General features: G+C 43.8%; 4 protein-coding genes across 7 annotated transcripts; all 4 read right to left on the reverse strand.

The window, feature by feature from the left end:
- Positions 1-948: 948 nt before the first annotated feature.
- LOC146686668 (signal-induced proliferation-associated 1-like protein 1) lies at positions 949-38,318 on the reverse strand. Of its 2 annotated transcripts, none has more exons than XM_085442038.1 (21): positions 37,970-38,318; positions 20,090-21,783; positions 19,835-19,965; positions 18,543-18,731; positions 18,206-18,380; positions 16,385-16,485; positions 15,977-16,134; positions 10,836-11,415; positions 9,436-9,710; positions 9,067-9,318; positions 8,819-8,962; positions 8,554-8,708; positions 8,389-8,471; positions 7,662-8,080; positions 6,627-6,833; positions 5,849-6,011; positions 4,641-4,842; positions 3,675-3,824; positions 3,344-3,476; positions 3,001-3,079; positions 949-2,904 (listed from the first exon to the last, which is right to left on the reverse strand). In XM_085442038.1, exons 2-21 carry the CDS (start codon positions 21,579-21,581, stop codon positions 2,761-2,763), a joined length of 5,232 nt encoding a protein of 1,743 aa, XP_085298164.1. In that variant the 5' UTR covers positions 21,582-21,783; positions 37,970-38,318; the 3' UTR covers positions 949-2,760. The 2 variants fall into 2 exon arrangements, with proteins under 2 accessions (XP_085298164.1, XP_085298162.1); XM_085442036.1 differs by having other exon boundaries at positions 16,385-16,488.
- A 1,687-nt stretch (positions 38,319-40,005) lies between these two features.
- On the reverse strand, positions 40,006-41,635 carry gpx2 (glutathione peroxidase 2). The gene is made up of 2 exons (XM_085442039.1): positions 41,020-41,635; positions 40,006-40,711 (listed from the first exon to the last, which is right to left on the reverse strand). Exons 1-2 carry the CDS (start codon positions 41,386-41,388, stop codon positions 40,358-40,360), a joined length of 723 nt encoding a protein of 240 aa, XP_085298165.1. The 5' UTR covers positions 41,389-41,635; the 3' UTR covers positions 40,006-40,357.
- A 65-nt stretch (positions 41,636-41,700) lies between these two features.
- LOC146686670 (ras-related protein Rab-15-like) lies at positions 41,701-47,676 on the reverse strand. Of its 2 annotated transcripts, XM_085442040.1 has the most exons (7): positions 47,402-47,670; positions 44,620-44,680; positions 44,473-44,533; positions 44,317-44,394; positions 44,058-44,147; positions 42,769-42,834; positions 41,701-42,686 (listed from the first exon to the last, which is right to left on the reverse strand). In XM_085442040.1, the coding sequence occupies exons 1-7, from the start codon at positions 47,523-47,525 to the stop codon at positions 42,531-42,533; spliced, it is 636 nt and encodes a 211-aa protein (XP_085298166.1). In that variant the 5' UTR covers positions 47,526-47,670; the 3' UTR covers positions 41,701-42,530. The 2 variants fall into 2 exon arrangements, with proteins under 2 accessions (XP_085298166.1, XP_085298167.1); XM_085442041.1 differs by lacking the exon at positions 42,769-42,834 and having other exon boundaries at positions 47,402-47,676.
- A 602-nt stretch (positions 47,677-48,278) lies between these two features.
- LOC146686671 (protein max-like) lies at positions 48,279-54,428 on the reverse strand. 2 transcript variants are annotated; one of them, XM_085442043.1, is made up of 4 exons: positions 54,237-54,428; positions 51,123-51,230; positions 49,647-49,770; positions 48,279-49,541 (listed from the first exon to the last, which is right to left on the reverse strand). In XM_085442043.1, exons 1-4 carry the CDS (start codon positions 54,270-54,272, stop codon positions 49,357-49,359), a joined length of 453 nt encoding a protein of 150 aa, XP_085298169.1. In that variant the 5' UTR covers positions 54,273-54,428; the 3' UTR covers positions 48,279-49,356. The 2 variants fall into 2 exon arrangements, with proteins under 2 accessions (XP_085298169.1, XP_085298168.1); XM_085442042.1 differs by having other exon boundaries at positions 49,647-49,785.
- Positions 54,429-63,779: the final 9,351 nt, after the last annotated feature.

Genomic DNA, 63,779 nt, shown 5'->3' on the forward strand with positions numbered 1-63,779 from the left:
GAACGGAAAGTACAAGCCATGAAAATAGAAGATGATTTTCTGGGTGAAAAGTCATGATGATGTTGATCTGATCTATGTATAAAATGTACCGGTGATGCATGAAGGGGCGTCAGTAAACAAACCCTGATGTTATAAAATAATTGTTTGTGCCTTAGTAAGTCGAAGATCAATTGCTGTTTTCAGTGATCTTCCCACGTGTGAATTAAAATCTTCGTTTGACTTCACCCGGCCGGACCAGTGTGGTTATTTTTCGATCACCTCTTGTACCCTTCCTCAATTCATGAATCTTAACAACAGTAACAAAGTATTTGCACTTGGTTACCAGCTCTCTGGCAGGTTTAAGCCATTCAAAGCAGCACATCACTTGTAAAGATGTCTTATTGGTTAAAAATAATAGAGTGCTACCAAACATTAAAAAAAGACACCACCATCCCTTATTTTAATTTTACAATACAAAAATAAGCATTAATATCTATTCTATTTCTGCAGTCGCTGATTAAAAACAGGCAGAAATAGATTACATCTTCAGTTATGGCATGAACTCAGAAGGTCATTTTAATAATAGCAGGTTTGATACAGAATAACTGCTATTTGAATGACTAAACATCCAAACAGGCCTAAATCACACCAATCACCTGCTGGATGCATAATGGTCCACGTCTCCGCCCTGCCTTCTCTCAGGATATCCTGATCAATCAATCTGTCCCACGCAGCCCTGAATGTGTCTGGACAACCGCCTTGTGTAATCAAGCTTGAGTGGAAAAACAGCACCTCTCTGTTAATCACAATGCAACAGCGGGCAGCCACAAGGCCGCCAACAGGTATCCATTTACTCAAAGCCACCTCATATAACCCCCAGCAGTTGTGCTAGTTTCCTATTTTGCTCTTGTTGATGAATGGCATGTCTAAATCGCAGTACATTAGTACAGACCACTCAGCAAGACAAAGTGTAATTGAACAAAATATCTTTAATAGATATAAACTTTTTTTGTGTGTTTGTTTTTACACATCACAGCTCAATGGAAACAGAATCACATGCTGACACACATGTTAAGAATGAAGGCATAGGGGCAATCTGCTACCGTACGGGCCTACGACTCATTTTGTCTGAGTCCGGCTTGTGGTTCCACTCTGCACTAGCAAGTAAAGCAGAAAGACATCAAAAATAACTGTAAAAAATAAGAACGAAGGTGCGATTTTGATGAATATTAAACTCTCCTTATATACAGTTGCACAGCATCAGGGTACAAAAGGAAATAGTTAAAGTATGAGGCTTAAATGAGGACTGAGCTCGGTCATCTGCAGATCAGATTCTGTGTGGGCTTTCGCGCAGATTTACAGAAGTACAGAAAACTGTAGCTGGGATTTCAGGATTTACACAGCATCTTATCTGCAATAATATAACAGTACCAACTGACTCCATCCAAAGTTTTAGGGATCAGATTGAGGCATTTTAGCGTGCTATGGGAGGAAAAGGATGTGAGCTCACTGTAGTAGTATTTTACATCTTGTCAACACTAAGTGGCGCTCTCAAATCAATCCACTGCAGCAGGCAAACGTTTTTAGGATTAGAAATATCAATATGTTCTCTAGCACTGTACTCTGGATCAAAAGTTACCCGGCTCCTGCTGGAAACGTTTGAGTCAAAGGATACATCTTGTCACGTAGGAAACCATTACTTGTATATACTGTCCATATCTAACTGCATATGGCTGTTTTGCTTTTCTTGGCCATCATCTTTGACATAAATACTCTTTACATTATTATATCAAGGGAAGGCATGAGAAAAATAAATGTGAACATCACATATTTACAATAATCTGAATAAGTGACACTGAATTGTCGATTTCTATCTTTATGGCACCCATATTGTGTTTGTAATATATATATTTTTATATCTTTTCATGTGACCAGTAGTCCTATACAAGTTTTACTTGCAATAACCCTCGCTACACTTGCACAGTCTTTTACATAAGCGATACAGACAGGCACTCGACCTTACAGTGTTTACAGTATGTGCTATGCAAAGGGTCTGTCTGTCTATCTGTGCCTACCTACCAACACTAACCATCAAAAATGCAACTCCCATCCTCTCTTATAGTATTTACTTCACCTTTTTTCTCTTTGTTAGTAATACAAAAATAATCAGATCAGTGTTGTTATCTGTGAACTGGGAAAACTGGAGAATGTCTTAACGGCAGCACATTTACAGCACACCTGTCAATTAAGATCAGGGACTATATTCAGCAACTCTTGAAGAAATTTTAATTTGTGTTAGAGTTTTTTGTTTAATTGGAAATCCGTTCACTTAAAATTAGGTTACAGCTGGGGAGCTAAACAGTGACTTTAAATCCCTTTAGGTTTGGGTTAGCTTTGAAATCGTGCTCTCGCTTTCTCTGACATGCAGGAATACCAACAGTCCATTCAAGGGGGGGGGGAAACAAAAACATTATATTTTATGAGCTCCTAAGTAAGGGAGAGCATGCCGATGAAAACTGACACACAGATACGCCGCTGCTCTTTTTTGTCTATCACCCTGGATTCTCCTTTGTCTTTTGTGGTCACTGTTCAAACAGATCCATGAGGCTGAGGAAGGATGATGTTTACATCCATGTTGGCACTAGTTTGTAACAGTACAAGAGCGACACTGTTTTGTTTTTTTATGTGATTCTGCTGTGCACCGAACATTACTGAAGAGTTTGAAATCAGCTTGAGTAGTGGTTATTCTCCCAGTGGAGAGCAGGTCAGCAGCAGCGTGCATCAGTTCATGTCGATGGTGTTAAAGACCCACTCTGTAAACTTCTTCAGCTTGGCGGAGGCGCTGTAGGACTCCTCGAGGAGACGCTGGTTGTCCTCTCGCAGGCCCTCAATTTGAGCTTGTAGTGATGCCTTGGCATCCTTCTCCTAATGGTTACAAAAGGCAGGTTCATACTTAGATTTTGCATCTATGTTTGAGGCTGTGCCGAAGAGGAACAGGATCAATCTAGCATCACAAATCACCTTCTTTAGGTCCTCCTGTAGTGCCTTCACCATGGATTCTAGCTGGCTCACTTTCCCCATCAAACAAGCTGGAGTCTCTCTGTGAGAGGAAAAAGCTTGACATTAGCTGGGACCAACATCTCACCTTAAATGATGGGTAAATGTTTCTTAGTCCAGTCTTTCTCAGTGATGGTACATGTAGCTTAGCAATCCCCAACAAACACTATTGTACTACTGGCAGGATTCATCGGTGATGCAGTGGTGTGCGATTTGCGGAAAATCAGTGTTTTTGGTGGCACACTTCTGGAAAAACCAGTGGATGAAAGCAAACATTGGATCTAGGCCATGACCTGAGGCCTCTCACCCTGGCGAAGGCTGTCTCAGTGGAGCCGCCTGAGGCTCGGCCTGCTGGGGACTGGTGGCTGCTGCTGCTGCTGCTGCTGCACTCTCAGCCATGGAGTTCTCCTCCTGGGCTGCTAGGAAAACCAGCCTCTGCTCTGATGTATTAAAAAAAAAATGTTATGTTATCTGACCTAAACAGAGAACAAATACAGTGTAACAGTGCCCTCTTCTGATAAAAAATTAAGATAGCAGGTGGATTTCTCTATTACAAAACTAACTTAACCTTCACTTCAAATGTCTTTTTGTTGGTGGTTTGTTTTTAAGGATGAAATGAAAACATGACGCCTGGTTACCCTCAAAGGCCTTGGCAGCATCTACCAGGTGGGCCCAGTCAAGCGGGCCATCTGCCCCCGTGTCAGGCAGGGGCATGAGGACAGGCTCTTGCAGCTGTTGTTTCTTCCCCTCTTGGTCCAGCTCTGAACTGTCTGGGGCTGACAGGTCTCCTGGGAAGGAAAAGAACACAGTCAAACACAATGAATGAGATTCGTATCTGTTTTTAGGGGGCTGAAGATGGGAAACTTTATAGTCAATGCTTTTAGCACGGCATGGCCAAAAGACTTTTTCCGTAGCAGTGTGCTTAGTGTGTTTAAGCTTTTATTCCATTATCTGCAGATTTACCCATACTGTATATACAGTATTGTGTAAAAATCTTTAGCCACCCTCATATCTTTAGATTTTGTTGGGAAAACTGGAAATGGATGCGAAGAGGTATGCAAACGTACATGGTAATACAACATATAAGGCAAAAAAAGAGTTTGTACAATTCTAACAAGCTTAAAGTTCCAATAATACTTCGCATGACCACTTTTATTCTTCAACACAACTCTTTTAGACAAGCTTTCCTCTCATTTCTTTAAGTATCCCTCGGGAATAGTTCTCCGGGCTTCTTGGTGGACATTAAAAGCTCTTCCTTAGATGTCGGCTACATTTCTGTTCTGTTCTCTCTCAGGATGATCCTACACTGCTTGCGTAATGTTGAGCTCTGGGGAGGACATTCTTTTTCAATCCAGGTTTGCTGAAGACATCTTTAAAAAATTACAACAAAGTCAGGCTCCTTGGAACAAAAAGAAAGGGTTGGCTCAAGACTATTGCACAGTAGTCCATCTGCTCCATTATGAACAAGAGGCAGCACATAACGAACCATGTTTGAGTTAGAAGGTTTTTTAACGTGGGAAACTCTTCCCGATTCCTGATGCGGATGCGTAAACCACTACGCTTTGGAGCCACTACAAGTTCAATCACATAAACTAGATGTTTACCGAGGGATTTGTGCGATGCTCGCCGACTCGGTCCGTGGCGGGCGATGGGTGAACGTGGCATGGTGGAACAGGAGAAAAGAAGGTCAGTAGGCGTTTCACGCTGTCCACTAGAGGACGGCTCCCTCTGCCCGCTGTAAATGCTCTCATCAGACAGGGTTCTCTGAAGGGAACGTCGACTGGGTGGGGGGCCTGGAAACAACGGCTTCACGAAGGGATGGAAGCAGACGAGAAGACTCAGGTAAAAAGCGAGAAAAAGAAAAACTGCATGAAAACACTGAAGGGTTTTTATTAATATTCTATTGGGGTTGTGTCATATCATATTGTCCGTGATAGTAATAATAAACACTTTTTAGCAGGGCTTTAAACAGCTGGTTAAAAACCTCAACCCAATATGTTATATCCCAGGTAGTTTCATCATGTGGTCTTGTGCGGCCCCTGAAGAGTTACAATATCAGGTTACATTAGCTGTTGTTAAACTAAAGTACTTTTTGTGTTTGTGAGAACCTTCACAGACATAAAGTATTTAACAGATATTTTATATTTTGCTTACAACTTCCAGGTTACCTAACATGCTATTGTGCTTACATTTGACTTGTGAAGCTTCGCTACTATGCAACCATAATACTGCTGGCACCTCGTTTTAAAACAGTCCTTGGTGAAATGACAAACACTACATGTCCTTACTTGGACTGATGATGAGGTGAAACTGATATTTTAAGCAGCACAAGATGAACATAATGTATACACAGAGACAGAAAACAAGCCTTAATTTGTTATCAAAGCAAATGTAGTGGTTTATTAGAGTGGTACCAGGAGCATTATCCATAATCATACAGTTACAGTAGCGGGAAAAGAGTAGAGCCTGACTGATAGCGATACTGTACCAATATTTGGTTGATTCAAAACGCTGATATTCTCTTATATCACCTGATTTTTTTTCTTTGACACAGGAAATGTAAACATATTTCTTTAACATTTCTTATGTGTAGTTATTTATTTACTCGTTTAAGAGCTGCCCGACTTTGCTTGGATCAGCATGTTGTTTTGTTTGTGGTGTTCCTAACAGTTGCGGAGTGCCATCTGGTGGACAAAGTATGATAGCACAGTTAAAGGGTGTTTCTTCAGTATTGACCACTATAAATGCTAATACCGACAGATCGTCAAATTGCTAAGTAATATAATAGCTTATCGAAAACATCTCCCTGTACCTTCTCTTCATTTGTAGTGGGTGGAGGGCTGTCAAGTGTGATGAGCTTCTTTAAGTCTTCCTCCAGGCTGGACTTCGCAGTGTGCCGCTGGGGAGACTGGGAGCCCCGGAGATTGGCCCTGAGCTGGGGTTGACCACCCAGCAAACCATCACTCTGGTGCCGTCTGAAGATTAACATAAAAAAAACAAAAAACAAAAACGAATTCAGGCAGAAATCTCTAGAAACGACAAAGCATGTCTGTGATTAGCAGCAACCAGTTCAAATGCTCAGAATGGCAATGGCAGCTGTAACTGTTCCCAAACCAAGCTGTTGGCGATCTGTAGTCGAATAAATTACTGATTTATTGCGCCAGGAAAAACCGGTTTGTGTGAAAACATTTACCACCAACACAAAAGATAGGAATCGGCTTTCTGACCAAATTCAATATGTGAGAATAAGAGTGCAAATTTTTTTTGTCTTCCTACAAACCAAAGAATATTGATCTAGAATATTACAGGGTACAATACAAAGCACCTTCAGAAAACTATAAATAAAACTGAATAGAGTTGAATTGATGTGGGAAAAAATAAAAACTCACCACACGGTGGCGCTGCTGACCAACTTTTTAAACAACACCTTTAAAATTAGCTGACCACTCAGTGAGACAAAGATAAAATATGTCGACATGATTGACAGCAGGATCCACTCTGCACTAAGTTATAATATTTTATCTGCATGCAATGGTGCTTTAGAAACAATTTTGAACAGATGTTTAGTAAAATAATTATTTCCATCTTACTTGCGAGTGCTGCCAAAATCCACCGAGTTAACAGTTCCCCCAGGCTTCCTCCAGCCAATGAGATACTTTGAGGTGGCTCCTTGACGAGGGTAGAAGCTCTTGGAACCTGGGGACTGGGAGTTTGAGGATGTGGGTGATGTGGGCACAGGAGCAGCCTCATCCTGGGGGGACATGGGCCTGCAGCCTGATGGACCAGAAGAGGCTGAGCTGGGGACAAAACAAAAAGCAAGGGCAGAAAAGTGTGACACAGCCTTACAATTTCATCAGTATCAAACACAGAGAGCAGACTGATTGAAAAGAAAATGCATTAGTGATGCATTTTCATTGCACTGATGTATTTTATTTTTCTTAATGTTTAACTATCAAATTACCTTAGTTACCTTTAATAAAGCTGAACAAACAACAAAGAGCCAGGCATCCTTAAAACCCATTAGTAAAGGTGTTCCTTCAATATATGTATCCAGATATCTCTGCAGACTGGATAAACCGATGAATTCATAAATATTAAATAAGAACACCGTGTCCTTGCACTTCATTTTCAGCTCTTTAAAATAGCATTCCTACAGAGTTTGACATTAATGCTTGAATTTTCCAACATCGAGTTTTGTGTCTGTGCACGAACTATAAAACAAAGCTGCCAATGTACAGGTCTGGTGGAGCCGAGTTATTTCTGGCTGAGTGAAGAAGAGAGGCAGGAAAGCTTTAGTTGATTCAAAGGAAGTGGGATTTAGAGGAGGGGGGAACAGTGCTGAGCTCACAGTCTGCATTTCTAGCAACTTCAAGCACTTCCTTTCTATCATGGATACCCAGAGACGGAGATACATGCAAATGCAAAACCACAGACACAGATATTTCATTCTTCCGCTCCCCCTTTGTTAGTGCCAAACCGCAGAGCTTTGGACTTCTTTTCAGCCGGGACAGTGCAGGATATATCTGGACTACAATGAATCACTGTCTGTTTAATGAAACACTGATGCAAAGGATCAGATTCCTAGACTGCCTATGTAGCTAAATTCTAACAGAACAGCAGCACACCTGGAGTGGGCGGCGCCATCACTTGGGCTATAGGAGCCGCTATCGGGACCAAGTGGCAAGGATAAGGGGCTCTTCCCTGGGATCTCGGTGCCTTGAGAGATGACAAGACAGTCTGGAGTTGGAGGTGAAGTGTCAGCGGCCATCTGGCCGTCTGGTGGCTCATCCTGCCAAGGGATTTTGTCTTTTGCCATGAAGGCACCAGTGGAGGAAGCCGTGCTGCTCTGCGTGGCAGTGAAGGAGGTTGCGTCAATGCCGCTGTCGCTGGAGGTACCCTGAAGATAGCCACTGAGATCCAGTTCACTCCGCACTCCGGAACGGGAGCCAACTTCGTACCACTTCTCGTCGCTGTGGGTGGAGCTGGAGGCGTTGCTTGACAGTGTGTTGCTGCTTGACTGGCTGGATGAATAGGGAGCATCTGCCTGTTACCAGATGAGAAATCTGCGATCAGTTTCTAGATAGAAAAACAGGACATTTTGCTGCAGCGTTCCCCCAAAGACTGTTTGTTTTTTGTCACCTCCCATAACTCCTCATGCTGCGATCATATTTACCCCAATGTTGGAAACATTTTAATTAGTGTGCTTAGCGTAGATTGGTTCATGGCACACAAACTTTAGCTCACAGTCATACGATGCTAACTGTGATTAAACAGCAGACCTCTTGTTAGCACAGGGCCTCCTTTATCAGTTCAGGAAGGAAATTACATGTGGTGGTGTTGGCTATCACTCACCTTGGTGCTCTTGTTAGGAGACACGTGGCTGCTCTGCTCTGACGGCTGAAGTCGAGGAATCACCACCTTGGAAACCACGGTGTCTAAGATGTACGGAAAATTTAGAGCCCATAATGCAAAACATGTTTTTTGATTTACCAACACTGAGGTAGGAGTTCTGCCTACCTGAGCTGGGTTTGTCCCCTGATCTGCTAGCGGGATCACCCTCCCCAGGTCGTGACCATCCAACACCTGAGCTCGACGATACTTTGATCCCATTGGCGCCCTCACCTGCCACATGGCGCACAGATGAAACGGGGGACTGGCAGTTGTTATTAAACCTGAAGAGACATAAAAAATGTTATCTATGTTGCTGTGTAGCACACATCAAGTTTTAAGAAAATATATATTTATGAAATTTAGTCTGCATAATTTGTAGCGATGAACTCACCCGTCAGGCATAGACTTTTGCCTCCAGTGGGTGGAGGCCATGGTGTCTGTGTAGGAGAGACTGGAAGGGGAGTTTGTGTTGTGCAGTGTGCGTCCCATCACAATGGAGCAGGCAAGGGCATAGTTGTCATTCCCTGGGGAATATCTGTGGACACATATGGATGCGATTAAAGACATATGTTACAACCAGACAGAAGTTAGCTCTGCATGTCTGCAAGTTTCATAACAGCATTATCGTTATTATGTGACCTTTTGGGGTTGAGCGGTCGACCATCGCTAGACACACTGCGGGGAATAGCAGCAGGATTACTTAAGTCTGTGGGCGGGGCCTTGATGAGGGTTCCTCCAATGCCAGCAGCACGCGTTTGAGGGCTGGATGAGGTGCGTGGCCACTTGGTGTTGTTGTTTGTGGAGCGAAAGGGAAACTTTAACTCATAGGGCATGCCTTCTTTGTGGTTCTTGTAGTCCACAAGTGGCATGTGGTAGATTTCTGAGCAGCCTCTGTTGGCACATGAAGCAATCGCAGTCAGAATACTTTAAGGATAGCTTCAAAAGCCACAAACCAACACATCAACTACAGTCTCTCTTGTATCCATTTGTGACTTATATCCACAGTACCTGCGTGGCGTTGAGTCTTCATGTGGAGGAATGATGACCACCTTTACAGTGACAGAGGTTCTAAGAAGATCAATCATTTGCTCGTGGGACAGCGAGGCCACGGACACCTTGCAAATCTCCACTAAGCGGCTGCCCTGCCTGAGCCCAGCCTGCCAGGCATAGCCGTAGGGCTCCACCTCTGCTACGATCCCCTCGAAGTTGACATGAAAGCCCAGCTGGCCCAGGGCGTTACGACGTAAGGTCATCTCTGTGGTTTGGCTTCCCTTGGTCAACAACTAGAGAAAAGACGGTGTGAAAGATCAAGGTTGAGTCAGAAAGGTGGTGAAAAAAAAAGGGTGGATGAAATGTATTGTTAGTCACAAGCTGACGCACATATGTCAATAACATAACACGCATATCATAATGCATTTTTCTGCACAGTTAGCCTGATCCATGGCTCCAAGGGTTGAAGAAAATTTTTTGAGCAATCCGGTTAAAATTTCTTATAATTGGTGTCTGTCAAATTTTTCAATTTTTCGGCCCTTTGAGCACCACATGGGAAATGCTAATTTGTTCAGTATTTCCAAAAGAAGAGAGCAAATTCTGCAGGTGATCTCTATAAAACTGGACGAGCAATGTCAAAACAATCCAGATGAATCTGGATAAAAAGCACCATAGGCTTTTACAGATCCTGTATATGCCTTTCTTTATTGAGTTCACCAAGTAGAAAACAGTGGTCTGAGTTTTGGATGTTAAAAAAAGAAGATGAAGAAGAAAGAGCTCTTTCCTGTACTGTCAGCAGGAAATCCTTTTTTACTTTATCATTAAGCAGAACTGCAGTGTCTGATGAATGATTGAAATATCCCATCAAAAGTGCCGCTTTATCTAGACCACAAGGAAACCCTCAGTAATGATATGAATTAAACTACTATGCATTATGCTTGGCATGACTTTTAATCACAGGGTCAGTGCAGCATCTGTGGCTTTCTGGTGAGTCCATAATTTCAGGCTACGCCCTTATGTTGCTGTAATCATCAACAATAGTTTTTTTTTTCAAGCTACTGTTGTCAGGGAAGTGGACAAAGGGAGAGTGTGTCCTAACACTTAAAAAGACTTCACCAAGCACTTTTTGGCTGCATTATTGTTCACATACACAGTGACTCACAGACTGGGACTGGTTAGCTGGGTGATTTGGATTTTTACTAGATGATACTAGAAGATAACCAGCTAAAGAGTAAATGTGCTGATATAAAAGTAAGAATGCTTTCACGATAGTCACAGCTCAAAGCATCTGTGTGTGTGTTTATTACAAGATGCTTGTCAGAGGTGCACTTTTTAAGGCCTGCAGCCTCTGATATCTGCAGCAGATGGTGTATGCTATACACATGTGTGGCTACAGAAGGTAACGGTGCCCCACTGACCTCCAGTCTTTTGACAACCTCTCCAAAGTCCTCCGTGTTGTTATTAATGGAGCGCAGCGATACGCTCTCACCGCGCTCATAGTAGATCTTCATAGAGGCGGGGCTCCCGGTTGACCAGCCAATCACATCGCGTGTGGCACAGTTAAACACGACCGCTTTGGCCTCTTGATCCAGCAGGATGATGAAGTCGTTTGAAATGGCCAACAGGCACTCGCGTTCAGCCCCGGCTACTTGATCTTCGGCATGAACCTGCCAGGTTATAGCCCCGAGGCTCCGTAGCTCCGCCCCGCTGTACGGACGCACCTTCTCCCGCCGTTTGTGTGCCAGAGAGATGAAGGGGAACTTCCCAGAGGGTTCCACTGATGTACTGGTCACGTGTCGCTCTGCCAAATCCCGCAGATACTCCTGCCGTGTCCGTGTTGCCATGGCACCAAATTTATTTGACTTATGAGCTGCGTTCTCAGCGTTGATGACTTTGGCCAAAAGGAAGTCCCTGAACACAGTGGACTTGGGAAAGGTCACGCCTTTCGGGATTGGTGGGCCAAAGGAGGGAACGTCCTGGGAACGGGTGACGGCCACACTGCAGAAGAAAAAGAGAAAAAGAAGTTTTAAATACTCAAGAATTCATATTCTCTGGACTTTCCATTAGCAAAATTGTCAAGAAAGACAGCTGTATGTTTTGTTCCAGTTATAGATTCATTATGCATTCATTTTTAAAGGTTGCCATGACAGCGATATACTTTTCTGTAAACACTGGGACACCATGAGCAACGTTATGGCTTTAAAGCAAGGGTGGGGAACTCCAGGCCTCAAGCGTCGGTGTCCTGCAGGTTTCAGATATCACCCTGGTCAACATACCTGAATCAAATGATTAGTTCGTTAGCAGGCCTCTGGAGAACTGCAAAACATGTTGAGGAGCTAATTTAGCCATTTAAATCAGCTCCATTGGATCAAGAACACATCTAAAACCTGCAGGCTTTAAGGCCTGGATTTCCCCCACCCCTACTTTAAAGGAAGGGCATTAGTCTAGTCATGAATTCCGAACTGACCAATCAGAATGCATTACAAGAATGCAAGTGTTTTGATGGCAAAATTTTCTTCCTGTAAGAAAAAATCCCAAAAGAAAACCAAAGGACACGGAGGAAGGAAGTGTTATTATGCACTGATAATTAGTTTTTGTTTCTTTGAGTTGGGGTTAAGGTCCAGAAGCAGGTATAAATAATTATTTCAGCCTTTTAGCTTCATTGACTCCTTATCATTGCGCACTATCTCCCAAGCGGCCAGGCTGAATTTCTTTGTAGCCAGATTAACAGAAAGTAGAATGATACCCCAGGATTGGCTCTGGTAAGGATGAGTTTACTGCATAAGCATGTATATTCAATTATTTTAAAAGGCATTTTAAAATTGCATATAACTTTTTTTTTAAAACACATTCATAAAAAGTGGAGTATAGAATATGCATATGCAAAGATAAATAGACTGAATTAACACAACACAACATACAGTTTACTGTATGGTTACCTCACCTCTGACCTTTGCTCTAAAAAGGAGGGTGTTCTAATTCCTACAGGCAAAGCTCGCGTCTTGTCCACTGCTCATATTACATTTCTACACAATGGCCGTTTGAGTTAAATTACTATCAATTAGTAACTGTGTGGCGATGCTGCCTTCTACATGTTCTTCATTAGAAATCTGGGAAACTTTACAAGAAAAACCTTTCAAAAGACTTTAAACTACCAATGAGGAAAAAAACTTGTCTGCCTTCTTCCTTTATATAAGTATAGGGGCTATATATAGCTATAAGTGCATACGTGCATGTACACTAAAAACCGAAAAAACTAAGACGTGGTCTCGGATAAGCTACTTTGACAGTCCTGACAAAACTCCATCCAGCCCATTAAACAGATAACACAGCCTCTGCCTGTAGCAGAAATGCTGCAAACCATGGCCGACTGCACTCAGCATATAAATGCTATACATCCAATCCTAGATGACAAGCCAGCTCCCAGTGATGACACCCTGCCACTCTCTGCTACATCATGGTATATGGAGGAGCAGCACTGTGGCTCTGGCTCGCAAGCACAAACAAAGATCATTTCCTAAACAAAGATCTGGTTACGCAATCCTGCCTCGCTGGCCCCGTGTGACTTTGAGGCAGCGGTTGAAAGCAGCAGATTAGCACCCCGCTGGCCCCAGGCCACTTACTCCTTTAATGCTCCGGTTTGGCTCAATATGACCTGAGAATTATCCAGATCTCAGCAGCAGGCAATGACAGGCTATTAATAACTAGATGACTCAACAAATAAAAACATGCCCTTTATTAATAGAGATTAAAGAGGCAAATGCATTGTATTATAGTAAAGGGAAACAGGGGAGGAAAGAATCTCTTCATGTAAAACAAAGTTTCAAGCTAGCATATATGATGTGCAACAATTTAAGGAAGGAGTGTGAAAGGGAGGGCTACTGAGCAGCTGAACTGTAAATCCCTGCATCAGGTACTCTTGTATGGTTTTGACCACCACACCATAGCATGCTGAACTCAACACAAACATGTGTAACTTACCTCCTGTCTTCATCAAAAAGTAACCAAGCTCTTCAGATTACTGCATCGAAACACTTATATTCAATCAAGGCGGTAAACAAACTGTGCCGATGCTAACTTAATTCTTCCTTGTTCCTATAATACAACACCCAACATAAACCACGCAATACTGTGTAGCAAATCCTTGTAACTGAGTTCTCGTGTCCAGACTCTTTTTTTCTCCCCCCTTAAACCATCAGGGGAAGGCATCCAGGGAAAGACTTGTGACAAACAGTCAGGAGTGAAGTCTTAACACATGGTGCCTCAGTCCACACAGAATATGAGTTGAATTCGAAGACTGAGATTGTGCGGATGATTCTTGCGTAGGGTAGCAGGATTGTCTTCAAGGATTCGGTGTCTTGGGCCTCTCCATTTCTTCCATAAGGTAAACAACAAAGATTTCTCTCTTTCTTTCAGAGTATAAACTAAAAGATGAACCCTTTATGCAAAAAGAAAAACAAACGAAAGCAGCCACGAGTCAATGAGATGGAGTAGCTCATCAGAAAAAAAGAAAAGTCAGCACGGAGAAGAAAAATAAAAGGGCTCGAAATAAATTAGCCCAAATATGACGCCGCCGTGGCTGAACAGACAGAAGGTTGGCTCGACCTGTCTGCTCCTCAGGTTGGCTCTGTGAGCTCTGAGAAACACTGCTCTTAACAGTCCTCCCCACTCACATGCATGTCCATTGAGGAGAGCACTTCATGTGCATGGCGCTAACTCCTTCAGACCACTCCAACTCATGCTGCCCAAAGGCAAAGTGGCAAGCAAGGAAAGGAGGGGGAGGGAGGGTTGAGACTTGTATTTATATGAGTGTGTGAAGAGTGAGTCTTTGAGTGAATTAGTGTACGGCGGGTGGGGGGCAGTGTGTGCAAGTGAGCATGAGAAAGAGGTAAAAGGAGAAATGGGAGTAGGGGAGCGAGTGGGAGCAACTACATGTGTATAATATCTGTGTGTTCAAAGCACAGAAAGAGCATGTGCAGTGGGGTAGAAACGCATAAGTGTCAACGCCACACAGCTCCACGGGAGAACCCCCATCAATGTGACAGCTACTGCACAAGTAATTTCTTCTATCTGACAATAATCAAACTAATTCACACACATACAGATGTGCAGTGGAAACGCAGCTCACGAAGACGGGACAGCAGCCAGGCAACAGGCTTTTATGCCTTCCAGTCAGTGCTTTTGTCTTAATGCTACTGTAGCTACCTGCATGAAAACACATCTACAAGCTCTGAAAAGTGGTGTGGAGCTTTTAAGAGTCCCATAAAAGGATCCGGTCCCAGACAGAGATGCGAAGCCAAAATCAGATTTTCATTCAACGTCACTGCTGAGGTTCGTCAGTTTGACCCACTTAAAATTGCAATGCATCTCGTTTTCACTGCACATGCTCATACACTGCCAAAGCATCGTCATTCAGCATAAAATTCTGCTGTCTGGTCTCAGACACAACCTGCTTTGCAAAGATATGCACAAGGTTTACTTTATGTAATTTATGTACATTAATTTATGTTAATGTATAACCACTACCTTTGAGGAGGCTAAACCTTGTTAAGGACTCTGCAGGTCCAAAGCGATGTTCTGTGCCTTTGAGCCTAAAGATCATGAAGGATCACACCAATAATCTTGCAGCAAAGCTACTTCCTCTTTTTAAGAAACAGCAAATCACAGAACAGGAAAGCACTGACTGCGAAAAGGAAGAATTAAATATTTTCACCATAATTTGCTTAAAAATAACATCCAGTGACTTTTGATAATTAACAGAAAATATAGCTCCTCATCTATAACATTGCTCATGTATTTATATTGCAGCACAGCTGCCTCTAGACAGAGGAGTGATAAGGGAAACGGGCCCATTTCTTTAACCTAAGCCATGGTCACACCAGTTAACAAATTCATCTTGGCCCAGTCCCCAGAAATACCATAAGCTATGATTGTATACTCAGAGTATATATACTCTGAGTATACAAAAAAATGGTTAAAGTACACAAGCTTAAGTAGAAGATGAGGTCGTACTGGACGGGGCTCCCTGGGATCTGTTTGTTAGAAAGTATGTGAACCAACACACTGTGCTGAAATCCATATTAAAACTAAATATGAGCATGTGCTCTGATTCAGTATCAGATTTATCAGGGAAGAATACCCCTTTGTCCTTGATCTGTATAAACACTTAATTTGGTTCCAAGCTAGACTTTAGTTTCCTTAATTCAGTTAAGGAAACTAAAGTCTAAAGTCAGTCCTTTGTTCAGCCAGCTTTATTCCTCTTTTGATGATCTTCCCCCTCACAACAAGACAGCTTGAGATATAATACATAAAGGCTTGCTGAGGTATACTAGGCCTCTTTTAAAGAACCAGAAAGGGTACAATTAAAAGCAGAGTCACGAGCTTGTCAGCCAAGAGACCACAGTTGTTTTAAAACTTGTTTTCCCTTTATTGTCTTTTGTGAATTCTTTTCATTTTCAATTTCGGGTCAAGTTTAGGCACTAAAAAGTACTTGGTTAGTTTACAGATTCAAAACAGGCTGCTCATGTTTCATCTCTGCTGGTCACGCTTAAAGACCCACCTGTAGCATGTGCTGTCGGAGCAGGGGTTGTGTACTCGTACGATGATGAAGACATGTTGAAAGTGGGAGCGAATAGTCTTGGGAGTGAAAGGGTGAGCTCCGGGCTCCTGGAACACTATGGTCACTATGTCGTTCCCAATGTGCCGCTTTCTCAGCAACTAGTCATTGAAAAACAAGGAATTTTTAGAGAGGCGTGACAACTGAATGTAAAAGTCATACAAAGGATTTGGTACGTTCCATTTACTGGCATTAAAAAAAAACCACATTCTTTAAAATGAAACCTGATTCCTGAATGATAAGTCATAACATTCCTCTCTGATGTCTTTGTGGCGCAAATAAAAAGAAGTTTTTCCATTTCCGAAAACACAACTCAGGACATACCACGAAATATGTACTCCCCATCTTTACCTGCTGTTTGTTGTTGGGCGTGTAAGGCAGCAGAGTAGACACATGGAACATGATCTCATAATCCTTGTATGAAGTGTACAGGGAGTGAGTGCCCGTGGAATCTGCTGCAGGAAAAATAGGAATACAGTGTTCAGACTCATTGTATCGCTACTGCCATTCATTTTTCTTTTCAGTGCTTTTTTGTGCAAGACAGGATGCAATTTCACTGTAGCACAAACAGCTACACAATAGTCAGCTGTGGATCAATGTCAGCCTGTCAAAGCTAATGTTAATAAAGAGAACAATTAATTGTTTTACTCATGCATCCTGTAAGGGAAGCTCGTTACATTTTTCCCTGCCATTGCACAACAAAGGTCTAGAATTACTAAGCAGGGAAAAATAGGCCGAGACCACAATCGCAAAAAAAATAATAAACAAATATAGGAGCAGAGAGTTCAATGTGCAAATGTATGGAAGTTTAATTCATTTCCAGTGTTACAGCTGACCTGTCAGATTAATGTAAATAATAATTATTTACTATCACATTCTGATTAATCGAATGCCAACGTATTTATTGAAAATGTGCGCATCTATCTCATTTTTTTAAAATTTGCTGTGTGAGGCTGCAGATCTTTATTAAAGTCACGTACAGCACAGCCACCTGTGGGCAACAGACAAAATCTGAATTGTGGCAAAATACAAAATTATATTGAGTGAAACCTGAGCGTCATTATTACAGCACACTTCTCACATCTGTCTGAGTCACAATGGTAGTTTCATTTTGACATATAACATGTTATTTAATTGATCTGATAATAAAGAGAAGGTAGATTTGTGGCGTTTAAACACAGCTCTGCGTACACGTGCTGCTGGTTAAAGACCTGGAAACAGAGGATTCGAACCTGTCTGTATCAAATGTGTAAAAAAAAAGATTACTATATGCTCTAAGTCCACTTCTGCTCTGTTACATTAAAATAACAGTATAGGAAACCAGCAGTATGTGTTTAGGCTGAGAACTCAGTGAAGAGGGCAGAGGCCAAGCTTTAGCAATGCTAACCCCCACAGCTTTGAGCAATCCACCCATGGCAATTACATGTTAATTCTGATAACATCTCCCAATAAAATTCCAAATAAATCAACTCTCCTAGGAACAACTATCACAGCCATATCAGGCACAAAATAAGACATGCTTTTGTTTCAGCATTAAATAATTGCGCAATTTGCAGGAAATCACATGTATGATTCATTTAAATACACTCCTCCCCAAATTACGAGGTCTGAAAGAGGATTGTGTGTGATAAGCTCAGCTAAAATAACTCTGCCCATGCCTTTCAGTCAGAAACATCTTACGGCGTCTCTTTAGCAAATCCCAAAACAATTTTATTTGAAAGCCAAAAGTTTCGTACTATTGTAAACCAACAATAAATGTAGGGTAAATGATCTAGGGCCTCATTCATTCACCTAACGAATCTGTTTAGTCATGCCAGGCAACATAAAAGTCCTGATATAGTCACAACACATCAGGTGTCATTTTATTGTCTAGTGCCAGCACTAATAGACTGTTGTAGCGGGCATGTTGGTCAGAAGGAACAGAAAGTGAGATAAAAGCGGAGAAGATAAAGGCAAGATAAAGGGCCAAAGTTCAAAAACTATAAAGTGTAATATGAAGAAGGGGAAATCCAAGTCACCATTCACATCATGTCTTACTTTCACTACCAAAACGAAAGATATCTACACTCTTATATGCAATCAGTTTCAGTGATCAGCAGGTTTAAAGATGTGTCACAACTTAGTACTATTTACTGTGTGTGTCATCTATAAGTATGCTGGGGGAACTGTTACTTTTTGTGTCCAGCTGGGCTCTGTACTTGGTGAAGCCCCTGAGGCGAACCTTCTCCCCCAGCAGCTGGAGGAACTCTTCCAGGGCGGGACCGGCTACTTCGTTGTTGTACATTTCCTCCTCTGTGCTCTGCCCTGCTCGGCAGTACATCACTCCCACTTTTACCTGAAAACTCAGCTGGGAACAAGCAAAGACACAAACATGACAGTCAATTTATTTCTTTAATCTACTTCAGCAGTGAGCAGGTTGAATAAAAGAATTCCTATTCAGTTATTATAAACACACGTTGCAACACTTTAAACTTTCGATCCTTTGGAAAATTGTTTATTTTCCGCCTACCCCTTGTTCATCCAGTTTCATCAGCTGCTCAGTGACTTTGGGTGTGTTGAGAGCCAGTCTGAGGCAGGAGAGATCCAGCTCAGGCAAAAGATACTCCAGTACATCTTTAATGGGCAGACCTCGGCTGGTGCCATGCTTAGAGGTGGAAGGCACTGCATCTTCTAGTATAGAACCTCGAAGAGTTATCAGCTGGAAACGCAGAGATGAAGAACAGGAGATTACAGTGAGGAGCGCGAGAACCAAAGGAATGCACCTCAGGAATTTTTAATGCGCTTTGAACTCTTGGAGATGAAACACAGTGATAACAAAACATGCCTGCCCTGACACATGGAAGGAAACACAGGCTGCTGTGGTTCTTAAAGTCATAGCTGCCTCTTATTCAACCATTAAGAAGTTATGTGAAAACACAGAACAATCACAAAGTGCAACCGAGGAAGAAGAGGAGGTGGAAGGGCTTGTCTAAGCGCTCTGTGTACACAAAGTGTGCATTGTGCCGGGCTCTGGGACTGAGCTCAATCACTTGGCTATCATGAGCAGCTGGAACGGATGGAGACTTTCTCTCTCCTGCAAGCTTGAGGCTGTGCTGGGCTTGTTTTTACAATAGACCTGTGTTCCCCATGTCTAGAAGGTATGGTGGGGGTGTGCTTAGGTAATTCAGGCTAAAGTGTGGGGGTTTAATCACATGCACCTGTCCTGCCTCAGTCCACAACAAACAGCCCCAGGCAGATGCCTTTATCCACTGTCTGGGAATGCATGTCCATATAATCCCATAACGCAAAATTCAAAATCCAATATCCCAAGCCAAACACAGAAGACAGGGGAGCTAACACAACTACTAAATATGACAGTCTATTTTTACTGAAACAAAGACGTAAAGTTCTCCGCACAGCGGTTTTAGGTTGCTGACAGGCCTTGGAGGCTGGAGGATGAGCGCACTTCCTGAAGTTTCTTCACACATTGCTGATATTGTGAGACAGCTGAATAGCCCAGGGGTTGGTTGCATAACCAAAAAAAAACAAAAAAACAACCAAGGACTGAGACTTATTTTACCTTGAGCTGGTCTTCCTAATATGGGATGCATAGAGTTGTTGCAATAAACACACCTTCTATATGGTTATATAAGGTCTGTGGTGCATGTATGACACCCTAAATCCAAAGAAGCTTGCTTCACAGACAAGCAAAGTAATTTGTTTCCCAAACTGGTGAAATGCTGTGGGCATATTTTTCCACAGTAGACAGGAATAGCACGAAGTTACGCTGAGGTTCCATGCAGGACGGACACTATATCTGACCTCGCTGGTCCTGAAGATGACACGATAGTTATACTGCTGGCCATGCTCCTTGTCCTCCTCCAGCTTCTCTCTGCGCATGCTCACTGCTACTGGACCCAATGCCTCATCTAGCCCAAAGTAGTTCCAGTGATCTGAGGTAGAAGTAGTAGTACAATTAAAAACTGATCATGTATATTCAACAGCACTACTTCTTTAAACAATAAATCCATCTATATGCTATGACAGCTGTAATGAAAGCAGGTGAATGCATCTCACCCCTCAGGTAGAAGAACTTCCGATAGTAGTAAGCTCCCAGGTCCACGTGCTCCACAATGTATTGTTTGCCCTTGTCGCCGAGTGTGCTCGGGCCCTCCTTTGGTCCCTCAAGAACTGCTACTCCAGCATTGGTTAAGTGTGTGCTCACAGATGTTTCGTACAAGTTATTTTCCCCACTCAGGGTCCCTGAGCCACAGTTTCCAGCTCCGCCACCCACAAGCCCATGATATCCTGGCCCGTTAGCCCCCAGCTTGCGCCTCGCAATGCCATCGGCACCGATCTCATTGCGGAAGCAAGGGCAGCTTAGCAACATTTCGTTGCTTTGTTCATCTCCAGCATCCAGGCTGGGACTGTCCCTGGAATTGAGATCTTCCTGGCTTCCACTAGGAGAGCTATAAGGCAGGCTGTGGGTGGATGACAGAGTAGAGGTAGCAGAGGCCACGGCAGCGGCAGACGCTCCCGTGGTGGTGTTTTTCCTCTTGCCTGCAGTCTGCCGCAACTGAATAATTTCATTGAGGTCAAAAAGCATGCTCTGAACATCGTAGTGAGCGAACCCTTTCTGACACACCCAGGGCTTGAGAGGAGGGCCCGTGTCATCCGTTCGGCTGTCCTCCACATCAGACCCCGCTCTGGGGGAGTCGGACTCACCTCGCACGTTCCTAAGTTTACGGAATATAGACTCGCCTCCTGTTTCAGACTTTGTGCGTCTCTTTGGGGGCTTATCTCTGTCCTTCGCCTTAGGAGGATGACCGTCTGTGACATCCTCCTGAAGATCAAGAATCCCTTGCTTGGATGCAATATTTAGCATGTCCTCCAGTTTCTCTGGAGCAGGGCTACGTTGATCAACTTTGTCGCCTTGATAGCCCTTAAGCATTTCAAAGAAGCTGTCTCCAGCTACTCCATGTTGATCTATCGAGGAGGTGCTGCCATATTCACGGTGAAGAGGGGACAATTTGGCTCCCGATGATGGACCCCACTCCTCCCCACTGTCTCCACTGCCTTCCATCTCACCAACAGTCATGTCACTATTGCTGCGCTGGCGGATGCGTCTCTGCCGTGGGTTTCTATGTGCAGGACCTCTATAGTCTCCTGGAGCGAGGTAACGGGTGTCAGGGCTGTAATTGTTAGCCTGGGACTGGGCTCGATTCTTTAAAGTGTTGTGGATGTTACGCAGCATTGTTGAGTCCTGAGGGCTCATTATAGAGCCTAACTTTATGTGACTTTTTCCAGCTGAGGGCACAGCAGAGTTCTCAGGCTCCGTAGATGAATGCCACAGAGGCATCATAACGTCTTTCCTTGGGGGCCAGTCGGCCACACGAGCCCGTACACCCATTTTAGGCACTCCTGTGCTCACAGTGGCGTGGATGTTGTCAGTGCGGCTTGAAACAGGAACCCCATTGGCCATACGCAGGTGGCGGGTGTAAAACTCATCACTGGCGGGGACCGAACCCCCAACGGTACGCTCCATGGGTGGGTGCTTCAGGCTGGTCATTACATAAGTGCCAAAGGGAAAAGGCACTCAGCAGGTGAGCATGGCTGCCTCTGGGATGGGACACTGCTCTCTGACCTCATGAGCCATTTGATTGTCTGGATTAAGAGGCAAATTCACCTCATCAGCGCTCAAGACGGCTTTATGCCTCCTTACATGTGTCGAGACTGCCACACGGCATTTTCCACACTCCAAACACCCGCTCCTGGAAACAAAAGAGAAATCAGTAAGTGCATAGAGTAATATTCTAAAGAGCCATAAATGAATACGCATGATGAGTCACAAGGCTTTTTCCTGTCATAAATAAGACTGGAAATAAAGGAAAACAAGCAGTGTAGCAGATATTATTTAGAGCATTCTTTATATTTATTAATTAACACCACCTCTGCAGTACATTTTATATTAGTGTAAAATATCTACTCTCACGAATAGAGGGCATCTTTTCTTCCAACCTTTCCCCAAAAACCAAAAACAAAACACACAAGGACAGAAATATGCAAATGCTTATTTTCTATAAAAAGCAGTATATATGTGGGATGCACGGACCTGCCTGGAGAACAGAATGTGAATTCTTTTCTCTTTTTAAAAACCGGTGAAAATTCAACGGCACGTTCAATTTCAGATAAGGGAGCCTACTTTTCAAACCAATTTCAGCATAACCATTGTGGGGAAACACAGAAAGTCTGCCAAATTATAAAAAGAGGTTAACAGTGAGTGCATTTTTTTTTTTCCTTGAAAGTCGAAGCCATTTCCTTAATAAGATCATTTATGTAGATGGAACATGAGTGAGAGAACAATCTAAATATCTTCAGCTGGCAGACTTCTAGCTCACCCCTTCTCTGACATCTCCTCGAATGCCCCTTTAAATAGCCAAACATTAGTGATTTGTATTGCTTAGTCGCACTTGTCAGGATCATATATGCCAAGCTGCACATCAAAAAGCAAAGTGGCCCTTTGAAAGTCATCTGAAAAGTGGGTGATGATCCTCTGCCTGACAAATCAGGCCAATTTGGCAGTGAGACACTGAGGGAGATTAAGGCTTTACTTTCACTTGGCCCTGACTGGCTGTGGCTGTGATCACATTAGCCACCAGCAACGAGAGCACTGTGACGGTCCTATAGCACAGCCACCTTCACACTGCATCAAAACATCAGGAGCAGCTCAAAATCATGCAGTCCTTAGCAGAAAGAAGGCCCTCACCTTTGTCTAAACCATACAGAATTAAGGAAATGGAAGCATTTCATCAAAGGCAACAAACTACAATGTATGTGAAAGTGGTGCACAGTATCACGTGACCGGCAACGTTGCCACAGTGGCACAGTTAAGTGAGAGATGGGCCAAATATTCCCTAGATGCTTTCCTCATATGTTTGATATATCAACATCGATTTATAAGTCATGCAAAGAGTGTAAGCACAAAATCTCAAAGCTCTGCAGATGATTCAGTTTTCAGAAAGCCTTGGGCAAATCAGCCAGAGTCAGCCTAGCTTCAGTACACAGAAGAGTGCTTTCTGACAACAAATCTTTAAGCCTGTGCATATTATGCAGCAGAGTGGGATTCTGCAGGCCCAATATTGTGCAAAAAACATGCAGCATTAAATCATGCAGTAGCAATTAAAGTCATAAATCCTGCTTGCAAAATGTAGCATGCGGAGGCTAATGTGCTTACAGGCTTTTGCACTGTTTTTGCACAAACAAACTGTGAGCTGAAACAAACATGAAGACTTTCAAATCAAACCCAGTATATCATTTTAATGGGTAGAGCTTACAAGCAAAAATGGCCTCGGATCACATCATTCGACCTTCATGTATCTTTTGAAATCTTCAGCGAGAGCATAATCAAGTAGGATGACAGGCAGTATCTCCAATATGATCTTCAGTCTGTCACACAAGGAGGGTTTCCTGCTTAGCTGAATGGACATCAATTGTTTGGGGCATGGCAGTAGATTATGTGCCTGAAGCAAATTAATAAACACTCATTATTTATTTAAAAAAACTAATTCATGTCCTACTAAATCTCTCTTTCTCTCACGTTTATAGGAGTGAAAATAGTCAGGGAATGCAAGTTAAACCATGCGTCTAGTCCCAGAGCGTTGGGCCTCATTCCCTTATGCCGCCGAGCGTCCACAGGGACAGAGAGATGAATTGAACTAACACACGACACACGTGCGCACACACATGTCCCAGAAAACAGGCCTCTAATCTCCTCGCTGACAGTTACGCAGACAGACGGCTGACTTCATGGTCCTGTCAGATTAAAAGAATAGCTATAGCACTGAGACTTAGAGTCTTGTGTTGGCTGAGAGCGGGGAAAACTTTATAAGAAACAAAGATAAAACCTAACGATTCACAGGATAATGCCGTCTTGTTCTAAACCATCCTATCAGTCTTTTTCTATTTAAAAAAAAAAGAAAGAAGATTTTTCCACATCTCAGTGGGACGTGTCTAGACAGCTTCTGCATGCTGACCAAATTTGGTTAACTTCCTGTAATTGGGGCTCTAACCTCTGAGTGTAGACCATGTGACCCTACCTAGAGATGAGAAAAAGAGCAATAAAGAGGTGATGATTTTATGACATACCTCTCATGATCTACAATTTGTTGATTGTGTGCTTCTGGGGATGAGACAGAGTAATGAGTTTCTTGGAAGCCTCAGTGTGTGTAATTCAGCTCATACAGTGGGGCCTTCCAGACACCCATGAAATCAAAGGTGGAAGACAGACAGCAGTCAGTCAGCAGGAACGGTGAATCGTGCAGTGAATCACAAGCAAGGGTATGAGAATGTCCTGAGTCATCATCATTAAGGCACAGCTTGGCTTACTAGACTTATATTTTAAAAAAAGACTCTGTCTCCTGAAGGGGAGTCCCATTTGCTGATGTTGATGAGAGAAAGGACAACATGCTGCAGTTGAAAGAGTCTTCCCCCTCGGGTCTCCCAACAGAGAGGGAATGAAGTTTCCCAGTACAACAGGCAAGTGTATCCAAAGCCGAGACAAAAGAGCCGAAGGATTGCCCTACAAGCTTGTAATTACTGCGTGCTTGAATGAGGCTAAGGGGCTGTTTGCCTGACACCATTGGCTTTCAAACAGGCACCCTACCATTTAGTCCATCGGCTCTCTCTGTGTACTAATCTTTCCCCGCTCTAAGGGTTGACAGGGCTGTTGGGCAACAGACACAAAGGTCCCTCTGTCCAAGCTTGGTCAAAAACTGGGGCCTCATTCCAGCACAGTGAAGTCTTTGAAAATTGCCTGGCACGGGAACCTCACTATAGCTGTGTGTATGCGGCCGCCAGGAAAAACCAGATGAATTAAATGCAAAGCGGAACTGGAGAGATAGAGATGGAGCAAATACCAAAAAACCAGGATTTGGAAAGAAGGGAAACAGACTTATTTTTCTAAAAAAAATAAATAAAAAAAAGTAAAAGGCAAAAGAATAATGTCAAAAAAAGGGGGAAAAACTATCTGTATGAGATTCATAACAGGACCGATTAGCTGTTCTGTAATCCACTCACTCACAGCTGCAACACATATTAACTAGCAGATAACTGAGGGTTAGGGAGAAAAAGGGAAAGCTATCATGTCTGGGAAAGATGAATACACTATAAAAGGAGCCAAAAAAAGACAGACAGAATACATGGGGAAGCAAAAACTCATCTACAACTGGCCACTATGTCATGCACCAGTCAGAAAGAGACTGATGTAATAATAGTCAAGCCAGACTCCTACACAGCATTTCTTTTCGTGTAGGGCGTGTAAGTGAGTGAGGGGTGAACTGAGGTAGCCGCTGAACTTCCAGATGCACAGGACGTAGCAGAGCACTAGTTCCTTCTCTCTGTTTGACTCTCCCTGTCTTTCTCTCTGCCCTTCCCCACCTCTCCCTGCTGCCTCCTCCTGTTCACAGATCTGGCTGAGAACCAGGCACGAACCTGCCCGTCCATCTGATTGAGCAAACCTGAGAACCTGACACCTTCAGGGGAAAACAAGGCAGGCATGCTGGCAGACAAACAACACCAGCATCATCCAACTGCGAGCAAAGATCCTGGAATTCCACCAATTTCAGTGGAGGAAGTGATGAACATCTGTGTGCATGGAGGGGAAGAAGTCGGGCATGTTTAGGCAATGCTGTCTGCCCAAGAGTTATAAAACACCTGTTTAAAAAAAAGAAAGAAAAAAAGCTTGTCTTCTATTCTTGCAGTTACCTTAGACTGAAAGCTTTGGTCTAGGTTGTACCGCTCTGGGTGAAGTGGAGTGCCACACTGAGAACTGGGCCGATGTGTAGTTGGAGGACTTGAAAACCCAGTGGCAGTGTATCGACATTCATCACATCCATTGTCCTGTAGTGCGCCGTTGTGCTAACGCTCCTCTGCCTTAACGCTGGGCCCCCCTCGCTATCACTGCAGCACAGTTCAGTGAGTAATGGGCAGCGCTAACCGCTGGCAAAGTGAATTTCACTCACGGCCGTACACGAGACGACAGTTCTGGAGGAGAGCCAGAACACATTCATTGCCATTATCTCCAGCAGGGCGTCCTCGTTCCTTCCTCTCCTCTTATACAGAAAGCACTTCAGCAGGGTTTCACGTGGGAGACACAGCAGAATAAACAGACACTTGAAACACTTTACATAGTTTATAGTTAGCAACAGTAAACCCATTCCTATATCCAATTATCTGGGTGGGCCCCAAGTTCTGACAATGAAAGCCTTTGTCCAACTCCTACAGTGACACTTTTTAAAAAAACAAAAAACCCAAAGCTAATTGCACAGCTAAGTGCTTAGGTGGTCTACTTATCTAGACTAAAGAAGCTTCTGTTTAACACCTGATGATAATCTGTCAAAGAAAATTGTCTTAAATAGGTTTATAGTTGATTTGAATTATGCTATGCTATAACATTATGTACAGTCATTTAATTTATGAAGACAATGGTTTAGAGCCTCATATTTGGCTGAGACAGTTTAGATATAATCCCATCATCTTTTACAGATTGTGGCTTAGAAAGAGCAGTGGAGAAGAAGCAGTGTGCTGCTGCCTGAAGAGGAATGTAAAAAATTCTAATGAGGTGGCCGCCTAGCTGCTGAACTGCAGCAGTTTGGAGCTGGGTTTTAAAAGTGGAAGTCTGCTCAAGGCTGTACTTTCCCTCTCCTTGCCCTTCCTCCCTGCCTGCCTACAACCCTAGGACTCCATTAGAGACAGGGAGCTACTGATGCACATAGACAGGTACATGCAGAGACAAAGACCCGAGCACACACACACGTGCACACACATTCATGCACAGCAAAACCTAGAAAATAAGACAGCAACATCTACACAACAACAGAGATTGTTCTCATAAGCACAATCCCTGGGAACTGATGACTGATGGATACCCGTTTCTGAAGCTAAACCACTTGTTGTTTAATCATAAACAGCACTTTTGTGTCTCGCACCGGTCCGCTGAGATGTTATTTCTGGAAAACCTGTCTCAAACCAAAAATATCTTTTCTTTGAAATTTCATGTTTGACATGCAAATTATGGTCTCTTTATGATCTCCGTGCAGAAACTACTCAGACTGCCCAGAATAAAAAGATCGCCCTATGCACAATTCAACTTTCCAAAGATACCTCTTAACAAAAATAAACAATAAAATGTAAAATGTCTGTGAAAATAAAGAGGCTGGCCAAATAGAATCTTTTTTAAATGCTTCTGTTGTCACTGGAAATCTTTATTGCCATTTCTTCTCAAACTGTACACTGCAGACACTGTTCCCAGGTGGAAGCTGGTGAGGGATTTTATTCTTGTTGCCTAGCGATGTGAGGATGTTGCAATGAGCATGTAATTTACACGGATGCTCTGACTAGCCTGCTGTTCATTTCCTGGTGAATAACCTGTTCTCTCACTACAGATCTGTGTTGCTTGTGGACTTTTACGGAGGTGTATGCTGAATTAATAAAATTATTTTATCCAAGTATAAGCGTTTAAGACTGGCCAGCACCGCAGTCTTGGATAAGCACCGAAAATCATGGTCAAATAATTAATTCAGCAAAGTAGTGAACAACTTTGTACATCCATTTCTGTGAACAATTTCTTCTTCTTTTTCAACACAGCATCAAGGGTTAACAATTTTTCTACCTCAGTACCAAGAGGCATCTTTGGAGTCTCCATTTCTGGGCACAGTTTACGTGCATTCACTTTCTCAGTTTTGCCATCGGAAACATGAACGCTTTGGAAAAACCTTGGCTCTAAAACAAAGAGATTCTCTGTGTGTGGCACCGGAACTATGTGGATATAGTGCCAAGAAGATAACTGCAGGAAACCTTGGTACAACTGGTGGCATGTTGCCAGCAGCTGATGATGAAGACCAAAGAGCACTGTCACCTGACTCTCACCTGGTGGTACTCATTAAGCACAGTCAAACTGGCACTATCATTTGAGCTGTTTTTCCTGAGTAGCCACCAAACACAAGTTGGCCCACAGTAAGCGTGTCCACAGCAGTTCTGCCCTTTGGGGCCCTTATATGGCTTTTCTACGGGTAAGCCCACAGAAAACCCATATGGTACCCTTATAGGTTGGTTGCCATGTCCCATAGGAATTTTGCTTTTTGGGGCACCTTAGAGGGAAATCTGTGAGCATCCCACAGTGACTTTGCCCACAGAAAACCCATACGAGGTACATGTAGGGTTGCCCACATGGGGCCCATAGCAGTTTTGCCCTTTTGAGTCTCCATGAGGGTTGGCTCATGCAGGTCAATAGGCCATTCTTAATAAATGAAAAAGGGAGAAAAAAGACTGAGGTATACCAAATTACAAAAGAACTGGACTGAAAATCAATGATAACAGGTCTTATGAAGTGATAAAGCCACGACATGTTTAGTTCAAACTGGTGTCAAGAAGTAAAGAGATCAAGAGCGGTTAAACCTCTCTTGACAGAGGTTCTGTCATGGTTTGGGGCCGTACTTCAACCAGTGCTGTTGGTGATTTTTCCAAAATTGATAGAGTTATGAACACAAAAAAAGTATAATCAGAAGTTGATCCTCCATGCAATAGGATGGATTGGTAATTGCTTCCTTTTTCAGCACGGCAATGATTCCAAACACGCTGTCATCCCTGGATAGAAAAACATACAACAGACCACCCTCAGTCATGGACAGGCCTCCCCAGAGCCTGGAGATAAAATTGAGGTTACTGTACTCTAAAAATCCTAGAAATGTGGTTTCGAGCCAGATGCTTACTCTGAATAACACTTTTAGGAATCTTGGAGTCATTTTTGATGTCATTCAATACGCATTTTGAACAAATATGTAGGACTGCTTTTTTCCATTTGTGCAATATCTCCAAAATTAGAAATATCCTGTCTCAGAGTGACGCTGAAAAACTAGTTCATGTATTTATTACTTCCAGGCTGGACGACTGTAATTCATTATTATCTGGATGTCCTAAAAACTCCCTGTAAAGCCTTCAGTTGATCAAAACATGATGCAGCAAGAGTCCTGACAGGGACTAGACAGAGAGAGCAGATTTCTCCTATATTGGCTTCTCTACATTGGCTTCCTGGTAAATGCAGAATTGAATTTTAAATCCTGCTCCTCACATACAAGGTCTTGAATAATCAGGCCCCATCTTATCTTATAGTACTTTATTACCCCATTAGAGGTCTTCACTCTCAGACTGCAGGCTTACTTGTGGTTCCCTGAATATTTAAAAGTAGAATGGGAGGCAGAGCCTTCAACTTCCAGGCCCCTCTTCTGTGGAATCACTCTACTCTTAAGATTAGGCTTAAAACTTCCCTTTTTGATAAAGCATATAGTTATGGCTGGATCAGGTGACCCTGAATCCTCTCTTAGTTCTGCTGCAATACGTCCAGGCTGCTGGGGGATTCCCACGATGCAGTGTTTCTTCTTCAGCCACCGTTTTCACTCACCATGTGTTTATACACTTCTCTGCATTTACTTGCTTGTTATTATTAATCTCTGGTTCTCTTCCACAGCATGTCTTTTGTCCTGTCTTCATCCACTTACCCCCAACCGGTTGCGACAGATGGCCACCTATCCCTGAACCTGGTTCTGCTGGAGATTTCTTCCAGTTAAAAAGGAGTTTTTTCTTCCCACTGCCTCCAAAGAGCGTGCTCATATGATTGTTGGGGGTTTTCTCTGTCTTCTTTACTGTATATCACTGTAGGGTCTTTACCTTAGGATAAAAAGCACCTTGAGGCAACTGTTGTTGTGATGAGGTGCAATATAAATACATATTTTCATATTATTGAACCCAAACTTTTATTTATAGCTATATCTATATAAGGCAGACATAGATGTCTATATAGAGCTAGCATCTATCTGTACATAATGAGTACTTTGGACACAGTCTGAACATCAGAAAAGTCAGCCTGCTGAAAGTCATACCAACTCTAATGTAAGACCTTTTAAAAAAGGAAGGAAAAGAAAAAACAGCTTGAGAAATGTAATTTGTCTGCCCTGCACCACACAGGAAATCTATTTAGAACCATTTCTAAAACAGTCTACCTCTCATCAACTATTCTGTCATTTCCTGCAGGTGAACAATATCTGCAATTTATATGGGAAAGTTTCCCTGCAACGTCCTGAGAGAGAAAGCTTCAGTATTCTCGACCAACTCATCTTTCAGCTTCTGCTTTTACAGACAACGACCAAAAGAAAATGAAAGGCAGTTCCTGTTGTTGTTCTAATGCATTTGAATTTAACCACAGTTTTACTTCTATTATAAAAGAAAACCTCAACTTTCCACACTGAACTGAAAAAAGAAACTGACCTGAGCAACGGGGCCAACAATGCAAAGAGAGCATTTCCCAGCAGCGGGCCTTGTTAAACACGGCTGTGACGACTGGGAGGTGTTTCTAGGGCTAGTCTGTTTACTTTATTCACCCTACAAAAGGTAAATTCCCTCTCTTAATATCTGAAGAGCAGTGAACCTATTTGTTACCAAACAAATACTCCCAGCTCAGCATGGGTCTGGCACACTCCACTCTATGTGCTCAAGTATATGTGCTGGGATGAAGCAGTTTCATCAATTGAGGATTAAAATAGAAGGACGGGAGGGCGAAGCTGCGGTATAATTAACAGTGTTGATGCAAGGAGGAGGGTTGAGAGAAGAATCTGTGGGCTTGCTGTCTATAATTGAGCCCCTTCACATGCTAAAAGACGGGGGATGGGACTCAGCCAGGGGTCCCAGCAAACACTTCCAAGCCTGCTATTACTTCATTCTTGGATCACAGGCACTTGTGAGCAAAGCAAATCAGAGTAAGCCCTTAGTGCTTCTCACAGTAACGTGCACAGATTAATTTTGACTGTTCCACTGGAGCAGCGTCTCTTCATCGTCATTTGCAGCACAACAGTGGAGCTGTATGAAAGTTTGAACTGGGATAAATACCGGGGGTCATGAGATGTCAATCAAAATGTTAAGTAGATCATGGTTTTCTGATTGAACATCACTGGACGCCCCAGGCTGCGGGCACCCAGTGGTCATATACACACTGCATGCCAGGAAACTCATGTCCTAGCTGTCCAAACACCAATAGAGTAATCAATAATATTCCTGAAAATCAACACACTTGGAAACAGAAAACACGTGAGCTACACACAGTTGTTGTTAGAAATCCCGTTTATGGCCACATTGTTCCAATTGGAAACAAACCAATCAATGTTAAAATTTTAGCCCTATGAGTTCGAGCTTAGGGCTCTCAGGATGTTGGCCAATCAGTTGGATCACATTGCTCTGTCATATGGGGTAAAAGGAGCAGCATAACCTACAAAGCACCTCCAGTGGACCTGCATAATCCTTGGCTTCTCTATTGTCTTGTGTCTGTGAGCTTCCAGATCAAATTGCATCAATGTGCTTGGACCCTGTTGTACTTCCTTGTAAGTCCATCCATTCACTTTCTTAACCACTTATCCAGCTACAGCCACAGGATCTGGAGCCCATCCCAGCTGACAATGAGAGAGAGGCAGCGTCAACCAAACAGAGTTTGCCAGACCGCCACCAGACTGACACAGACTTACAACCACCCACATCCACGCTTAAAGCCAATTTAGAATCACTAATTAACCTTTGGACTGTGGGAGGAAACCAGAGCATCCGGGGAAAGTCCACAGAGTCCAAGGACACCATGCAAATGTCCCGGAGAAAGTGTATAAGTCTGTATAAGTTCTATATTTACTGCTGCATAAAATGCAAAAAAGTTCAACTGTATTCATGAGCAAGACCAGTGGTTTGGAATGCAGGAAGGGTCAAGAGAAAGCATTTACATCTTTGCATACAACCGTGGATTAGCAGCAAGGTCAGCTAACGGCAACCTGTCACATTTTTACAGCTGAGGTGTTGATATGACAGATGCCTGCAATGTTTGGAAGTCATCCACTGCCCTGTCCTCTGCCTGATTGCACAGGTAGCAAACAAGCTGAATCACAGAGAGATGTGAAAAAGGAATCCTGATAAGATCGCCCTTACCACAGTAAAGAAAAGCGCATTTATTTATCACAAAGGCAGAAAACAATCATAGCATGGATAATGTAACAGCAACCTTGTATCTATTGCTGGAACAGACACTAACTCAACATTCAGATGCACTGAATCAGTTAGGAAAAAAGAATGAAAGCAGTGTGACACAGTCACAGCAGATACTCCGAGGGGCTGAACTCGCATTTATAGAATTATGTAGATTCATTTTAAATGGTTTGTCTGGGCATGTTGTAGCAAAGTGCTGTTAAAAGAAGCGGCGCAGTTCTTACAGTGTGATTAAGCAGGTTGGGGGAGGCTGGGACCTTGCTGAGCCAACTTGAGAAACATGACCTCCACAGCAACAGCAGAACTGACCACGGCCTATTTAAAAAGCCCACAGAGAATGTAATCTAATCTACCATAAGTTGCTCTGTGCATCCTCTTCAGTTAATTTCCCTCAGTCAAACTGATCTTTCAATCGATCAACAGCTGTTTAGCCCCTAAGCATGCCTCTGCAGCAATAAGGAAATGCACATAAACTCATTCAATTACACAAATTGATGACTGGGATGTATTGCAGCAGTACGGATTTTACCACAGACAAACATATGACGGACACAATGGGACCTTTAGCTGAGAGAGCAGTGGGTAAAAAGGAAAATACAGCCAGTCATCCTGGAGTGCCAAAGTCAAGGTGAAGGCTTGATTAATACCCCCTTACATTGGTATCTCCTCTGAGGCCACCGCTAGTGCACAAGATGTCCACAGTTTTATAATTAGCCCTTTTAAGTTGAAAAATAAGGATTAGTTCTTGCCAGATAAGCATTTTACTAAGGTAACGGCAATGTGATGCAGTCAGTACAAAGGACATGGGTACTTCAGTACAACACAGAGACGGCAACAAAGGAAGACCTTCTTGTTGTTACTCTCACGGGAAAGCTCAGGGGATTCTCTGGGATGTCTCTCAAGAAGCCTTGCTGACTGTGCTGTCCCCTCAACGCCCTCACAGCTTGCAGGGCAGTCTAATTTCCGAACTGAAGGCAGGTATGCTTCAGTAATCAGGAGGTCAGAAATGGCAGGTAGCTTCTTGATGCACAGTTGAGCAGCTGTGAGGCTCGATGAGGACTCAAATTTCAACAACAGCAACAGCAGCAGCGTGGCAAACTTATACATGTAAACCGTTTCCAGTCATTGATTTGGGCACGTGTCCAGTGCACGGCCCAGTGCACTTCCAGTCCAATTACAGTCAGGCCACAAGGTTAATCAATTCATACAGTCATTTGGACTACGATAAGTCAGCTAGTGTTGCATAACAGTGGTGCCCTGCTAAATCACACTCTGCCAAAAGAAAAAAAAAAATCACAGTGCAAACCTGCACAGCATGCTGCTCCTGCTGTACTGCACCACATTAATGGCACACTCCAGCCAGCCCTGCAACTGGAGTTTTAACCTATTATTGAGCCAGTCTTATGCAAACTGCATTTAACTACAAACAACAGCTCAGGGAGGAGGGTTTCTAATGCTTTTGTTCCCCCTGGTGCCGAAATGTACAACCCCCCCCCCCCCCCAAAAAAAATAAAAAAATAAATACAAGTAAATTAACATCTGCTTTGCTAATCACACAGTGTCAGGCACTTGTCCCAGTAATTGTTCTGTTTTGATTTTGGTGTACTGATGAAGACTGAAGCTTTGTGTGAGCCCCTCATTTGCACCTTTCACTATGTTTTTCTAGCTCCTGCTGGGCATTTGAACACATTTAGCCTTCTAGGATCTTTTGAAAGTGAGGCAGAAGTTGGACATTTAGGACACACCAAACTAAAAATTTGTCCAGTTGTATGTGTTCGCTTTGTCAATAGCAAACAAGCCACTTCTGACTTCTTCCTTATCAGTATTCTACTCGAGTGTACGTACCGTGTAAACACAAGCAAAGCAACGACTTCACCTTACCTCCTCCCAGTGCCGATAAAGACAACTGCTGAACTAAGCACCAGAGCCATTGAGGGACTGAAAGAAGTGGCCAGCGTAAGGTGACATATTCAACTTCAACATAGCACATGCCCAGCTTTCAGTTTCAGCTGAATTCTTTGAGTTGCAAAGCTAGCCTGGCCGGGTATCCAGGAATACATCAATGAAATACACAGGAAACAGGCAGTGAGAGAGGAAAGGCTGGGAAAGCAGCCATGTTTGTTATTAACCAGCTCTATCTGGCCTTTGCACCTGGAGCAACATGGAAAAAAACTATGGCCTATTTTATCAGAGAGCATACTATTGCACCCCGGTTAGACTATTTACAACATATATTTATATTTATAGAGAGAGACAGAGAGAAACTTACAGTATTTGCTCTTTATAAAATTGAGTGAGGTACTAAAAAAAAAAAAAAAACTATTACAAGACAAGTGAGTAGGACATTCTCCTGCACACTTCAGTCAGTCCACTTGAGGCTATTTATCTAAAAAGTCATCTGAACCTTACAGACTGAGCCTTTGGTCCACAGTGGTCTCATTCTTCCCTCTCAAACAAGAGCAAAACAGGGACTCACAGAGTGGAAAGAGATTCCCTGGTTCCAAAGGCAAAGGATGTGGAATTTTGGAACCATATGAGAAGAGGGGAATTTCGGTACAGGAAACAAAGCACAACACGGACTACAGCTGGTGTTGTTAAATAGAGTTCTGGGGCAAACCTTACGCAGCGTTTTGTTGTGCCAGCATTCCAGTTTTACTACACGTCACATGGTAAAAGGCTCCTGAACATAATAATACAATCGTAAACATGAACAAGAATGAGGATAAGCTGATCAGACCTGTCTACGTATTGAGATCTGTTCTGAGATCAGCCGTGGCAGAGCCCTTGCGCATTCCTGCCTGCTTCTCAGATTTCGGTCCACAGGAGGGGGGACAACGGCAGAACCTCTGCGGTTTTTGTACGTGGAATTATTTTCCAAAGCTGCCCGCATGGTCTCTGTATGAGGCTCGGGCCTGCAGCTCTGCTTGATGTTTGGATTCTTCACTGAGTCGGAGTTCTGTAATCCATTCCAGAGAGAGTGTGCAGGCCAAAAAGAGACAGTGTAGCAACTGGCAGACATGTCGAGACAATACCAAGCACGTCGCTGCTGTGTGGCAGCGGGGATAGCCTGCAGCAACACATCATCATCAGAATCCCTAGTTTTCATTATGGAACATTTCACTTTTTTTAAGTGGTTGTTTACCAATCCTTCTTCTTATTTTTTAAAAACGTTCTCATCTCTGTCCCACGTCAGACTATTTTCAGCTTGTGTGTGAGGTTCGATGGGAGCAGAAAAGGGGAATTACACAGCGTCTGATCTCGGCATGACTGTGGGTTTTGGTTTGGGTTTGAGAGTTGGAAGCAGGATGACAGAAACCAGAGAGGTCTCTTTAGTTTATGAATGCAGTGTATATTGTGACAGACCACCAAACGGAGACCAAACCCTTCAGTCAAGGTCAGAGCCCAGCCAGCTTGCAACACCTTCCACCTGTCCCACCGCTCAGCCTCCCAGGGTCAGCAATCTCCCACACCAATAATTACAGTGCGTCCAAACCGCTGCACATTTTTGCGAGGTCAGAAACTTTGCGTCAGGTGGGATGGAGAAGGGAGTGATTTCCTCTTTGTCTGGACCCATTTACTCTGTGACAGAGCTCTGAAAGGGGATTACATCATCACTATTGTGGCTTCCGAGCCCTCTGCTTTCCTCCGCCGGGTGGTATAAAGTGGACCGTCCCATCCAGACAAAGACAGAGCATTCCAACAGTTTAGCAAGCAGGAAATTCAGACCCACAGTCACACCTCATTAAAGTCAAACTCATCAACCTCTCAGTCACCAGCAAAAAAAAAGAAAAAAAAGACACTCACTCTGAAGAATCATCAGAGGCCATGTTACCATCAGGTCATTTGACTTCTGACTATGAGCTGACTAATACCAGTCAGACACTTCACTCGTAAAAACTGAGGAAGCTTCCCCTTTCTTTTCTTTTTTCTTTTGTCAAATCTGTTACAAAAGCTTCTGTCAAATCCAGGAAAAAGTGACTCATGTAGGAGGGGAAAAATCTGCCTTGTAACTGACATTGACCACATTGGTACACCACTTTTTATCCAGGGATGCATCTCAAGGTCTGTTTATTTTGCTGTCCAGTGAGAGGTGTGTGCGCAGGCGTCACAGTCTCAGAAATGACTTTGTGACGGTAAGAGTCACCACACCACAATGAATAGAGTTCAGTCAGTATCGACTTTAAGAGCGCTGATGCACTTTGAACCTGAGCATTAATGAAAAAATAATAATAATACTAACCTCATCTTTCTTTGTATAATATAAACAGTTAATTTAAGCATGTTATGAAGACCACTTAGCATATCTGCAGCGCATACATTCCAGAGTAACAAATTATAAATCAGCACAATGCTTCTCTTGTTGTTCCCTTTTATCTTTGCTCAAACTATTCCCTCCGAGCCAATGCACAGGAGACAATGATAACATAAGCTCAATTTAGCAACAGGAAGCATCCTTGTGCTTTCTATAAAAGACCCTACTACGAATGAAGAACACCAACAATTGTTGTGCGAGAGATGCAACACAAAGTGAAAATAGCAACACTGTCCTCCAGTAATAAAACAAGGGGAGGACTACGTATGCTGATAAGGAACGTGAGAAGCAGAGACTCTGCTAAACAAGCAGAGTTATCTATTCTGAAAGTAGTCTCATCCAAATCTTTGGGCAGATCTTATCAACTGAACTAGCCTCTCATCCCCAAATGAACCGTTACAGGCCCACACAGTGAAAGAAATAAAACAGAGCAAGTATTTATTCCCATCCAACAAGATCATTTTCATCATCTATAATAAAAATAACAATAGAAAAAAAGCAAGAAGCAATCCAATGTATTTGCAGAAGGCAAAAAAGGGACAAAACTGAGAGTAACTAAGCAGTAAAAGTGGAAGTGAAGCTGTATGATCAGTCATGCCAGCCACAGTGGGTCAGCTAAGCTTATCAAGAATGCTAAAAATCCCAGATCCTTGCCCAAAACCAAACTACAAAGTTTCCCCTTTTTCACCTGACTCAAGTTGTCCAACTGCAATAAACAGTGCTTCTGTAACACACACTCACACACCATGATTCAGTTATGAGCAGCCACCCCTCTATTGTATTTAATTCCCTACCTGCTTACTTGTAACCGTTTCACTGTAGTTGATATTTTGTAAAACATGGCCCCCTCTGGACACAACGCTGCCCTGTGAAAGTAAACTCTGAAAGGTTAAGGTCTGTTTGTTTCTGTCAAAACAAAACTCCCAGCCCTTCATTACCAGATCTTTCCTATTCACACGCGCTGCTGCCACCACTGCACTGGTGTGCATGCCCTCTGTATTCCAAAACAGCCTATGTGAGCACAGTTGGACACAGAGGCTGGAGTGCACTCCACACATCCACATCAGGCAGAAATAAACTGATAATCTCATCAAGAATGGCACTGGATACTCAGCGTGGAGGGAGGGGGGCATGACTTGCAGAGAGCCCTGGTGGCCTAATCTATACAAGCAGATGCTGAGCCAGGGCAGGCTGTAAACAAATCTCTCAAGACAGATGTGGCAATCACCTGGTGCCTGACAAGCCTTCTCGTGTGGCAACAACGCGGGATACGCCACCTCGGAATTTTTTTTCCGGGTGGTGACAGACGTATATCCTCCAGTATGTGGCTTGAACGATGCCACCTGTGAATCGCAGAGAACAATGCCCTTGACATACACGGCGACGCAGCGGATATGTTTTGACAGCCACCCTGATAGCCTCACCACGCCAGCCCCATTAGTTCTGATAACAATAATAACACTGCGCACTGGCTTTCCCCCTGCACCTTCACACGGCACGAGGATGTGCTTTGTCCTCCTCACACAGATGTTGGGTGCAGGCACCCCCGCGCATGACTTCGTAACGCCACTCACCTTTTCTCATAGTGGTTGTCACACAACACGAAGCAGTCTTGCTTTTCTTTCCTCTCCCCCTTTTGTTTCAACTCGTAACAAGGTGCTCCAAGTCCGAGACACAAACTACGCAGCAGCTCTGTTGGCTGCCCTCGCGGGGGGGGGACACACAAAAAAAACGTGCTGGCTCCGGTTCAGACCGAGGACGGCCCGACGTCTTCCTCTGAACGGCAACTTGGAAGTTTGATAGAAAGTTACGGCTTTGCCTCGCTGCGGTATGCAGCTGCTGGAGGGATGAGATCATTCAGGCAGCCTCCCCTCTCCCTCTCTCTCCCTCTCCCTCTCTTTTCTGCCCCGGAGTCTCGCGAGAAGGCTTAGCGGGGGGAAAAGCAAACGTTGCCGTGGCAACAGTGCTCACCTGTAGTGAGTGGATGGTCAGAGGGGAAACGAAGAAGTCTCACTCTGCTTCAAGTGACCCCAGGTTAAAAAGTACGCAGTTTATTCAATAGCAGATGAAACTTGTCATGTTTTAGCCCAAAGCTCTTTAAGCTCGCTCCAGTCACACCGCTCGTGCATGTTTACTGCTGCGGAGTTTAATGTGAAACAGACAGTTAAGGCCATTAGGTTTGACCTTTGAACCATTATCTAAATCGACTTCAGTTTCAATTGTTTCAAATCATCAGTCAAATCTGATTGGTTAAACAAAAAGCCCTTTTGAGTTTATGACGTATCCACGTTGCAAACGGTGTATTGCGACCTACAGCCCACTGTTGCAGGGTCAGTGTGCAATTTTAAAAGCATTTCATTGAATTGGAAAGCTATAGGAGTCCATATTTTTCTTAGTGTGTTCAGAGCTTTTACTAAAGCTGTCTTTAAACGAACTTTTAGAGTCGGAAGCGAATTGATGGATGGATGGAGGGAGAGTGAGTCACCTGTTGAAAATAACTGATCTTTGGTGATATTTTTCTGCAAGCTGTGAGTAGATGGGAGCAGTGTAGAGGGTTTAAGGAGAGGCCCCTTGCGCTGCTCCTCTTGCTTCTCCCCAACGGGCGTGAAGCTTTTCCTTGCAGTCACACTGAGGGAAATCAAATGCCCTGGCGCATCACGACAGCATGGATATGTAAATATAATATGCAACGAGACTAAGTATTACTACAATAACCACAGCCACTATAAGTGGAAGTAAAACCCGTGAAAAGTATCACTTTAGTGCAGAAACGGCCCTAACCAATCTGGCGCCCTAGGCAAGATTTTAGGTGGCGCCCCCCTACATCAGCAGTGTAGTGTAATGTTGTAACAAATAATATTTCTATTAAATAAGCTTTACTTTGCATTTTAATTAACGTGGGATTATTTTTTGTATTTAGAAATAATAGTACCAACTTTTTTTTTTTTCAACATTTGTGGCACTGGCGTGGCGCCCCCAGATGGACGGCGCCCTTAGCATTTGCCTATACGGCCTATGCCACGGGCCGGCCCTGCTTTAGTGTTTCTAAATGTACCCACCTGCCATGAGGTCGCCGTGTGGCCTGTTGTGCTGACGTAGATGTCAGCATATGTGCACAAAGCCCTGCGCGAACCTGCAAAGCAGGCCTTGCAAACAGTGCAGACTTTGCATAAAAAGCTAAAGCTGCATGGCAGGTCATAACACAGGTAACGAGGTCACTGTTTACCCTACATGGATGACTTTGGGTTTGTCTTAAGGTGTCACTGTAGTGATAAAGCATTCATGTAGCTGCATGGTTTCAGCATGTTTTTACTTTAAAAATGTAGGTCTGGAAAATTAGTGTGGGAGGCTCTGAGATAATTTTAAAAAGGGATTCATCGGGCAAGAGGAAGCATAATTAGAAGATTGCGCTGTGAATTTTTTGAAAGGCTGTTTCAAATAATTCCACATCCTCCCCACTGTATTTAAAGCTTCATTATTATGCCTACTCCAGCTCTATTTTGGTCGTGCTTACATCAGTGGAGCGCATCTTTATGTTTATATATGGTCCAATTAAAAATCACACCTCAGTGGGAGACGAATTTGGTTTGAAGGTTTTATTCCAGTGCAAACATTATGTGTGTGTGATGAATGTTAATTCACGAGAGAAGTTTAGGATTAAATCAGCAGCACCATCTGCTGGACGAACAGGAAAAGAACAAGAAACAAAAGGATGTGATAAAAAAAAAAAAACAAAAAACATCAAAGTGATCATTTGCCTCATGCATAATGTACATATGTGTAAACTTTTAACTACACTGTTCATTCATCCACAACTGTTAAGCACTTATAAGGCTTCCGATGATATTCCCTTATTCTGTTTTAGAACATCACCCTCATTTAATAAGACTCAACGGTGTGGAGGACAGCATGACAGCTTTGAGAGTTATGGATGAGAAGTCATTAAGAGATGGAGGCTATTCTTAGGTCTTAGTTAATCTTAGCAGTCTTTGAATGTCAGGCTCTATGTCAATGGTGGGGAATTTTTTGCTGTATCGCTTAAAGGGTTCTCCCTCTGGCCCAATGAGGAATTTCTCAAAGTTCCAGGAGATATCCGTCCTGCTGATGGGGCTCCAAACCAGAAATTTGGGGTCCTGAATGAGAGAATTTGGGTCGTCATCGGGATAGGGGAGTTTGTCTTTCAGATAGGCAAAAACTGGGTGGGTATTTGTTCCATTGACGTCACACTTCTCGAAGATGGTAAAGATGGGCTTGAAGCCTCCACCTGGACGCACGTGCTGCAGTGAATTCAGGATTTCACCATTGGTGCAGTTCTCCTGCAGAGCACAAGCATTCATTGGTTTCACTATGATAGCGAAGATGATTAAAATCCTACTTCAGTATCAAACCATCAGTACCAGATACAGTTTGCACACTATTAAATGATGCAATTCCTGTAACTTGCTTTAGGAAAGAGGAAATACACTAATGCCAATAATACAAGTCAGACTTTAACTCAAACCAGACCCAGGTAGGATTGGGAAAAGGAAAATGTCTGTGACAACAACAATAACACAGAACTGGTACATTAAGTAATACATTTGAGAGGTTTTTAAGTGACTTCAAACTCTGCTGCTGAACTCACCTGATAGCCAAACTGATTGCAAGGAAAACCCAGGACCACCAGCCGATGGGGGTACTTGCTCTGCAGCTGGTTGAGCTCGCTGAAGTCCCGGGTGGTGGTTCCTCAGAGCGAGGCCACATTCTCTATGAGGACCACCCGTCCTCTGAAGACGTTGAAGTCCACAGAGTCTCCCTCCAGCGTGGTGGCCCTCAGGTCGTAGAAAGTCTTCGCGATGAACGTCATCTCGTCCTCTGGTTCTGCCACAGTGGAGGCAGAGGGGATCTCGAGCTGCCTGTATCCAAGCGCTTGGTCACCTGATTCATTTAGGGCAGAAAGTTGCCTTTGACAAGGATCAAATGGCCCTGCGGGAAAGTGATCTCCATCTGCCATCCTATACTCTGAAGAAGTCCGAAATAGATTAACGTAACTAATTGTCTTCTTATCAGGATTTTTAAAGTTTTATCAAGTAAACTGACTTTCTTGAAGTGAATGTAATTATATTCTCAAAGAGTGTTTTAGGGATAAAACTTGCACGTACTTCCTACTTTACGGCATCTCTGTAACATGTATCAGTTTTCTCTGTCATCAAAAATTTAACATGATCCCCCGTCTTTCACGGAGGGTGATTAAAAATGAATGAATCTGTCTGAACTCTTTCAGGACTTCACTCCTTGCATTCTAATGTAATGACTCAGCAAGGTCCCGACACATCTCATTAGCTTTAATATGAAAACTTTAATTTATTAACCCGTACAGTGGTTTTGTTATTTTTTTTGTAACAACCTGCACATATCATTTAAAAAAAAATTACATACAAGTGGCAACTTGGCAGAGCCTGAGTACATTACTTCAAAGAGCGGTAACACTCCTTTAGCACACAATGCCAATCACATTTGTAACGCAAATGCACACATTCGTGATGATAATGCATGAGCAAGCATTCAAGGTCTTCGAACATGGCACGACAGAGTCTCCGTCAAAGGAGGATAGTAAATTATGTAAATAACTCCACCCCTGCTGGGTTTGAATTTCGAGGTGTAAATAATTCAGCTCTGTCCTCCGGCTTCTTCGTCATTGCCTCCATCCTCTTCCTCCGCCCTCCTCAAATAAACGATTGTTGATTTGAATCCACAATTCATCTACAGCACCAACCAAATTATTCAATTTTAAAAAAATATATATGAACAAAATATGAAGAACAAGTGACGAAGCAGCTGCTCGGTGCAAACCTGTATTTTAAAGGAGGAAATTGTGGGTATGGATAGTTTTATTACACAAAACCGTGTTCTCCGGGAACCTCAGCAGCTTTAAGATTCAGCGATCATGGAACAAAATTGGCCCTCTGCTGGTAACTGCTTCTAAATGCATTTAACACAGTGTGATAAAAAAAAAAAAACTTGCAAAAAGTGAAACCCATTCATTAAACCCCTGGGCCAACAAGTCACAGCATCCACAAAGAGGGCAGAGGGGGACCGAATCAAGTCAGAGCGCCTTCAACTATAAGCTGTGGCACCATGATGGCCATCTTGTTTCTAACAGGCGCAGCTCCTCTGAGGAAGGTGAGGGACTGTGCTCTCTTTGTCTTCCTCCAGACCTGCCTTATCCAGATAGCTGTCCAGAGATCCCAACAGGTTGTCCACGTCCCTCTTGTGAGCCTGTAGCACGAGTTCTGTCAGACGTTCGAATGACTGGAGGAAGAAGGAAGAAAGAAAACAAAAGAATGCGGCGGGGAATTACCCAGAAAAAAATGTTGCCAAGAAAATCCACTACCTCACTGATGTTGATATTCTTGGAGGCACTGGTTTCAAAGAACTCCATCCCATAGGATCCTGCTAACTACAGACAATTGAAGCGCATATTTTTAGAAATAATAAAACTATTTTATACCTTTTTTCTCCAAAACTATATAAATATAATTTTAAAAAATCAATTAAATGCAAAGGCGATACTCTGGCACAATAATACTGATTAAACAGCACAGGGTGTCAACAGTGTGAAGATTTATACATATTATGCACTTGCATGGATGTAGGTGTATCCTTCAGGCTTTGCTGTGTGCTGTGTTAATATTATAACATGCAGTAAGAGGTTTATAAAAGGTTTATCTTATTTAGCGATATGATTTTTAAAAAGATTTCACTAAATGTTTTAAACGTGGGAGGAAGCGTTTGTCTGTCTCAGCCTAACCAGTTGAACAGTATTCTATTTTAAGAGACATGCTGGTATCAGCCATTAGTTTTTGGAAGCTGGGACTTTGATAGTAGTGCCTCTAAAAGCCTTTTCTCCCTGAAATAAGTTATGCCAGAACCATATTGCATATTTTCTCAATAAAAGTTCTTCTCAAATATGCAAAAGTGTTTTTTTAAAACCTCAAAAATAAAGTCAACATTATTCCCAACATGAGAGCAGCGACTGAGTCTAGTATAACTGAATATTTTGTAGTATTTAGTATCTAGATGGTCCTGGTCTGTGTGAAGAGCTCGGAGGAACGTTCATTCTGATGAATGACATTTGGCTGTAATTCATCGTCTAATTTAACAGGGTCAGAAAGAGTTCATATTGGTGTTTCTACAACATGAACAACTACTCATCACACACATGATCTGTACAACCGTCCGGATTTTATTTGGGAGTGTTTTCAAGTCTTCACTGTGTCTTTGTGGTAAAAAGGCCTGAGGCTGTCTGAGCAATAGAAACAACTAAGAGCCTGCCAGCACAGAGATAGTTGTGCGCACACTTCTCGAATCGAGCTGCCAAGTTGCCCGACAGACAGGTTGAATTTGTATGCAGTGTGTGGATTGTTTGTGTAGACTGTGTTTCGAGCTGATCTGGCAGCTTAAGTGACATTTATGAAACACACAAAGCTTTCCAGCGCAGGTATTACAGTAATCATCATCAAGTTTAAGGAAGTTTAATGGAAGAAACTGGAGGCCACCAGGAGACTGACTTACAATATGGGAGTCTGTATATTATGACGTTGAGTACTTAAAACACAATCTCCAAATTAAAATCAATAATATACTAATTAAAGCACAGCGGAAAATAAGGCTCAATCAAACCTTGGTTCCTTGGTTCTTTGACACTTCCCTCCTGAGTGAATCATCACATTTGTTTCCTACCAATATGGTCTCCATTTTTTGGGTAGTATACTAGAAGAAAACAACAAAAACTGAAGTCAAGCACAGGGATAGTGGACTTCATCATCCTGTCAGTCACTCTAAGCCACTGATTGTTTAGCAAGCAGCTAAAGTTCAGTCAGCCAGAACACAAATACTGGACAGCTGCGAAGGGCAGCGAACAGAGTGCTTATTGCCTTACTTCATCCACATCACTGACCCACTTGGCTATGTGCTTAAAGGACAGCTTGTCTGTGACGTCGTAGACAAAGATGACACCCTGCATAAAAAGTGGAAAGAGGACTAAGGAATCAAAGCTGCGTTACAGAAATCTAAGTTTACTCTTGGCTGCTCATACTTGCGCCCTCCTGTAGTACTGTTTGGTGATGGTCTGATAGCGCTCCTGACCAGCTGTGTCCCTGCATGGAGGACCAAACACATATCAGCAAAAGGGAATCACCCATGGCAGCAAGTGTGAATGCAATGAAAGAAAAATGTCACTTACCATATCTGTACTCGCACCTTGGTTCCATCTACCTCCAGTGTTTTCATCTTAAAATCAATTCCTGACCAAAACAAAGAAAATGCAAATACAGATGTAAGCTGGGATGCAACCTCCAAAAATACAATCACAAACTGCCAACAAATGTCCCTGAGGTTCATTGAGGATTCCTCGGAGATACTGTTATCTAAACAGGTGTAAACGACACTGAGGGATTTCTGTGCTAGGAGACAGAATAAAGGTTTGCAACGTAACTTTGCTGGTTTCTATTCAACTAGTTCTTTTAATCTACTTCTTATTTAGTTTTCATCATGCTAGCAAAGCCAAAATCCACTCAAAGACAAACATTTCTGATCCTACACTATGTACAGTCATGTTATAGACTCTCTGCAGTCCTGTGAGGAAGTGTACTCAGATGTACTTAACTGATCATCAACAAGTGTCATCACATCTATAAAGCCAGAAGTTATGAAAGGTTTGCTGATCTGTCGCATATCCCAGAAGTAGACATCACAGTAAGTTTAACCCAAGTTCAGTGGCAGAAAATGGCAAAAAAACAAAACAAAAAAAAAACAACAACCCTAGAGCTACATCTCAGACCCTAAATGGTAAATGACCTGTATTTATATAGCGCTTTACTAGTCCCTAAGACCCCAAAGTGCTTTACACATCCAGTCATCCACACATCCACACACAGGTGATGGCAGCTACATTGTAGCCACAGCCACCCTGGGGCGCACTGACAAAGGCGAGGCTGCCGGACACTGACGCCACCGGGCCCTCTGACCACCACCAGTAGGCAACGGGTGAAGTGTCTTGCCCAAGGACACAACGACCGAGACTGTCCAAGCCGGGGCTCGAACCGGCAACCTTCTGATTACAAGGTGAACTCCCAACTCTTGAGCCACGATCGCCTACATGCCTAAATTAGCATCCGTCCTAGGGCCAGTTTGGAATCACCAAACTTTTGGACTGTGGGGGGGAGGCAAAGAACCTGGAAGGAACCCCTGCAGGAACAGAGAGACCAACCAGCCAGTAGCTTTGAACACAGGACATTCTTGCTGTAAGAGGCAGCAAGAACCCAGATCGTACTAACCATCACACCTCCAATGTCTTTTGGACAAACCAGACCAAGGTGGAGATGTTTGGCCATGATGCACAGCACTACATTTGGCAAAAAACAAACACAGCATATCAGCACGAACCCCTCTTACCATCTGTCATGCACGGTGGTGGAGGGGTGATGATTTGGGCTTGTTTTACCTGGGCACCTTGCAGTCATTAAGTCGGCCATGAACTCCTCTGTATACCAAAGTATTCTGGAGTCGCATGAGGTTATTGGCCCGACAACTAAAGCATGACCGAAATGAGCAAATTCAATAGTTTCTGTTATAGTCCAATGTGCCAATAAGCCATGACACTACAACTATGACGACTATACTACTGTCGATATATCTTGCAAGAAAAGATTAATGAAAAGACTGAAGAGATCCTTTCATTTGGCTCCTGTGATGGATATTTATAATATTTTTTAACACTAGTGGCATGATTGAAGTTAGAATAGGAAAGAAGTAGAGCAGGAAAAAAAGGAAACGTGTGATTCTGATCAATTGGACAACTTGGAATCTGTTCTCTGTTTCCTTCCATATTTGGCTCTGTTACATTTAACATTAAACCCTGAACAGTTTTTGTTTTTTTCTTTCCGTTACGCTGCCACCACACTTTGTGGAATCAATAAACTCTGTGTAATCCAATCCCAACATTGTGCTCATAAAAAAGTTTTCTGTCAGGCATTTCATATGATCATTGACCATAAATACATTTTTGTTGGCGATGCAGCTTCCTAGCCCAGTTTGAGTGAAACGAAGAGGTGCTACTGAATCTGAAAATGCACCTACTTTACATAACAATCAAATCCCAATCTCACTGTTTTCAGTGTCTGTGAATGAGCTCCTCCTGTAGCCCGTTTCTGTCTCGCCCTAAGGATGGCTTTCCTCTTTTTGCAATTGTTCACTTTTATCATGTAAGAATCTGCGTTTATGTAATATATGCAAAGCTGTCCATTCATCCTGCATATCGGTATCCTTTTGTTCCAGCGCTTCTTTCACTGCCTGATGCAGATCTAAAGGCACGGCTGGTGATTTTCTTTTAGCAATGATTTCATCATCAGACACTATTCCAAATATCCAAATCCCATGTAAAGCCTTTCCACTCTGCATTTTCTGGTGTGACTTGACCCTGATTATGCTCCACAGTCTAACAGGTAAACAGGGCCTACCATTGTGACACAATCAGGAAAAGTGGCAGTACTGATATGAAGCACTAATGGCCTCATCAATCCGCAAGTTCCAATCAAGGGGGGAAAGATATAAGATAGCATATCAAATAATTTGAGAGCAGAAGAAATAGTCGTCTCCCTTCCCATTTCCAGTACGCTCGTGACAGAGACGTAATTTATCAGACCTCTTCTACGTGTCTAACCTTTAATTAAGCAAAAACATTCCATCTTATACTTTCATTGTGCTTTAGCGTGGGCAACAGAAAGCCTTCTAGGCAAACTTTCCCATGTGAGGCTGTTTGAACTTGAGGCCCTTTAATCCTATAAGTAGGCCCACTTTCTGAACAAATGGGAAAGCTAAAATAAAATGCTCTGAATGTTAAAACCCTGCATCTACATTCATCCAGGGAAAAGAATTTCCCGGTGTTTAACTGGTTCAACCTGTGGGGGAAAAAACTGATATGAGTTTTGGAGAAAGCTTCACTGAAAACCTGTTGGATGGCTTACCGATGGTGGAAATGTGTGTAGTGTCAAAGTCACTTTCCGTGAACCGGCGCAACATGCAAGTCTTCCCAACCCCCGAGTCTCCGAGCATGAGCAGCCGGAACAAGAAGTCGTACTGTTTAGCCATGACCCAAAACTAAGCGATGATGAAAAAACATGCCTGTCTGATGCGGCGCTTGAAACTGGCTGCTTGTCCTCTGCTTGGGTGATGCGTTCAAGGCCCCTCGGAAACTTTCACGCTGAACTCAAAGAGCGCCACTTGATGCACTTTACAAAGTCAGATGTCTTGGAACGTTTTTCTAACATTTTTGTGGTTCGTCGTGTGCTTTACTATCACCTTCAAATATTTCAGTAGTACTTCACCATCCTACATGTCGTTCTTGGTTACGCCTGCAATTTCCTACGGCACTGGAAAGCAGCACACAACCTGCGTCTTTGAACGTTGTTTCCTGTAGAGGGAGCGTCAGGACACATCACACTGGCCCAAGTCTAAATTCAATATTTAAACAATGATTGATGTCATTTTATGTCGCAAATAAAAGTTTATATGTTCCTCGATGCTCATATTTTCTACTTTATCTCTAAATATGAGTGAAAAGACAAACACATATATCTCCGTGTGTAGCCAATCCAGTCCTTGTGATCTAGGAACATTTAAAGGTTTATTTCTACCAAAGTTTCAACAAATCCTTCTTATCATTTACCTTAATTCCATCAGCAAATTCTGATTCTCAAATCCTATTAAACCTGCCAGATTATTGAATTAACTGGCTCTTTAACTAAACCTGCATTTAACACCAAAAAAAGGATGCTGTTGGGGATGCCTAATGTGCAAAAATCAGGCTATTTTTTTTTACATTAAAAACACAGGACTCACAAATTCATCCAAAATGGATAAAATAGTTTATTTATAGTTTCATAATAAAGGTATGCCTTATCTTGCAAGACAACCGTTGGCAGTATGTACAACATACCTGTAATTTCCATGGAATGGAACAAACAAATCTTATAAGGTACACACTAATTTATCTCTGCAAAAAAAAAGAGAAACATTCCCAGCACAGGCAAATCAAAGGGAAGGCTTTTCTTTGCAGAAACGACACCATTTAAGAGTATACAGTGTTATATACCACACACTGAAAAGGAACTTCCATCGACAAAAATAAAGGACAATGCCTTTAACTGCATTGTGCAACATTCAATATCAATGAGGGGATTTTTTAACCACAATTTATTTAAAAATATTAAAAATAGAGGAAAATAAATAGCTGAAACTTTGAAATATCAAGCCAAACATAATGGGAGTTCAGACATCAGATTATATAGGTATATAGATATAAGGGTAAGAAATTCTTCTTGGTGCATGACTATAAATAGAGGGATTTCTTTGATTACACAACATTTCAAAAGACAAAACTTTTAGCCAACTACACAGAATAAGGAGGGCTGCATTTTGCATAACAGACAGGGTTTGTTTTTCCAAAAGCAACTTCACATTCTTTTCTGGAAAAATATTAATATTATTATTATTAAAAGGTAAGGTATTCCTACCCTTACCGTTTGTCAAAAGTCTCACACCTCCACCGGATTGGAGAGGTTGACCAAAACAACCAATAGGGAAAGGTTATTTTTGTAGCTTTACTCAAGTCTTGTCATCTCCACATATATGAATGGTTATTATGAGGTCTGAAAGGCATAAAGTCCTTCAAATCTGCAGAGCTGCCTCAATTTGGGGATTTTTAACTTTGTTGCTGGGCCACGAAAGGAGTGACAGGATGCTTGCCAGAAGGATAAAAGAAGGTAGAAGCGTTTTATACATAATAGCACCTCTCTCACACACGATCTCCACCTCGTCTCCTGGGCTAGCGCAAGAAGGCAGGGCTCAGTGCGGACAGGCAAGAGGAGCTGGGGCTGGTGGGTAAAAAGAGTCTGTCTAAGGAGCCGGGGTCCACCCAAATCTAGCTTAGCTCCAGGCGCAGCTTCTTCCTGTTTGGTGTCTCGTCTGATTCTGATTCAGAGCTGGAGTCGGACCCACCATCAAAAGCGGACACGGCGCTCCCTTTGCGGTTTGTGTACAAGCTGCTATCGGAAGAGTAGTTGGTCTGGAGCTGAGTGTTCCCCTTGGCCTTCTCAAGTGCACGAACTGCAAGTCGTACACAAAGATAGAAACAAACGTTGTTTACGGCATCTGAGATTGAATCCACGTGACAAAAATGTGCGATACTTATTTAACAAGAGCACCGCTTACCCTGCTGCTCCAGCAGTGCATTCTGCTTCTTTAGATCGTCAATATCTTGCTGGTGGGTGTGGTTTTTTCGTCTCATGTACTGGATGTACTCCGTGGCTTTGTCTAGAATCTGTGCTCGGGAAGCCTGTTTAACAGAATTCTGTGAGGCCCGTGTGAAAAAGCAGCCAATAAAGTGCATGAATCTGTTATACACAGTTCAGAGTGTGTTGCAATTTAATCTGGATTCAAATAAGAAGTTAACAAGAACTATTCCAGGAGTCAGCGACCTCGGGCAGATGGGTCAACGCTTGTTTTGTAGTACCGTATTAAACCAACAGCGCAGGCTGACCACAAATGTTGATGCCACAACTTTGCAGCAATGCAAACTTGAGCAACAGCGACTGTGTTTGTTAGAAATATGCAGTGTTAACACAGTATACAGATTACTAACCAGACTGAAAATCAGTGGCAGTGGGCAGTGATCAATTCAAATTAGAAATTTCTGGTCTAAATCATCTTCAGTATTAATCTGAGGTAAAAGAGTGAGTGGCTGCAGCAATCCGTAAAGGCTCTGTCATTATTTGGACCTGCATTTCAGTCAGGATAGAAAACAACGCAATTACAACACTCTCGGTCGTGGATTGGCCTCCCCACAGGCTGGACCTCAACATTATTGAAGCAGTGTTGGATCATCGTGACAGCAAATGTAACAAAAGAAAGCCAACATCCAGAGAAGAGCTTTCAATGAACTATTCCTGAAGACTACTATAAGAAAGCTGCCTAAGAGAGTTCAGGCTGTGCTGAAGAATAAAAGCCGTCATACCACATAGTGATTTTCAAGCTCATTAAAACTGTACAGACTCTGTTTTTAACTTACATACTGTACTTTCATGTATGTTTGCACGTGTTTCGACAGAATTTCCCATTTTCCTAGCAAAATGTAAAGAAATGAGGGGTGGCTTTTAGATTTGCATAGCACTGCATATCTATTAACTCCAGGTTGAGCATTATCAGCTTCAGTTTCACTTGTGATGGCAGACCAGCGCAGGTACAAGTTAAAAGCAAACGAAGATAAAGCAGCTGGGATTCAACACAGTACTACAAATCAGGCTTAACAGAGGAGAAAATGATCTCATCTCCATGTTGACACAACAACTGTACGTTAACTGCCTTTTGAACTTGAATAGTATTAAATATGAAATGGACAGCATAAGCAGAAACATCACTCTTCATCCAGCATTTATTTGGCAAAGCTGCCAGAGTTTACAGAGCTGCTTGCTTTGACAGCAGTGTCTACAAGCTTGTTAAAATCCACCAACGAGATGAATGATCTTGTGAATCATTATCAGACACGTCGTTAATATTTGGCGAGGCATCTGTTTCTACAAATAACAATTTCCTCCTTCCTCTAGGCATGACGGAGAGATGACGAGCATAGATCTGGATTCTGGGGCACAATATGAATGGTCTATGGCAATATATAGATAGTTTCCTCACCTTCTCCCCTTGTAGTGCAGGCACAGAGTCTCGTAAACTGTGAAAGCTGTCTTTAATGTGGTCCCTGCGTTTACGCTCCAGCGCATTGTGATGTGCTCGCTTGTCTGCCTGCAAAGGGGAGAGAGAAAGTTTAGGTCATTTACAAAAAAACTACATACGTCCGCTTCTTTAACATACAGACACTTCACCCGTTGCCTACTGGTGGTGGGCAGCCTCGCCTCTGTCAGTGCGCCCCAGGGTGGCTGTGGCTACAATGTAGCTGCCATCACCAGTGTGTGAATGTGTGCGTGAATGGGTGGATGACTGGATATGTAAAGCGCTTTGGGGTCCTTAGGGACTAGTAAAGCGCTATATAAATACAAGCCATTTACCAGGCCATACAGAAGTGATTTAAACTGCAGTAAGAGTTTAGACGGTTATCTGGGTTAATATCAATATATGCACACAAGCAGGAACCTGTGCTGGAAGTATTTACAAGGACACGATATGTTTGCTTTCAGGGTTGCACCAGCAAATCTTAGTCGTAACTAAAATTCAACATTAACTCAGTCTCAACTCTTCCTTTGCCTTTTTTTCTTAACACGGACTGGATGATAGATAAAAAATCCAATTTTTTGTCTTAAAACAAGGTGTTCCTTGTTTCGTGAGTCACTAAGAGTCATGTAAGATCCGTTTGTGGTTAATAACTAGCTTTTAAATGTAGTGATTACAAATATGTGTGAAAATTTTCCAAATGAAGAGATGGGGAGAACATGCAAACTCTATATGGAAAGGCTGCGGCTAGATTTGCACCCAGGACCTGTGCGTGTTCTCCCCATTTCTCTGTGAATGTGAGCGCGAATGGTTGTCTGGCTGTCTGTGTTGGCGCTGCAAAAGACTGCCAGTCTGTACCCCACCTCTTGCCCTATGGCAGCTAGAATAGGCTCCAGCTCCCCCATCCACAACCCAGAACTGGACAGACGGGATGTAGATCAGGTAAATTCAAATATTGGTATGGTATTATTGTAGCTTTTTGCTCTTCTTTAAATTAACCTCATTCTTATTTTTTAGGGGTTTTTTTCTCACTGTTGTATATATTTGATAAAAGATGTCTCTCACTAAGTGAGGGTTTTACTTTAACTATTAACTCACTAACTGTACTATTTCTATTCTGTATCCTGTCGCTGGACTTTGTCTTGTGAGATCAATAGAGTGTGTATCGATCTATCTATCTGGGCGGCCGTGGTTCAGGGGTTGGGAAGCTCATCTTGTAACCGCAAAGTTACCGATTTGATCCCCAGCTCACTCTGTTCTGATCGTTGTGTCCTTGGGCAAGACACTTCACCTACCACCTACTGGTGTTGGCCAGAGGGGCCGATGGCGCGATATGGCAGCCTCGCTTCTGTCAGTCTGTCCCAGGGCAGCTGTGGCTACAACTGTAGCTGCCTCCACCAGTGTGTGAATGTGAGAGTGAATGAATAGTGGCATTGTAAAGCGCTTTGAGGGTCTCGAAAAGCGCTATATAAATCCAATCTATTATTATCTATCTATATCTCACTCATTACAACATGTTGCTAGGCCAGATATTAAAGTTAGTATAAAACGGATCATTTTTAATTTAGGTACTGGCAGAGATTAGAAGGAACATTTTACTTTCATTTTCTTTGTTTATGTAAGAGCAACACTACATGTCAATGGATATCAACGTAAAAATGTAGATTCAAACATGGCAGATTTGACTAAAACTGCTAATATCTCGTGAACACATCATGTAAAACTACACAAAATGCAAAAGACAAACATATACATCAAAACAAACATAAACAAAAGACAAATACAAACAATCTGCCTCACAAAGTTAAAGCTCATCACTTGAAATATGGATGTGAAATTTGAGCCTTTGCTGAAAACTGTTTTTAGGAAGCATTTCTAAACTTAATGGCTCAGTAGCGTTAGATGCACGGCACAATGAGAGCTTATGAAGCCTTACAGTAAATGTATAGGTGGCTCTAATAGGATCTACACTAGAGTTGGAATCCATAGTTCTGAGAAATATGTGGCCATATTTAGGTCATGTTCTCAGATTCATGCTCAATTAAAACACCACATCGCACTTTGGGGTGGGAAAATGCAACTGCTTATTGCAACACGAGGAATTCAAACCTGCACGCACAGTGGGCGTACTGATACATTGGCAGAGTGGTTAGTTGTAATGCAACTACAGCGCTGGATTTTTAGCAAGAAACCACAATTTAACAGGTAACAAGGGCTTGCAGAGAAATACTGAATAAATCGCCGGGCTTATAATCCAGAAAACACAATAACATGACATGAATTCAGTTGTACGATAGGAGAACATCGAGTACTGTATTCTCATTGAGCCTCGGTTTGCTGTATTAAATGTGTGTGCATCATAGCCTGACTTAAATCACACGTCAGAGCTAAAGATACAACCAACCACGACATTTCAACCAGCTAGCTGTCAAGTATGCTAACTATATCTAGGTAGACGTGAAGGGATTACCCTTTTATGCAACGAATAAACAAGGGCTGCATTTAGCATCTAAACTAAATAAATAGTAAAAGCATGCGTGGTGTAGCCGACAGAACCGTGTTATATTTCTGAAAGGAACATTATGTCCAAGCAAGCCGTCAGTTCACCTCTCAGAAGAGCTGACCTTGTGTCCTGGAAGAGCTTAACTGCTGTTTATGATTGGTTTTATTTATGTTTTTTTTTTCCATATTTGCAGTTTTAACACAGCGTTTTATTTCAAGTTTTATTGATCACGTGACAGCAGGAATACGGTCCACCAGAACGAGTGATTTAAGTTATAAGAGCATAAAACAGCCCTCTTTATTTTGCTGAGCTGCCCCAAATAAACGACAAATGTCGTAGCGAGGCTACCCAACTTATTCACCAGTTCCGTGTGCGACTTTCATTTGAAAGCCAGCAATTAAGAGCTCAAACGCCCCCCCTAACAGCTATCTCCATACAGGCTTCAAAACCTAGTGCTAGCCCAGAGAAACCCCCGCTAACTAGCTAGCACAATCAAATAGCATATTTTGAGAGGAATGTGAGTTACTGTGTAGCTAACAAACTGGCTAGCTACTTCTAGAAGAAACAAAAAGACATACATCGCTGTCGACTTCGATGTCATCGTTTTCGCTCATTCTTCGATTTAAAAAAAGGTATGAGGGGGGAAAAGAAATAGAAAGTATAGCAAAAGCTGGAAGCAGATAATTAAACCAAGCACGGAACTCTGCTACGGCAGAGACATGACAACCAACCGCTTCTCCACACGTGATTCGCCTACACACATGCACGGGGAAAACATCTACAGCGCAGGCGCAGTAAAGCAAAGGCCTATGGTAATTGAAGTAACTTGGTCCAACACAAAGCTGATTTGCATATGTCATGTTTTTGGAGCTGAAACTATATTTCCCACAAGTCCGCGGAGTTGGGTCGCCTTCAAAATACATTTTATCCCCTACAATCACAGCAGCTTGGATATGAGAAATCTCAGTGTGGTTTCTCAAATAGAACATGATGTTCTTTGTTGTACTGTGGTATATTACAATGGCAGAAAAATGATTTAATCACCTGCTGAATTTGTAAGTTTGCTCCAGTAAAAAGAAATGAACAGCCTCTGATTTTTATGGTAGTTTCTTTGTAACGGAGAGAGGCAGAATATCAACCAAAAATGCAGAAACAAAAAAACACGTTACATAAAAGTTACACTATTATTTGGATGTCACTGAGTGGAATAAGTATTTAATATCTAAGCAAAACATGACTTAGTTCTTGGTGGAGAAATCCTTGTTGGTATGCATAGCGGTAAGACGTTTCCTGTAGTTGGTCTTGAGGTTTGAACACATCTGAGGAGGAATTCTGGCCAACTCCCCTTTACAGAAATCCTTTAGGTATCTTGGCTGCTGTTTGAAACTTAAGCTCCCTCCACAGATTTTCTACAGGGCTGTGTGGAGACTGGCTTGACCACTCCATGAGCTTAACATGTTTCTTGTTTAGACACTCCTTTACTGCCTTTGTATGTGTTGGATCACTGCCATGCTGACCCATTCACAGCTCATTATAACATTTCTGAAGGAGGTTCTCATCTACATGTCTTTAATCTACATGTCTGTACTTTACTGTGTTTGGAGGAAGAGAAATGATGAGTGCGATCCAAAGAACATCATCCCTCTTCCTCCAAACACTTTCTCCCACGCCTTTTCTAAATCATTTAGATGTTCACTGGCAAACTAAAGATGCACCTTCTTGAGTGATTGGACCCTATGGGTGCACCATGATTTCACTCCATTATGTGGTCGTCTTGGTGACTGTGGTCTAACTTCCCTTCATATAATAAACAAGCATCTCCCTTGTAGTTTTGGAATGACCCACCTTAAGACAGAAGGTGATTGATGGTCATTTTATATTTTCTGTTTCCGAATAATCACACTAGCAATGGTCACCATGTCACCACGCTTCCTGCTGATGTTCTTATAGTCCATTCCAGCCGTGTGCAACTCTACACTCTCATCCCTGACGTCCTTTGACAGCTCTTTGGTCTCATTCGTGGTGGTGGAGACGCTGGAATAGAAGAAATTGATTCTGTGGAGAAGCGTGCTCTATACACATAATGGGCTGAGATCAGTAATATCAGTAATTGATTGACTGATTGATTAAACACATTACACAAACATTATAAACTGCTTTACATATCATTGAGTCAAATACACATCCATCAGTCATTTTGCAGAATCTTGACTGTATATTTACATTATGATATCAGACATGACATATTAGCTTAGATTCAACAGTCTACTGTTCAAGTGGAGATTATTAGCAGTGTTGTGTGCGACAATATCTGCTCTTTTCTATTCCCAGCATATAATTATAAGGCCAGATGGTGGCCTAGCTCATTTCAGCTGCCCTCCCCCACCTTCTACCCATAGCTGTTCATTGTCAGAGTATACGAACTTCAAATAGCTGCAGCACTGCAAATATACTCCTTAATAATCAGGAATGTTTAAGAAAACTAATCCTGATTAATGTTCACATTAATAGAAATGTCTGCAATACGTGTTTTTAAAAGGAGATGAAAGTTCAATAAAAAATATATAAATCAACTGAATCTTTGTGCTCAGTTAATCTCATTGAGATTCAGATGTCAACAGGAGGATATCAAGAATCAACTAGAAAAATTTGCATTTCCTGCGAAAATGCAGTGTGGATGCTTTAAAGCTGAAGCTGTCTGCAAAAACTAGCTGAAAAAGCTGAAAAGTTGCAGAAATTGTAAAAACTTTGCAGAAGCAAAGGAACTTTGCTAAAATGGAATAACTTAGCAGAAAATAAATTTAAAAAACAAGAAGGAACAGCCAACAGATACACACAAACTCAAATATGTATACACAAATGCACAGAGAGAGAGACACACGGAGGGTCTATGCCAGTCAACCAGTCTGAATATATTCTATTTTTTTTCCAACAATGAGATGCTGCCCTAAAGAGGGTCTCTCTCTCTCTCTCTCTCTCTCATGCACACACACACACACACACAAAGGGAGAGAGAAGCATGTTTTCAGTCAAGCAGCCTGGGAGCTGCTAAATTTGAATCCACAGAGGCTGTGTACTTTTTCCCGCCAAAACAGGTGCACACACGCAGCACAGAGACAGGATTTTTGTAGTCTATTTCTCATAGTGAGGATTCCCCTCAAACAAATGACCATAATTTCCTAACTGTATTGGCCAGAACGGTCATTCTTACAACGTTTTGTTCAGAAGAGATGGGGGAATCGTCAAGTGTTGAAAATTTATCATTAAAATATGAATTTTTAGAGATATATGATATCGATGACTTGTTGGCTTAGAAGCCACGAAGGCCCCAATATGCAAATTTGAATGCCTCAGCCCACATATATGATTGGCTGGGAAGCCGTGCAGGCCCTGATATGTAAATTTGAATGCCTTAGTCCTCACAGAGGATTGGCTGCCTGGGGACCTGGCAGAAATATATAGAAATACTATGATTAAGCATAAATACTACATTTAGCAGAAATACTACATTAAGCACAAATCCTATAATAAGCAGAAATACTATATTAAGCAATATAAATATCCTATAAAAATCCTATAAAAGCCAAAAATACTATACTATGATTTGGTAGAAACACTATAATTAATCAGAAATACTATATTTAGCACAAATCTTATAAAACAGCAGAAATGCTATGATTTAGCGCAATAGTAATAACTTAAACAGAAAAATTGGAAAAGCAAAATGGACAGCTGAAAAAATGCGGAACATCCTAAGGGTCCCTCAAATATACTTGTTGAATGAAAAAAATCGGCAAAAAATATATATAACAGCCACACAATCACAAATATGGACACATATGGAAACACACATGCACAGAGAGACACACACACAAGATCCAAATCAGTCAACCAGTCTAAATATATTGAATTTGAATCTTACAATGAGATCATCCCATAAAAAGGCTCTCTCTCTCTCTCTCTCTCTCTCTCTCTGTCTCACACACACACACACTCACTCACTCACACACTCACACACACACACACACACACACACACACACACGGAGAGAGAAGCAAGTTTCTAGCTCAGTCAAGCAGCCTGGGAGCTGCTGAATTTGAATCCACCAATCAGAGAGGCTGTGTACTTTTTCCCGCCAAAACAGGTGCACGCAGCACAGAGAGACACAGGATTATTGCACAGTCTATTTCTCATAGTGATGACTCCCCTCAAACAAATGACCATAATTTCCTAACCGTAGGGGCTAGAGCGGTCATTCTTACACCGTTTTGTTCAGAAGAGATGGGGGAATCTTAAAGTGTTAACAATTTATCATTAAAATATGAATTATTAAAGATATTTGACTGGTAATGCACCATAACTGAGTAGAGCAAAGCAAAAAATGCCTTGACCTGCCCTCAAACAACGCTTTGTAACTCTAAATCTATTTGGAGCATCGATATCATTCTTTCACCATAAGAGACAGCAGGATTTGGTGAACAGTCATGGAAATTTTCAGGTCTCTGTGGAAATCCAACAAAAAGTTATGACGAGAGAAAAAAGTGGTTCATTTCCAGAGTTTGAAATCTGAAGAAATCTGAGCGAAGGACGAATTTGCTACCCTCAAACAAGTCTAACTCATTTCAGAACGGTAATAGGTGAGAAAGAAATTCTTGAATTGTGAGTGTTAGGAGTGTCTGAAGATATACTGGGACAAGCCTCATGTCTTAACTTTGTTTTGTTAAGGAGATATGACGATTCGAATATGCCTCTCATTACAGAAATCAAGCGGTGATTTTGAACAAACTCTCCATTGTCTTTCTATGGAGAGTTTTCCGACTTTGTGTTGGTCTGAGGAGATTTGCAAACATTCTATAAGTCCCACAACAATGATGGTGACATTTCCTGAAAGCCAGCAAAAATACCTAAGTTTTGATGTATAATTTGTGGAAGTTGAGTGAAAATTGAGCAAGTAGCAAGAAGTTGTTCGGACATGAAGAGAAGACTGCAAAACCTTCAGTGGCACACTGGAAGCCAAGAGCATAGCAACCATAACAACGCATGTATTTTGTGAAAAATCACAATTTTGCAACTGAAAACTTTAAGAGGCATAAAAGTAAAACGGTAAAAGATTTGAAAAAGCTGATTTATACCTGAATAGCCCAATAATTTGAGAACATTTTAAAGTTTGAATGGTTGCTCTATGTGAAAATATGAGGAAGTAGTTAAGTTTCAAAAACAAGCAAATTTTAGCAGAATTGCAGGTTTCCCATTCATTTCAAATTAAAGGAAAAAAGCTTAATATTTTAAAAAGTATAATAGTGAAAAATACCAAAAGACATAGCCGTCATTAGCAGAAATAGCAGAATAGTTTAAAATTTGAACGGTGAAAATAGCACAAAAATTGTGGAAGTAGATCCACGGCGAAAAGTGTACGGAAACATCAAGAAGGAACTCAATAGTGTGGATGCTAAAGCATCCACACAATTATTCATACTGCAAAATACCAAAAATACCCCAATATATTGGGGGACGCTCGGGGTCGTGCGGTGTATGAGGCACGAGCGCTCTCCACTCGCTGTGAAGTGTAGCGATAGCCGCTAGCGCCCCGCTAGCCGTTTTAGCTAGTGAGCAGTTTAGCCAGTTTAGCTCCACTAACCCACGGTCGTTACAATTGGTGTCAGAAGTGGGATTCATGAGTGTCTAGCAGACACTATGGAGCCGACCATAGGCGAATTAGAGCGCGCAATCCGAGACAACAGCTCGCTTCTGGAAAGCATGGCTGCCGAGACCCAGCGGAGAAGACCCGAGCTGGGGCGGCCAGGGGGCCACAGCGCGCCCCGGAACAGCCACCCCCTGCTCTCCCTGCGACGGGAGGGGATTCCTGGGGCCGCACCACAGCTTCCTGGCAGGACGGCTGCTAAGCTACAGCACTACACTGGGGCGACGCAGCTGGAGCCGTATCTGGCCCAAGTCACGCTGGCTGCCACTCACAACGGGTGGGGTCAAGAAGAGACTGCCACCCACCTGGCGCTTGCACTGGAGGGCCCAGCGCTCCAGGTTCTGCTGGACCAGCCCCCAGAGGAGCAGCGCGACCTCCGGGCCTTGACCACGGCGCTCGGCAGACGGTTTGGACAGAGACCACCAGCCGAACAGAGCAGGGAGGAGCTGGCTTGCCGACGCCGACGCGAAGGAGAGAGCCTGGGGTCCTTTGCTGCGGATGTCCGCCTCTATGCCCGACGGGGCTACCCGACATTCCCAGGAGCGGCACGAGAGGAGCTGGGTCTCCACGCCTTCCTGAGGGGCCTCACACCGGAGAGGCTGCGACAGCATGTCCGGCTGTCATCCCCCCGAGACCTGGAGGAGGCACTGAGGGAGGCTGAGCGGGCTGAGGAGGTGCTGCGGGGCGAGCCAGGGGCCCGACGATCGGCCAGGATGGTCGAGCGAGAGATGAACGCGTCCCAGTCGGATGAGGAGGAGGAGGCCAGACGAGCCCAATCAGAGGCAGTTCCACGTCGGAGGCGCCGGACGGACTGCTGTTATCGGTGCGGGGAACCTGGTCACCTCGCCCGGAACTGTCCCGCACCTAGCCCTCGGAGCCGAGTGACATCACCGACGGGAAACGGCCACGGGGTGGGACAGTGAGGGAACCCCCACCCCAATCGTTAAACCCTCTCCATGACACTCATCCCGTGGTGGGCCGCTGTGGGTCCACCCGTGGACTGTACCTGGACTGTATAGTTGATGGACGGTCTTGCCGGGCCCTGGTAGACACAGGGTCCACCATCTGCTTGCTGCGAAGGGGGGTGCTCCCGGAGACGGGTGGCTCATTGCCAAAAGACTGGACCCCTACTCACACAGCGTTGTACACTGTCACAGGAGAAAAGACCGTGATGCCGGGGAAAAAGACTCTGCAGGTGGTGGTGGGAACGAACAGTGTGAACCATGAGTTCTGGCTTGCCGACATAACAGACGAGTGCATTGTTGGACTGGACTTGCTGGCCCACTGGGGGGCACGGGTCGATGTACCGGGAGTTGCCATCCACCTTGGTGCTGAGACCGTGCAGCTTCAAGTGGGCCGCGGTAGCCAGGGACAGACCCCCACCCCACCAGCACCCCCAAAGCCCTTACGCCCCGCAGCTCCATGCCACAGCCAGGGGCCGAGGGCGGCAAGGGTGCGGAAAAGGACCCAGGGGGTGGACGTAAGCAGGGCCAACATCCCGCAGCCAGAGTCGCCGCCTAGCTCGGCAGTCTCCCCGTCACCTGAGACTGTCGCGGCAGTAGAGGAGCTTGGGCGGCGAAGTGGGGTGCACCTCAGTGCGACACAGCAGCAGCAGTTGCAGAGCCTCTTGGCAGAGTTTATGGACACTTTCGCCGCCAGGGAAGAGGACTGCACAAGGACGGGCCTGGTGCAACACACTATAGACACTGGAGCAGCTGCTCCAATCCGGCTGCGGCCCCACCGCCTGCCCCTCGCCAAACGCCAAGCTGCCGAGGGACTGATAAAAGAGATGGCAGCTAATGGCGTCATTGAACCCTCGGATAGTCCATGGGCCGCACCTATGGTTATGGTGCGGAAGAAAACAGGGGGGTGGCGCCCTTGTGTGGACTACAGGCGTCTGAACGCGGTCACCCGCAAGGACTCTTACCCGTTACCTCGCATCGATGACGCACTGGATTACATCGCTGGGTCCAGTTGGTTCAGCTCGCTAGACCTCCGCAGTGGGTACTGGCAGGTGGAGCTCGCTGCCGAGGCGCGGCCCAAGACTGCATTCACCGTAGGGCAAGGACTGTGGCAGTTTAAGGTGATGCCTTTTGGACTATGCAATGCACCAGCCACGTTCGAAAGGTTAATGGAAAGGGTCCTCAAAGACATTCCCCGTGCCCGCTGCGTGGTCTATTTGGATGACTTGCTGACTCATGCTAAGGACTTTGAACAGGCCGTGGCCAACCTACGAGAGGTTCTGACTGCCATCCGCGGGGCCGGACTAAAGCTGAACCCGGCCAAGTGCAACCTTCTTGCTCGCCAGGTGAAGTTCCTGGGACATGTGGTGAGCGAACAGGGGGTGGCTACTGACCCCGAGAAGGTGGTTGCTGTGGGGGACTGGCCTACCCCATCGAACGTCGCCGAGCTACGAAGCTTCCTGGGGCTGGCCTCCTATTACAGGAGGTTTGTAAAAGACTTTGCCACCGTTGCTAGCCCCTTGCATCAGTTGACAAACAAGGGTCAGCGGTTTGGTTGGACGGAGGGCTGTGCAACGGCTTTCGAGCAGCTGAAAACTGCCCTTGTGAGTGCCCTGGTCTTGGCGTATCCTGACCCCAGCCAGCCTTTCATTTTGGACACCGACGCCAGCAACGTGGGGGTCGGAGCGGTGCTCTCCCAGAGGGGAGAGGCTGAGGAGCGAGTGGTGGCATACTACAGCTGCAGCCTCAGCCGGGCCGAGAGGAATTACTGTGTTACCCGGCGTGAGCTGTTGGCTGTGGTCCTGGCGGTTCGTCACTTCCGACCTTACCTCCTGGGCACTAAGTTCCTGCTCAGGACAGACCACGCCAGCCTAACCTGGATGCTGAACTTTCGCCAGCCAGAGGGTCAGGTGGCCCGGTGGCTGGAAATACTACAAGAGTACGACTTTGAGGCCCAGCACCGACCAGGGCGGCAACACGCCAACGCTGACGCCCTGTCCAGGCGCCCCTGTTCTGCGGATGAGTGCCGGTACTGCAGGCGCATGGAGGAGCTGGACCGGGGTCCGACATCGGCAGCAGCAGAACCTGAGGGTGTGGGTGAAGGGCAGGAACCTTTCACCGCGGCGGAGCTACAGCAGCACCAGGTGAGCGATCCAGCGCTGGAGATGGTGAGGGACTGGATGGAGGCAGGGACACGGCCAGACTGGTCCGCCGTGTCTTCCCAAGGGCCCGAGACAAAGTCGCTGTACTCCCAGTGGAACAGCCTGGAGCTCCATGGCGGTGTAATCTACCGGCGGTGGCGAGCGCCAGACGGGGGAGGCGACATACTCCAGCTCCTGGTTCCCCGGGCCTTGCGGCCTGAGGTCCTCCGCTGGGTCCATGGGGCTGCAGGTACTGGCCATTTTGGGAATGGCAAGACGTTGCGACGGCTGAGACGGCGGTTCTACTGGCCGGGGTGTCGTCAGGACGTGGAGATCCACGTCCACTGCTGTGACGACTGCACGGCGCAGAAAGGTCCCAGCCAGCGCTCCCATGCCCCATTGCAGCAATACCTAGTTGGGGCGCCAATGGAGCGGATCGGAGTGGATATCCTGGGTCCATTCCCTGTGACTGATGCCGGCAACCGGTATGTCCTGGTCGCGATGGATTATTTCTCAAAGTGGCCAGAGGCGTACGCGGTGCCGGACCAGAGTGCGGTGACGACGGCGCGGACTCTGGTGGATGAGATGTTCACGCGGTTTGGTGTACCGGAGGAGCTCCATAGCGACCAAGGGAGGAACTTTGAGAGCCAGGTGCTGGGAGAAGTGTGTCGGAGGCTGGGGGTGAGAAAAACGAGGACCACCCCCCTCCATCCTCAGAGCGATGGTCTGGTTGAGCGGTTCAACCGCACGTTGGCCACCCAGCTGGCCATCCTGACCAGCCAACATCAGAGGGACTGGGACCAACACCTGCCCCTTGTTTTGTGGGCATATCGAACAGCAGTGCAGGAGTCAAGTCAGTGTACTCCTGCGGCGTTGATGTTCGGAAGGGAGCTCCGGACCCCGGTGGACTTGGTGTTCGGAGCGCCCCCTGAGCCGGAGATTGCTGGTGGACCAGAGATGGACTACTTCTGGCGGCTCAGGGAGCGGTTGCACACGGTGCATCAACTGGCAAGACGGACATTGGAGGGAGCCGGGGCCCGCCAGAAACGGGCGTATGATACCCGTGCGCACGGTCCTATGCTGGGGGCCGGAGATCGGGTCTGGGTGTTCTGCCCCCAGAGGAAGCGGGGGCTGACCCCCAAGCTCATGAGCCACTGGCAAGGCCCGGGCGAAATCCTGGAGCAGCTGTCGGAGGTGGTCTTCAGAGTCCGGATGCCGGGGCGGGGAAGGCGAGTGGTGCTACACAAGGACCGGCTGGCGCCATACCATCCGCTTGCCCCCAACCCGCAGGCTGGTGTGCAGCCTGGGGACTCCTCG

Source organism: Copadichromis virginalis, linkage group LG19 (assembly GCF_057382275.1).
Source record: "Copadichromis virginalis isolate Kocher_CV1m ecotype Utaka linkage group LG19, C_Virginalis_male_GT1.1, whole genome shotgun sequence".
NCBI lineage: Eukaryota > Metazoa > Chordata > Actinopteri > Cichliformes > Cichlidae > Copadichromis > Copadichromis virginalis.

Coding starts and splice junctions, on each gene's coding strand:
- LOC146686671 (XM_085442042.1), bottom strand. CDS start 54,272: ATGAGCGAAAACGATGACATCGAAGTCGACAGCGAT. Junction 51,231..54,236: donor ACATCGAAGTCGACAGCGAT/GTATGTCTTTTT, acceptor TCCCCTTTGCAG/GCAGACAAGCGAGCACATCA. Junction 49,542..49,646: donor TGCACTGCTGGAGCAGCAGG/GTAAGCGGTGCT, acceptor TACGACTTGCAG/TTCGTGCACTTGAGAAGGCC.
- LOC146686670 (XM_085442040.1), bottom strand. CDS start 47,525: ATGGCTAAACAGTACGACTTCTTGTTCCGGCTGCTCATGCTCGGAGAC. Junction 44,148..44,316: donor GGGTCAGTGATGTGGATGAA/GTAAGGCAATAA, acceptor GTTTTCTTCTAG/TATACTACCCAAAAAATGGA. Junction 42,687..42,768: donor AGAATATCAACATCAGTGAG/GTAGTGGATTTT, acceptor TTCTTCCTCCAG/TCATTCGAACGTCTGACAGA.
- LOC146686668 (XM_085442036.1), bottom strand. CDS start 21,581: ATGACCAGCCTGAAGCACCCACCCATGGAGCGTACCGTTGGGGGTTCG. Junction 8,963..9,066: donor CGACCGCTCAACCCCAAAAG/GTCACATAATAA, acceptor ATGTGTCCACAG/ATATTCCCCAGGGAATGACA. Junction 3,477..3,674: donor TGCTGCCAAGGCCTTTGAGG/GTAACCAGGCGT, acceptor TTAATACATCAG/AGCAGAGGCTGGTTTTCCTA.